The sequence below is a fragment of the Dipodomys merriami genome, unplaced genomic scaffold (assembly GCF_024711535.1).
Source record: "Dipodomys merriami isolate MVZ:Mamm:240054 unplaced genomic scaffold, mDipMer1.0.p SCAF_12, whole genome shotgun sequence".
NCBI lineage: Eukaryota > Metazoa > Chordata > Mammalia > Rodentia > Heteromyidae > Dipodomys > Dipodomys merriami.
The window spans coordinates 5,810,654-5,881,704 of NW_027202493.1; the positions used below are offsets into that span (position 1 = coordinate 5,810,654).

Genomic DNA, 71,051 nt, shown 5'->3' on the forward strand with positions numbered 1-71,051 from the left:
TATTTATTTTTGGTCCGATCATGGGGCCTGGACTCTGGGGCTGGGCGCTGTCCCTCAGCCCTTCAGCTCAAGGCTAGCACTCTACCACTTGAGCCACAGTGCCACTTCTGGCTTTTTATTTTCTGCTTATGTGGTGCTGAGGAATCGAACCCAGGGCCTCATGCATGCAAGGCAAGCACTCTACCACTGAGCCACCTTCCCAGCCCCTATTTATTGTATTTTATCAAGCAAAACCTCACAACACAAATAGTGAGTTGGTGTGTTGTAAAAGCTGCTCTATTTTTTGCTAGAATGGGGGCTTGAACTCTGGCCCCATGGCTGGCACTCTTACCACTTAGAGAACACACCTCCAGTCATGCATTTTGTTGGTTAACTGGAGATAAAGTCTTGAGGACTTTTCTGCCTTGTGTGGCTTCAAATCTCAACCCTCCAATCTCAACCTGCTGAGTAGCTAGGATTATAAGTGCCTGGCTGAAGCTATTCTCTCTTATGTAGAAGGTGGTATAAGTCATATAACAGAGTAGGCTTTTTAAAAAATATTTTTTATTTATCAATTGGTAAAGATTTGGATTGTTTGATTCTTGGCTATTGTTCATAATGCTAATAGGTTCAAGTTTTTAATTAAAATTATTAACATATGAGTTCTACAAAGGGGTTTCATTGAGATATTTCCACAACATATACAATATATCCTAATTAAAGTTGCCCAGTCTATGGCTTTCCCTTACTCAATTCCCCATTTCTTTTTTATTTGTTCTGTGTGCCTATCCTGGGGCTTAAATTCAGGGCCAGAGCGCTGTCTTTATTTTTTGTGTCTTTATTTTTAATTAGAGATAAGAGTTCCAACTATGGGCTGGGAAGGTGGCTCAGTGGTAGAGCACTTGCCTTGCATGCTTGAGGCCCTGGGTTCGATTCCTCAGTACCACATAAGAAAAAAGCTGGAGGTGGCGCTGTGGCTCAAGTAGTAGAGTGCTAGCCTTGAGCTGAAGAGCTGAGGGACAGCGCCCAGGCCCAGAGTTCAGGCCCCATGACCAGACCCAAAAAAAAAAAAAAAAAAAAAAAAAGAGTTTCAATTATTTTCCTGCTAGGGCTGGCTTTGAACTTTGAACCTAAGATCTCAGCCTCCTGCATAGTTAGGATTATAGGTGTGAGCCACTAGCATCTAGCTCTACTCTCCATTTCTTCCCCCACTCCCTTTTTATTTTGCTAGTCCTGGGATTTGAACGCAGGGCTTAGGCACTGTCCCTGCCCAATTCAGCTCAAGGCCAGTGCTCTACTGCTTGAGCCACAACGCCACTTCCGGTTTTCTGGTAGTTTATTGGAGATAAGAGTCTCACAGACTTTCTTGCCCGGGCTGGCTTTGAACCGAGATCCTCAGATCTCAGCCTCCTGAATAGCTAGGATTACATGCGTGAGCCACCAGTGCCTGGCCCACACTCCATTTCTTAAAACAGTCTCAACAAGATTTTCTGTTCTACTTTCAAAGATATAAATAAACTATTTCAACATATTCATCCTCATTCACCCTGTTAGCCCTCTGCTGCCAACAGAGTCTATGACAGAGCAGTTCTGCCTTCATACAGTTTTATCTTACCCATCAATTTGTTGACATTTTGTTTCTGTAAGTGGCCAATGAAGTGCCATTTGATCTCAGGACATGAAGATAGAATCTGAAGAGAAAAAGGTAATTATGTTTGACTCAGACTTTATGTAAGACTTGATGGTCAAAATCCTTGCACAGTCCTGGGAACCTTACATACAGTTAAATATAGACTCTCTTAGTGTAATAAAATTAGTCTCCTGATGAGGCAAAAGGATCATCAGAGAAAAACTTAAGGCGTCTACTCCGTTTCCCATCAGTCTCTCCATTTCCCAGATACAACTCATCAAGAATGGAGAGATTCAAGGGTTCAAATCTCACAAGATTTTAGGAAGCCTCTAAAATCACCATTTCCAAACAGCCACAAAAGAGAAAGTTACAGTCTGAATAAAGATAGACAACTGATGGGCTGGGAATGTGGCTTAGTGGTAGAGTGCTTGCCTAGCATGCATAAAGCCCTGGGTTTGATTCCTCAGTACCACATATATAGAAAAAGCCGGAAGTGGTACTGTGGCTCAAATTGTAGAGTGTTAGCTTTGAGCAAAAGAAGCTCAGGGACACTGCTCAAGTCCTGAGTTCAAGCCCCAGGACTGGCAAAAAATAAAATAAAGATAGACAACTGAGAATTATTTGGGGCTCAAGGGTAAAGTGGACATTTCAACTCCCAAGCCAATGTCTTCCTCTAAAACTCCACCATCAACAAAGGTTTAATTTTCAATCAAAAAGCCATGATTTACATACAAATGAAGGCATTCTGATGTCTACTTACTTTAGGATTTGATGCTTTTTCTAGTAGCTCCTGCACCTAAAGGATAAAAGCAGAATAAGTCAGAAGCTTGTTAACAATGGCACTTCCAAAGGCTCTTTGGGAAAGGGTTCTTACATAGTTCTCTCCAAAAGTACGCTGGCCATGATTGTAAGCCTCAATCACCATGTCTGCAGGTTTGGTTTTGCTGACTGCTACAAGCCGGGGTTGGATAGCTGGGAGATCCTGTCAAGAGGTAAAGAGCCACATAGGTGAATGTTTGAGAATATCCTAAGTCCAGTAGGATACATTCTGTAAAACAGACTGCAAGAAAGCTGGACGCTGGTGACTCGTGCCTGTAATCCTAGCTAATCAGGAGGCTGAGATCTCAGGATCATAGTTCAGCCAGCCTGGACAGGAAAGCCAGTGAGACTCTTATCTCCAATTAACCACCAGAAAACCTGAAGTGGCGCTGTGGCTCAAGTGGTAGAGTGCTCGCCTTGAGCTGAGAGCAAGGGATAGCTCCCAGGCAAAGTTCAAGCCCCACGACCGACAAAACCAAAAACCAAACAGACTACAAGAGATCAACCTCAAAGGGTGGAAGCAAATGCCTTATATTCAACCTAATGTTAAATTACCTTATTAACAGAAGACATTTCTTTCTCTGGAGTGCTGAGCAAGTTAAGAAAGGATTTTCTTGAGGTGTAGTCTTTGATCAACTTTATCAGCATCACCAGGTTCCCAAGGAGTTGTGATGAATTGACTGGAGAACAAGAATCTTTTTTCTTTTGGCTTACAATGTTGAGCATGGAATCCAGGGCCTCATTCAAGCTAGATACTCTACCCTAGTCTTATGAATCTCCTTTTTGTTTTTTTTTTGTGTCAATCTTGGGGCTTGAACTCAGTGCCCTGGCTCTATCCCAGTGATCTACCACCTAAGCCATAGCTTCACTTCTATCTTTTTAGTGGTTAATTGGAGATGAAAGTCTCAAGAACTTTCCTGTCAGGTTCAAATGGTGATCCTCAGATTGTATCCTGAGCAGCTAGGATTATAGGTATGAGCCACTAGCACTCAGCTGAGAATTGTGTGTGTGTGTGAGAGAGAGTTGTGGGGCTTGAACTCTAGGCCTAGGCACTATCCCTCAGCTCTTCAGCTCAAGATGAGCACTCTACCATTTGAGTGATAGCGCCACTTGTTTCCTGGTGGTTAACTGGAGAGCAGAGTGTCACAGACATTCCTGCCTGGGCTGGCTCTGAACCACAATCCTCAGATCTCAGCCTCCTGAGTAGCTAGGATTATAGGCGTGAGCCACTGGCATCTGGCGAATTTCTTTTTTGGTCAGTCCTGGGGCTTGAACTCTGGGCCTGGGCGCTATCCCTGTGCTCTTCAGTTCAAGGCGAGTGTTCTACCGGTTGAGCCACAGCTCCACTTCCAGTTTTCTAGTGGTTAATTGGAGGTAAGAGTCTCACGGACTTTCCTGCCCGGGCTGGCTTTGAACTGTGATCCTCAGATCTCAACCTCCTGAGTAGCTAGGATTACAGGTGTGAGCCACAGCATCTAGCTAGTCTTGTGTAATGTTTTTCCAGTCCTGGGGCTTGAACTCGGGGCCTGGGCACTGTCCAGCGCCCAGCCAGAATTTCTTTTTAATAAGTGATTCTCAAGATGATTCTCCCAAATACCAATTCTGGAGATAAAATCAGTTCATGGGCAGGGGTATGACTCAATGGTATATGGCTTGCTAAGCTGGGCAAGCCTGAGCTCTGGTTCTGATCCTAACACTTCAACAAAACAAAAAAACTATCACTCAGATTAGCACTTTTGGCTTTTAAAACCCCAGTCAGCTTTGGTGACTCTAGTCTCTTGTAATTTTTCATTTTTTAATGTTGTTGGTTGTATGGCTTGAACTCAGGACCCGGGCACTATCCCTGAACTATTCTGCTCAAGGCAAGTTCTCTACCACTATAAGGCACAGCACCACCTTGTTTTCTGGTGGTTAACTGGGTAAGAGTCTCACCAAGTTTTCTGCCCAGGCTGGCTTTGAACTGTGATTCTCAGATCTCAGCTTCCTGAGTAGCTACAATTACAGGTGTGAGCCACAGCATCTAGCTAGTCTTGTGTAATGTTTTTCCAGTCCTGGGGCTTGAACTCGGGGCCTGGGCACTGTCCCTGAGCTTCCCTGAGCTTCTTTTGTTCAAGACTAGCATCACTTGAGCCACAGTGCCACTTCCAGCTTTTTCTGTATATGTGGTACTGAGGAATAGAACCCAGGGCTTCATGCATGCTAGGCAAGCACTCTACCGCTAAACCACATTCCCAGCCTTGGTGTAATTTGTTTTATTGTTTTTGTTTTTGTTGGTTGTAGGGTTTGAACTCAAGGCCTGGGCACTGTCTTTGAATTCTTTTGCTCTACCACTTTCAGCCACAGCTCCACTTCTGGTTTTCTGATAGTTTATTGGAGATAAGAGTCTCACAGACTTTTTTGCCTCTTCTGTCTCTGAACCACAATCCTCAGATCTCAGCCTCCTGAGTAGCTAGCCAGGCTTACAGGTGTGAGCCACCAGTGCCTGCCTCTTGTGTAATTTTTAATGTTGCCTTCATTTACTCTGAAAGTAGCCTAAATAGGCTAATAAATACACTGTTCAATCTGTGACTCAATCAACTGATGACTGTGACATAATCAGACCTATATCTAACCTCTCCCAGTAGCCATTATCTAAAAGGCAAATTTCCATGCACTCAGCTGCAGCCAAATGTACTGGGAGGTAACAAAAGACTCCTTAAACAGTTCATTTTTCCCACTGCCCCTCACCCCTACTCATTGTGGTTTTCATGGAACCACAGCATGTTCAAGGGCCTGAAAAAGTTAGGAACATTAGTACATAGTATCCTCTTGCTTGCTACTGTGGGAGGGGCTGTGTCTTCAATCTCTTATGAGACCATGTCATAATTTCTAGGATTATGTACATGAATTGATGGCTTCCAGAGAGAAAGTGGAACATGCAGTTGGGCTGGGCACTCCCAGAATGCACCTAACAGACTTTCCCATACCAATATGTATTAGAGGAATCCCTAGGCTTTCCTTGGAGAATCACTGAGGATCACAGAACAGTAAGGCCAGAAGAAAGCTAAGAACTTTCAGAGTCCATCCTACTGCATGTACAGATGAGGAAACTGAGGACCAGTATAGTTAAGTGACTTATTCAAAGCAACATGTAAAAGCAGTTAAGTAAAGACTAATTAGGGGGCGGAAGGTGGCTCAGTGGTAGAGTGCTTGCCTTGCATGCATGAGGCCTTGGGTCCGATTCCTCAGCACCACATAAGTAGAAAAAGCCAGAAGTGGCATTGTGGCTCAAGTGGTAGAGTGCTAGCCTTGAGCTGAAGAGCTGAGGGACAGTGACCAGGCCCAGAGTTCAGACCCCATGACCTACCCCCCCCAACCCCCCCCCAAAAAAACTAGGTCTTCACTCTTCAGAACAGCATTTTAAGTTCATAAATGCTTGCTCAGAAGATTTTTTTTTAACCTTTCCTGTTTAGGGCTGTCTCATTTCACTCTATTCACCTTAGCTTGCCTGGAGATGAGTTGACCTCTGGACTTTGGGTCTAATCAAAGTTCAAGAGGAGACAAAATATATACAGAAGAAAAAGGGAAAAAAAAAATCTCCCCTGAAACAGCTTGTTGATAGACATCTGACAGCTCCTGGCTACTCCAAACGCCCAAGTGCAGCTTTGTCGCCTATAAAATCAGGTCAATCCGTGCCCACGTTGGCCAAGGGTGGAAGTGACTGTCAGACGCTGACCCACACGCGATCGTGGGAGGGTCTGGCTCCTTCTCGTGTTTCTGCTATCAGACGCTCCCGGTGCGGCCTGTGGGTTGGGGGCGGCTGGCTCTCATGGGGGCCACCAAGACCCCTACACCGAGCGACAGGAAACGGCCCGACGCGACGGTCCCCCGCGGGACAACCCCGCCAACCTCGGGGCAGCCGAGCAGGCTGAGCGCGCGGTCGCGAGGAAACCCCACCGCGGCCGACGCCGCGCCGCAGCCCCGGCCCACGCCCGGCCAGCTGGCCCCGCCCCTCGGGGAGACCCCGGCGCGTCACCGTGACGACCGGGGGCGGCGCGGGGTCCCCCTCCGCAGGGCGGCCCCCCGCTCTCCCAGCGCGGTCCCCTTCCTCACCTGCGGCCGCCGCGCCACGGCCTCCTGGAGGCGCTCATTCACGGTCCTCAGCGCGAGCCCCACTCCCAGTTCGGCGGACATCCTGCCAGCTCTCCACATTCTCCGGGGAGCGACACAGAGCGCCGCCCCCCCCAACCCCAACCTTCCGCACCCGCGGCGGAGCCCACCTTCCGGTCCCGCCCCCTCACGAACTGACGACCAATCGCAGCTCAGAATCAAGTTGACTTATTCAATCCATCGCGGACAGCGCAGGGCGGGCACGAAGCCAGCGGACCGCCCTCGGCGGCCATCTTAGGGGGCCCGTGGGGCCCGCTGCGGGCGTTGTGGGGACGGTCGGGCTCCCTGCGGGGTCGGAGCGCCCCTGGTGCGGTGTCTACGTCCTCTCGGCCCGAGCCCGAAAGCCAACCGGCCTCTTTCCTGCTGTCGGAGCCATTGCGGCTCCCGACCCCTAGGACTCTTCTGAGAGGAAAAAAGCAGCCGTGGGTGGCCTAGCGCCGTTCAAAAGGCCGCGCGGGGCTGGGAAGGTGGCTCAGTGGTAGAGCGCTTGCCTTGCATGCACGAGGCCCTGGGTTCGATTCCTCAGCACCACATAAGAAAAAAGAAAAAAGCCGGAAGTGGTGCTGTGGCTCAAGTGGTAGAGTGCTAGCCTTGAGCTGAAGAGCTGAGGGACAGCGCCCAGGCCCAGAGTTCAGGCCCCACGACCAGACTCCTTCCACCCCCCCCCCCCCAAAAAAAAAAAAAAAGCCGAACAGATCCCTAGATGTCAAGATCTGCACAAAAATTCTGGGGCGCAGGTACCCGGGATAGAAACTCCTTAGCGCAAACGGGATTTTCTTTTTTTTTTTTTTTTTTTTGGTGCCGATCCTGGGCTTGAACTCAGGGCCTGAGAGCTGTATTTTAACGTTTTGAGCTCAAAGTTAGTGCTCTCCTCCCTTGAACCTCAGCTCCTCTTCCAGCATTTTTGGTGTTAAAGCCGAGGTAAGAGTCTCAGTCTTTCCTGCTCGGGTTGACTTAGAACTTCAGTCCTCATGTCTTAGCCTCCTGAGTAGCTAGGATTACAGGCGTGAGCCACCAGCTTGTGTGACTATTTTTATTGTTATACTTTATACCACTGTTGTCCTACCAATATATGCCATCCACAGATGCAATTAATTTTCAGATAGGCCCATAAAAAGTAAGCAATTTTAATGACACTTTTATTGAACCCAATAAATCCAGAGTAAGATTTAAGCCAGCAATCGATAGAAAAACCATATGAGACATTCTTTAAAAAAAAACAAAACATACTAGCCAGGTGCTGGTGGCTCACACCTATAATCCTAGCTACTCAGGAGGCTGAGATCTGAGGATCACCATTCAAAGCCAGCCCAGGCAGGAAAATCCATAAGACCCGTATCTCCAATAAACCACCAGAAAACTGGAAGTGGTGCTGTGGCTCAAGTGGTAGAGTGCTCAGCTTGAGCTGAAGAGTTGAGGGACAGAGCCCAGACCTAGAGCTCAAACCCCACAACCAAAAAAAAAAAAATTCATACTTAGCATCATTATGTATTGTTTACATCGAACAGTCTGCTTCATTTGGTGCTATCCATAACTTTAATGATTAGGGGCCACCTTGGCTAGTGCTAATTTGTCAGAGGAAAGCACAAATGGGGTTAGGCCATCTCAAAGAGCTCAACATACATTCCTAGTCCTGAACCAACTATGAGCCCATGATGAAGAGCCAGAGAAGCACCACAGATATTAACACAACAGGATACTAAACTTATTAGTCAGATGGTAAAATAGTGTCATGGACAAGTAGAAAGACTTAATTTTTGATAAATATTTGGTTACAATTCTCTCCAGATAGAAGGAGAAGAGGAGAGTCAGGCTAGGCAATCAAAGCAAAGGCCTTCTCCTATAGAGGTTCTACATTTCTTACCATGGCCTTGAGCAGTCCTGTATGCAGGGCCCCTAGACATCACATCACATGGCTTTGAGCAGTAGCACGTGAGAGCCCTTGGGCTCACATAATGGCTGCGGTCCATTATCCCTGGAAGACTTGCATGAGAACAGCAGGCTGATTGGACCCCAGAGGTGTGTGCCAGACAGAGGGACTAAGGGACTTTCAGAGAGCTTGTGCAGGCTGTTTGGAGCCTCTGATTGGGTCTGGGGACTGATTCAGTCCCACAGGCAATCTCTTGACCTCAAGAATCATGTAGCTCTCTTGTAAAGATACCTCATTAATCCATGCACTATGCATTCCAGGCAGTGCCCTCCCTTGGGACCCTTCCTGTTAAAAAGGAGCTGCTATCTTTTTCTTAAAAAAAAAAAATTACCATTTTACGTCTCCCTCTCTATGTGGACTCATTCTTTGAGACCATAGAGACAAAGGACCTAATCTAAGTATTGCAGTTTTTCATTGTCCATAGCATAGGATTATCTGTCAACTTGGATTGTAAAACACATTAGGACTAATTATGTTCAAATACTTCAAGTCTCTAGATGATATATTGCTATCAAAGTGATGAAAAATTAAATGATTAAAATTATTGGAACAGTCCTTCATAAAACGATGTAGGTATTTTCTGTAAGATACAAAGTTAGTAGAAGTAACCAGCAGGAAGTAGTGAAAGGAATGAAAGGGTCATGGAGAAGGATGCTTAGAGAAAGGGTAAAATGAGTGGGAAATACTTTTGAAAAACTATTTGAAAAACATTTTTTAAAAGTCATAAATAAGCCGGGCGCTGGTGGCTCACGCCTGTAATCCTAGCTACTCAGGAGGCTGAGATCTGAGGATCGCGGTTCAAAGCCAGCCCGGGCAGGAGAGACCGTGAGACTCCTATCTCCAATAAACCACCAGAAAACCGGAAGTGGTGCTATAGCTCAAGTGGTAGAGCGCTCGCCTTGAGCTGAAGAGCTGAGGGACAGCGCCCAGGCCCAGAGTTCAAGCCCCACGACAGACCAAAAAAAAAAAAAAAAAAAAAAAAAGTCATAAATAGCTCATAGATCTAGAGAATGTATAATCCAGGTGACAATAGGCACTGGACAGGAGTTACATTGTTAGCACTGGTAAATACTGTTAAAGCCACTGTACATGTTAAAGGTAATCCTTTATTATAAGCACCTCTTAATATTTATTTTTCCTTTAAATAAGCAAAGATGTTGGGAGCTGGGGTGATTTGGTTAGACCTTTATCTTGTGTCCTGGCTGCCTTGAGTGAATATCAGCCAAGTAGCTGGATAGCCCTCATACCAGCTTTGCGGCTTTTAAACACTCTATGCAGGCTGCTTGCTGCCAAAGTACAACTCTAGATCCAGAAGGCATTAACCCAGTCATTTCAGACTATTTCAAACAGCTTACACCAGATCATTTTGCCATCATAAACCTTGGTGAACTGTAGATGATTGTGTTTTTCCTATATTCCCACTCAGGTCTAAAGGGGAGTACTGTCCTCAGTGGCCCAAAAGAAGGCCTGTTATTAGTGCAAATGCAAACCCAGGCCTTTCACAAAGGATGACTAGGATTGGTGCAAACACCCTTGCCATAACCTTATTCTGCTGTTAGTGCCAGCTGGGTCACCCTCCCCAATATCAGAGTCAATAAGTGACTTCTCTCCTGTGGATTTTTCTTGCCTACTTTTGATTTTTTCTCATTACTAGAGTAGGCTGAACTGCTGATATGAAGAGACAGCTGAGCAGTAGTACAATGGCAGTAATAGATGCAGTCGGAGTTAGAGGCGTAGTTCAGTTAGTAGTAGAACACTAGGCAATGAGAGAGCATCAGGTGCCGAGTTCAAGTTCTTGTCTCAGACCAAAAAAAAAAAAAGGCAGCTAAAGACTTCTAGAGAGAGCCAGGCACCAGTGGCTCACGCCTGTAATCCTAGCTACTCAGGAGGCTGAGATTTGAGGATCACAGTTCAAAGCCAGCCCAGATAGGAATGTCCGTTGAGACTCATCTCCAATTAACTACCAGAAAACTGGAAGTGGTGCTGTGGTAGACTGCTTGCCTTGAACTGAAGAGCTGAGGGACAGTGCCCATGACCAGAGTTCAAGCCCTACAACCAACCAAAACCAAAACCAAAAAGCTCCAGAGAGTAGCTGGGACAGAAACAACAGGAGCAAAGGCATACGAGACAAAGAACAGCAGAAAAAGAGAAGGAAGAGCCAAGGCTGAAGAAAGAGGGCTCATTATGCCATAAGGGCTAAGGGTCTCACCACAGTAGGCTTACGAGCTGTAGAACTAGCAACTGGCAAGGGTTGAGTGTCCTAAACTCTAGGCCAGACAGCTATAACCTTTGTGGGTATAGGTCCTGGCACCTGAGGCTTCTATGAGAATTGTAACACTAGTAGATACCACCTGCTGTGTGCTGCAATGATGATGGATGCTGAGGATTTCAACAGTTGCCAAGAGCCTGAGTATTGATGGTTAAAGCCCAGAGCAAGAGGTGAGTCATATTAGTCTGTCTAGCTCGTAAAGCCTGGATCACTTGGCCCCCTGGTTTGGAGCTGTAAGCCTGAGTCTTCCAGTCCAGCCCCTAAGCTTTGGGCACTCAATGTCTCGATTGCTAGCACTGGGAGACTTTCTCACCTACCTATAATTTTTATGTGTGTAGAGCAATTTTTCTGTGGTAGGGACCCAGTTGACTAATAACAGTAATAATACAGGTGGGGGGGGGTCACAATGCTAAGTAGTTGAATTCATTTAATAGATCAGGCCTTTCTCTTCTGTGAGTTGTAAGACAGGGTCACCCTCACCCTCAATGCAGTGAGCAATTATGACATTACTCTGTAAAGAAAACTTTGGAGGGGCTGGGAAGGTGGTTTAGTGGTAGAGTGCTTGCCTAGCATTCACGAAGCCCTGGGTTTGATTCCTCAGTCACATAAACAGAAAAAGCTGGAAGCAGTGCTGTGGCTCAAGTGGAAGAGTGCTAGTCTTGAGCAAAAGAAGCTCAGGGACAGTGCCCAGACCCTGAGTTCAAGCCCCAGGACTGGCAAAACAAAACAAAACTAGGGAGACCAAGGTGATGAGAAGTTTTATTGTGGATTTATATAGGATGCTTTTATTTCTAAGATCGAAATGGAAAAATAAAAAGATGTATTGTTCCTAGCCTCACCATCATTTTGTATTCCAGTCCAATAGGACTTTTGTTTTCTGAAGACAGGGTCTCAATATATTGCCTAGCCTGTCCTCATCATCCTCTTGCCTCAGCCTACCATTTGCTGAGATCCCAGGCATGCACTACGATGTCTGGCACATCTCTCTTTTTCCTACTAATTGTAGTACTGAGGATCTCATTTCTAACTTTTAAGATTTATTTTTGGTGCTGGGGATTGAACATAAAACTTTGTGCAACATGTGTTCTACTATTGAGCTCTATTCTGTTTTTAAATTTTCTTCTCTACTTGGAAAGATATTAGCCATTTAATTTTTTGGGTCCGGTTATGGGGCCTGAACTCTGGGCCTGGGCGCTGTCCCTCAGCTCTTCAGCTCAAGGCTAGCGCTCTACCACTTGAGCCACAGCGCCACTTCCGGCTTTTTTTTCTTTTTGCTTATGTGGTGCTGGGGAATCGAACCCAGGGCCTCAGGCATGCAAGGCAAGTGCTCTACCACTGAGCCACCTTCCCAGCCCCATTAGCCATTTAATTAACTTTTCATCTAATCCTATGTCTTTAAAAAATTCAAGTCCAAAGTTAATTTCCTTCTTAGAAATGTCTTTAAGTCCCTCCAAATAACAAGGATGAAAGAGGAAAAAAAGATTTGAAAACAAATATCCAGAGGAACTGACCTTATAAACAATCTGAATCCTGGTATAGTTATTCATTGTAAATGCTATCAAATGTTTTAAACATTCACTTCTATAGTCTGAAATTTTTTATGAGAAAAACATATATTAAAAAAATTCTTCCCTTCTAAGCTTCCTTATAGCTTTCCTTCTAGGCTAAACTGTGACTGTTTTAAAATAATTAAAGAAAAATAATAGAACATTATTGTTGCCTGGTTATTTGGCTTTGAAGAGAAATGGAGAAATAATGCTCATATCCCAGCTTAAATGAATTCAGGCAGAGTAGCCCATGGCAGCAATCCCTCCACAAACATGTCATATTTGCTTTCCAAATGTCAATATAGATTCTAGAACTTCAGACCTTGGGAGGGCCTTTAGAGATCTTTTTTTTTTTTCATAGAAGAAATGTCCATTTAAATCATTCCAAATAGCACAGAATCTTCCCAATTTCTGAAGAACATTGGAAAATGTGATCTAAACTAATCTTTGGATTTAGTTATTTTCTATGTGTAGAAATATACTTATTCCCATTTGGCCAGACTTAACTTACATAATTTCCTTTTTAGTTTTACATACTCTATTCCTCAAGCCAATTTCTTCTTTAGTTTCTTGGTGCTCCAAGAAGAGACAGCTGACTAACATACAATTTCAAGTTGCTAACATTCCTTTTTGTCTTTTCTAAAGTTCTAACTTCTTTTGTAACAGTACTGGGGCTTAAATTCAGGGCCTGGGCACTGTCCTTGAGCTTTTTTGCTCAGAGTTTTCCACATACTAGGGCCCTATGACTGAGCCTTATCTGTACCCCTATTTACTTAATGGGATCCTAGAACCAGCCAATTCCTTTCAGGGTCAAATTAGCTTATTGTCTACATAGATTTCTGCAGAGGTTTATGCTCTCAATAACTATGTTTGCTGCATGGCTATGTTCTGTATACTATGCTAATTGTAATCTTATTTTATTTTTAGAGAATATTTGTTTTAAAAATTGTGTGGTTCCTAGCTATTTTTTCCCCTGGTAACTGAATATAAGTTCTTCTTATATAGGTATATATGCTAGTTACAGTGCTATAACCCTTCACATGGGTTATTATTACTATTTTTGTGCCAGTACTAGTACTTGAATTCAGGGTTTGTGCATCGTCTCTTAGCTTTTTTTGTTTAAGGCTGGCACTCTATCACTTGAGCCACAACTCTACTTTCAGTTTTTTGCTGATTTATTGGAGATCAGAGTCTCACAGATTTTATTGCCCAGCTGGCTTTGAACTGGGATCCTCAGATCTTGGCCTTCTGCTGAGTAGCTAGGATTATAAACATAATTCACTAGCACCAAGCTGCATTACTTTAAGTTGTTCACTCAACCCATTTTAGAGATGAAAACAGAGGCCGAGAGGCTAAAAAACACATTCAAGCTATATTACACACCTATAATCCCAGTCCTTGGAGTCAGAGAAAGAGTTTGAGGCCAGCCTGAGCTAATATATTGTTCAAGGCCCACCTAAGTTGCACAAAGTGACCCTATCTTAAAAATACAAAAAAAACAAAAACAAGGGCTAGAATGTAGCACAGTAGTAGAGAATGTGTCACATGTGCAAGGCCTTGAGTTGAATGAGAAAATTAATTCAAGATCACATACCTAGAAAGTGGTAGAGCAGGGATATGAACTGTGGCAGAATAATTCAAAAAATGGCTTTTAACTTGCCCATTCAATTTTAATTTCTTTTTGTCAGACTTGGGGCTTGAACTCAGGGCCTGCACACTGTCCCTGAGCTTTTTTGCCCAAGCTTTACCACTTTTAGCCATAGCTCTACTTTCAGTTTTTTGGTGCTTAATTGGAGGTAAAATTCTTACAGACTTTCCTGTCTGGGCAGGCTTTGAACCACAATCCTCAGATCTCAACCACTTTAGCATGAGCCACCAGTCCCTGGCTCTCAATTGTAATTCCACATTATTTGTGTATCAGGCTTTCTTTTTGTTTCTTCTTCTTCTTCTTCTTTTTTTTTTTCCAGAGCTGAGGACCGAACCCAGGGCCTTTCGCTTGCCAGGCGGGCACTCTTCTGCTGAGCTAAGCCCCCAGCCCCTGTGTATCAGGCTTTCAAACCAATAGAAAAAGATTGTGAGCACCATTAAAAAACCGGAGAGAGGGCTGGGAAGGTGGCTCAGTGGTAGAGCGCTTGCCTTGCATGCATGAGGCCCTGAGTTTGATTCCTCAGCACCACATAAGCAAAAAGAAAAAAGCCGGAAGTGGCGCTGTAGCTCAAGTGGTAGAGTGCTAGCCTTGAGCTGAAGAGCTGAGGGGCAGTGCCAAGGCCCAGAGGTCAGGCCCCACGACCGGACCCCCCAAAAAACAAAACAAAACAAAACAAAACAAAAAACCCGAGAGAACCTGGACTAGGGTTGCCAGATTTAACAAATAAAAACACAGGACCCCCAGATAAATGCGAATTTAAAAATAACTAATTTTTTTGAGTATGTCTCATGTCCTATTTGGGAAATATTTATTCTAAAATTGTTTATCTGACAATTAAATTTATCCTGTTGTAATGCTAGACAACTGCTTGCCAGAGCAGGCAGGGAGTTCCCCACTGAATTGGTATCTATTTGAGTTTTAGGTCAACTGAAAATATCTCTGTGCTTTGGAGCAAAATTGCAGAAATGCATTAATTCTTTAAAATGATAAACCTCTTCAGCACCTATGAGGAGTTATGCCATGTTCATAAATTTTTTTGTGTTGATAAGATAGATTTTTTTTTCATCTGAATACATTTGTAGTATTAGTTCACTAGCCAAGGATGCTTTATTTCTATCACCTATCCTAATATTAGCTGTTGCTAAATTTCACTTTAGTGAAAAGGTAAACACAAAGACTGATTTTATTTAACAAGACAAAATAAAACTAAGATATAAAATCACGAGACCTTTTGTATTGTCTAAAACAATTCTTCCAGCTGTCAACCCATGTCAATTAATCCAGCAGTATCATTTGTAGAATGATTAATATAACAAGAGCTATTTCTCAGTTACAAAGAGGGTCATTAAACCCTTGAGACCCTGAAAAAATTACTTTGACTATTGAATCACCAGCTTACACAAAAGCAGAGATGAAAAGAAATGGAAAAACACAGTATGACGGCCTATTATGACTTTTATAAGGAAACAAAAACTGTGGCTAGAAATCTATTGAATAGGATGGAGAAGTTGTGGTTAACTTCCTAAGGGTAGCTGTTTGTCAAGACACAGCTTATCCTCAAACTGAAAAAGACCAAGTCAATAGTGCTTATTTTACTTTTTACTATTTGCTCTATCTAAATGGTAAAATTATGTGTTAACAAGACACATAGACTCACAAAAACTGTCAGAGATCATTTATAAAATATCTTTTTTTAAGATCAATATATTGCTAAGCTTCAATGATTCTCTCCTCAACTTAATGTGATCACAGATCCCTCCAAATCTATTTTAGTTATATAAAAGCTATTAACAAACTTTGGCTTCCTTACATTCTTTTCCTTATATTTTAAAAAGTAATTAAAAACAGTACTGAATATGAATTACTTCTCCCAAGTTTAGTGATAAACAATACACCAAGGTAAATTCCTTGGAAAATCCTACAAAAACTGCATTTATAAAGTTACTTATTTTGACAGAAGTTTCACTTATAAATAGCAGCCATGTCTTAATTGCCTACAAGATTGTAGACATCACATTTTACTACACATTTAGAATTGCAATGTCTTAAGATCAGATTTTCTAGTAAATGTTAAAAAAACAACAACAAACCAAAAACAAAGTTACGAAGACAAATGGGTTAGTCATCCCATGCTAAGGAGAAAGCTGACTTCCATGATTTTACCCACAACCACTGGGTTTATGCTGGTGGGCATGAGAATGTGATTCTCTTTTGTTGAAAGAAGAAGTGACATTAACATGGGGGAGCAGCTGTAGCAGGACTTTGACAAGACTCTTCCCTGGCCAAGGGACAAACTATCAGAGGACATTAGAATGGGAGGTTCTCCAGTTAAAAACTTAAGAATGTACTATTCATAGATGAGGCTGAGATGTTCCACTCCTGAATCAACTGTAGTAGACTGATGTTTTCTAAAGTGTAGGTAGGCAGCAAGAGCTCAGAGTTACAGGGAAATGACATGTATAGGAAGGGGGAAATGCTGTATACCAAATTGCTCCTGTCAGGTGGTTAGCTGTATTGAAATGGGAGGAAGATGAATGCATTTTAATAATGGTACCCTATACTAGACTTGGGAAGACAAATCTCATTTTACAAGAACACTTGAACATATTAAAATCCATCCATTCTTTGCTGCCTGTACAAAGAATGACCAAGACCATTTGTCTACTTTGAGACTTTTTAGTGTCAGGAATAGGAACAGAGAAGGGCAACATTTAAAGAAGGGGAATTAATACTTTATATCCTTCTAGGCAAGCTGAATGCTACCCTAATTCCTGGTAAGTCTCGTGCCACTATGAACAAGCTGGCCTGAGTTACGAGACCTAAAATGAGGTGGGAACTGGTGTCAGAAAATATCATTCACAGCTGTACCTAGGCAGGAAGGAAATTATTGGTGTTTTTGTGTTTGCTGTTTTTAGGGTGATGTGAAGCAGCAAATAACAGGGCCTAATCCTAAACCAGAACTAGTCATGAGCACACAAGGTACCCATGGGCTGCAAATTAACTGCCAATAGCTGCTTTCCACTTAACATTATGTACACCACTCATGGGCTATTCAGGTTGGATCCCTTGTTCCCAACCCCAATTTTAGGATGTATGAATAGCATTTGTTTCATGTTTGTTCTTCTCATCCTGAATCTCCCAGGGTAACTCACATGAACCATTGACTCAGCCATGGCTGACCCTTCTTCCTTCCCCAGACAGTACCAGAGGTCTACAAGGTAGAATTTCCATAACAATAAAGATTACTAGGTCTTCAGGTACATTCAGTTTGCCAGGCAGGTGCTACTACAACTGGCTAATAGGTACAATGATCCCATTTTAGTAGTTAGTAAAACATCTGATTGTTCCTATCTTCTTGATGCTGAGCAAAAGATTATTCCAGAAGAAAAACAAACAAACCAAAATTACAGATCAGGTGAGACATGTATAAAGAACTGTGTGGTGGCAAACAAGCCCTGACTTTGGAAAAGTTGTCAGAAACCACCACTTTGTGCCCAAGCACAAGGAACGTAGTGTATAGAAAACCTTGCAAAACCTAGCACCGGGTTCTTCCTCAGGAGGGCTCTAGAAAGCCTTTAACTTCACTTACAAGGCCCTGACAAATACACCTGGGAGGTCAACATTCTCTTTAGCTGCTGTTCCACACTGCATATTTGCTCAGATGTGAACCTTGCTCAGACACCTCCCTCCTTGGAGGCAGAGAGAACGGTAGACTACATTTTCCCAAATAAGGGAAATCAAAGCACCTGCCAGCAGCAACCTACAGTTCCCCCACTCCTCAGTGATACCATCCCTAATTAAGTCAGCTTCAAAGGGGCAAAAATTGGTGCCTGCAGGACAGAGGTCAAATTCATGGTTTATACATCTTATCTGAAGTCATATACCCTACTTACCTGAATAAAACCCAAGTCATCCATCCCACCCTCCTTTCCCAGAAGGTGGGAAAATTTAAGTCCATTTCTTCTCTCACCACAGTGACTTGAAGAGTCAAAGAAGGTAGTGTAGGAGGAAGGAGCATTCTGTTTCATCTTAAAAAATAGAGATCTCTCTAAGTGTCACAACCTGTGGTTGTATAAAATACTATTTCTTTTTCAATTCTCTTTCATGGTGGCTTCCAGGGGCTCATCTTCTAAGCCAAAGCCCAGGTTGTCAGCTAGCCCCTCAAACTGCTTGCCTAGACTGCTGGCAGAGTCCATGAACATGTGAGGGATATCTTTGCCAAAGTAAATCTTGCTGTTGGAAGCAATGGCTTTGTACTTCATCAGCTGCAGATATTCTGGGGTCAGCTTCAGCTGTGACAAGAAATTACAGAGAATTAAGTGGGACAATATTAGAGACTTTGGGTGTCAAATGTTTTGATTTTCAGAGTCTCTGTCAAAGAAATATGCTACCCTTGTGATTTCCTTGTTAAATTATTAGTACACGGAAACAATTTTTCCGAGAAACCTAAGATCTTTAAGACAGAGCAACAAGAGCTACATTTCTGGTGGAAGGCCTCCTGTCAAAGGGAAGTATCCATACAGCACCGGAGTTGTCAGTTCTGGCCACAGGGGGCTCATTCAACACCCACACTCTTCACCAGGCCATGCTGGGCCTTTACCTTATTTGCTTCAGCTATTTTCAGCGCAGTGTAGCACTCGGCATCTGCTTTTGCCTTTTCCCGGGCCAGAAACGCAGCATCTGAGGGCAGAGTTCAGAGAAGTGAATGAAAAGGGAAAAGCTTTGGGTTTTGCAGGAGGTCTCAGAGGCTCTCAGAAGACTGTTCTGGGGGGCTGGGAAGGTGGCTCAGTGGCAGAGTGCTTGCCTTGCATGCATGAGGCCCTGGGTTTGATTCCTCAACACCACATAAGCAGAAAAAGCTGGAAGTGGCACTGTGGCTCAAGTGGTAGAGTGCTAGCCTTGAGCTGAAGAGCTGGGGGACAGCACCCAAGCCCAGAGTTCAGGCCCCATGTCTAGCAAAAAAAAAAAAAGAAAAAAAAAAGACTGTTCTGGGGAATAGGGGTGGAATTCAGTTGTAGAGTGCTTGCCTGGCATATGCAAAGCACTGGTTCAATTACTTGAACCACCAAAAAACAAACAAAAAAGCTGGGTGTGGTACTGTACTGGAAGGCTGAGCTAGGAGGATCTTGAATTTTAGGCCAATTTGGGCAAAACAACGGGACCTAGTCTCAAAAAAAAAAAAAAAGACTATATTCTGTTCCCTACAATTTTCTCTGACTACCTCCATGATGATCTTGGGAAGACTACATTTTTTTTTTTTTTTTTTTTTTAATTTTTTTTATTGTAGAGATACTATACAGAGGGTTACAGTTACATGAGTGAGGTAATGAGTACACTTCCACTTCCTCTTGAACATTGTTACCCCCTCCATTGTTTTCCCCCTACCATCCCCTCCCTCCCTCCCTTCCCCAAGGTTCTTTTTTTTTTTTTTTTTTTTTTGATCGTGATTAAGTGATTACTTAATTTCCAGAAATTCACAGTATTGTGGAATAATGATGCTCATTTAAAGTCACAAGTTCATTCTAACTGGGAAGACTACATTTTAAGTTTTTTTTTTTTTTTTTTTTTTTGCCAGTCCTGGGGCTTGAACTCAGGGCCTGGGCACTGTCCCTGAGCTTCTTTTGCTGAAGGTTAGCACTCTACTACTTGAGCTACAGTGCCACTTCCAGGTTTTTCTTTTTATGTGTTACTGAGGAATCGAATCTAGGGCTTCATGCATGCTAGGCAAGCACTCTACCACTAAGCCACATTCTCAGTCCCCTTTTAATTTTTTTCCCTATGCTTTTTCTTTCCTCTTTGCTCTCCTCCAACTCTTATGCTGGCACTGGGGCTTGAACTCAGGGAGGGTCTGGGCACTGTCCCTTGGCTTTATCAATGTTGGTGTTATTTGAGAACAGTTCCACTTTCAGTTTTTCTGGTGGTTAATTGGAGATAAGAGTCTCATGGACTTTCCTATTCAGGCTGGCTTCAAACTGGGATCCTCAGATCACAACTTCCTGAGTAGCTAGCATTATAGGTATAAGCCACTGGTGCATGGCCTACTGTGCTCTGGTTTCTTCATCTATGAAACAAGAAAAAATATGGGTACTTCTTGTTTGCACATGGTTCCTTCTTTACAGTTACAGAGCTCTCTACATTATCACTTTTGGACAATGCAGCAAACCGAAGGAAGCCCAAAGGAAGCTCTACTGAAGGTAACCAGTGGATGATCTACCCTAAAACACCATAAAGAAGCCCTGATCTTCTCCAAATGAGTTCTACCAATCATTTTAATCACTCTGAGGATCAGTAATGAAGCCTGCACAATCCTGACTGATGTTCTCTGGTTCAGACCAGTACCTGTTGGATTCTTACTGGTTAATTCCTGTGTTCCCAACCTTATCAGTGGAGACCAACCTTCTATCAAGCTGGCACACATTTTGATGTTTACCTCTTTTAGTAAAGAATAAAGCCAGCCTCATGTGACTAGTTTTTGTAGCAAAATGGCTGAGGAGAAAGGCCAGTATGTAGGGGCACCTAACTAAATGTTCTCACATGACCCTGGGAGAAGCCGGCAGTCTGGCTAGGGGTTCTGGTTGCCCTGTGACCACTCACCAGCCTCAGCACCTGATGAAGAATGTATTAATAAGAAATAAAAAGGTGTTGTTTTGCTAAGAGCTCCCTAATGAGGAGCTACTGATCTGTGCCTTCCTAATTGGCTCCTCAATGGGCTCCTTGAAAGCCTGACAGGCTCCATAATGAGTATAATTGGACATAACACTTTGAGGTCTGAAGCTGCCCTGAGGATCCATTTTTGTCCTAGAATTTACCTGACAGAGGCATCACATGAAGTAAGAGTTAAGAGGGCTCAAGAGTAGGAACTGAAGGCAAGTAACATTCAGAAAACCAGTCAGGGAGGGAAGGAGGGAGGGTGATGAAGGGGGTGAATGCGAGCAAGGTACCTTGTATGCACATATATACATGTCAAAATAAAGGCTCCTGTCCTAACTGATGCTAATAAAAACACTTTTAAAAAGGTGACTCATTAAGATGGGCACTGGTGGGTCATGCCTTTAAGCCCTAGCTACTCTAGGAACTGTGAGCTTATCCTCAATTAACCAGCAAAAAGCTGGAAGTGGAAATGTGGCTCAACTGGTAGAGTGCTAGCTAGACTTGAGTGGAAAAGCTGAGAGTGAGAGAACCTGAGTTTCAGCCCCAACACTGGCACGTGCATGTATGTATGTGCATGTACACACACACACACACACACACACACACACACACACACACACACACACACACACACACACACACACACACACACACACACACACACACACACACACACACACACACACACACACACACTGACAAGAAAGAAAGAAAACCAGTCAAGAAAATACTTCCCTTCAGCTCCAGAGTTGCTGCTAAAAAAGTGCCTTCTTTGAAACCAACTTAACATCTGTATGGGCTTTGAGAGCACACTTGGGAGACCAAAATAATGGCACCAACTGCCTTTCTGTTTGTTTGAGACAGGGTCTTGCTATGTAGCCCAGGTACACTCTTAAGCTCCCTCCTGCCTCAATGCCCTGAACACTGGGATTACAGGTGTGTGCCATCATGCCTGGCTGATTCCTCCACTGTCAAAGCCTAACAAAATGCCTGGCATACGTGGCACTCAATATTTGTAAAAGGAATAAATATTCTTTTTTTTTTGGAATAAATATTCTTTGAAAGAGAATACTAGCTTCTACTTAGGATGCAAGGTCTGCCCAAATTTCAAAACCAGTACAGAATAAAACTGATCTTTCAGAGAGATCATGATGTCCTATTACAGATATTAAAAAGCAGAGGGCTGGGAAGTGGCTCAGAGGTAGAGTGCTTGCCTTGAATGAATGAAGCCCTGGGTTCGATTCCTCAGAACCACATAAACAGAAAAAGCCAGAAGTGGCGTTGTGGCTCAAGTGGTAGAGTGCTAGCCTTGAGCTGAAGAGCTGAGGGACAACACCCAGGCCCAGAGTTCAGGCCCCACAACCAACAACAACAACAACAAAAAAGGAAATGACTCTCCTTGCCACAAAACCGGATGTGAGCAAACCACAGACATAAGTGTCTCTCTGTGTACCTTCGATTTCTGAAATCTTCTTCTCAGTTTCTTTCTCCATCACCTTCTGCCCATAGGTAATTTCTGCGACCTGAGCCACTTTTTCTGCCTCTGTGTAAATGGAGTTGAAGATAGACTTAGAATAATTTTAAAAAGTTGGATTGATTTCACCTGTCTCCTGATCTGAGTGCCCAGGTACATGACAGTGAGTACACTGAGATGGACAGCCACTGTTCTCAGAGGGCAACTATGACAGGTACACCTGGGCAGAGATGGGATTGAGCCAGTGGGCACAGGAGCCATCCATAATTGAAGAGCCTTGTCCCCAGGAAGGAAAGCATTGCTCTGAAGAACATGCCGAAACCTCTCTGAAATCACAAGTGCATTTCCTCAAGATAAAGAACTTTCTTTCAGGATAAAGTACTTCCTTTTAGGAATAAAGTGTGGTGATTAGCCAGAGTCTCTAGACTTGAACCCCAGTCTTACCACTTCCTGTGCTTCATTTCAATGTGAGGCTGATAGTGCTTAACCTCTCATGGTAGTTGATTTACTTCATAGATTAAATACTTAGAGAAATACATGGCCCAAGGTTAAGTGCTCTATACTGTCAGCTATGTTTTTTTTTGTGCTGGTTCTGGGACTTGAACCCAGGGCCTGGGTGCTGTTCCTAAGCTTCTTTTGCTCAAGGCTAGTGCTCTCCCATTTAAGCTACAGCTCCACTTCTATCTTTTTGTGGTTAATTAGAGATAAGAAGTTTCACTGACTTTTCTTGCCTGGACTGGCTTTGAACTGTGATTCTCAGATCTCAGTCTCCTGAGTAGCTAGGATTACAAGGGTGAGACACCAGTGCCTGGCTGTCAGCTGTTTGTATTATGAATTCAGCAGAATTTGTTTTATGAATTCAGTAAGAATCTCCTTCTGTTTAAGAGACATATGAAAACTCATTACCTCAGCCCATGGGCTCTGATCATTTCAACTTAGCTTTTAGGGATGTAAGTGCCACTCCTGAAGGGTGGCATTGCTTTAGAAAACTGTGTGGTCTAACATACAGGGACTCTTATTGCATCTTCCCACAACCCCCAGCTCTTCTTCCTAAATGGAGATCACAGAACCACATGCAGACCAATAAGGGCCTTCTTCCGCTCTGTCTCAGCTTCTTTCTCCACCACCTTCTGTTTCTGGGCTGCAATGAGAAGCTTTGTCTTCTCACTTTCCCTAAAAGGGGAGAAAGCGTGAAGTTGTAAAGCTACAATGAAAAAGTTTTGAGGAACTTTCCTGTCCCCTGGAGAAGCCACTCTGCATAGGAAGGGCACACTATAATTTCTTGCTCTCCTCTATAATACTGTTCAATGGCCCATGTTAAACAGATTTGTTGCAGAGAATATTATGGCTCTCTTTTTCATCCAAAATCACTTATTTGTTGGAAATATAACATAATTGCTAGGTGCAGTGATATATTCTTACAGCCCCAGCTACTTAGGAGAATGAGGCAGGAGGGCTGCTGAGACCAGGAGTTTGAAGCCAACCTGGACACATAGCAAGAACCCATTTCCAAACCACACCAAAGGGCTGGAGATGTGGCTCAGGAGGTAGAGTGCTTGCCTAACAAGCACAATCAAAGCTCTGAATTCAAATCCCCATACCACCAAAAACAAGACCACCATGTAAGCCAAAAACAACCATGAAACCAAACCAAAATGTATTTTAGTAATACACCTGGCCAGTCACTCACTTGCCTTTCCCTCCTATCACTATGTCTGGAATAAGCCTAGAGATAAGGCCTTTGACCCTTTAAAAGAATCACTGCTCTCCAGGGCTCTTCTGTGGCTCTTAGACAAGTTGTCCCAGGGAGCTCTGACCTGCCAGCTCAGTCTCAGTGCATTAGGCTGTAGCAATTGCTCAAAACTAGCACAGCTGTGGTTAACCTAACCATGGGTTGAGGCAGGGGCTGGGAGACAATGGTGGTCAGCTCAGGTACAGGGTATACTCACATCAACTCATAGTTCCTGCGGATTGCCTCAGGTATATTGGGCTTTGTCACTCTCACAGCCTGGAGAAGATACAAATAGCAACTGATGGGAGAGTGAGAGTGGTAAAACACACAAGCTCCCTAGGGTCTTTGATCTTCCTATGCAAAATAAGCATCCCCTTGGGAGAAGGGACGCAGAGACAGAGGACTTTCCCACTGCTGCAATGCTTACTTGGATAACAAGGCCAGGGGCCATGGAAGTTAGGTCTTGTTGCAAAGCCAGTTTGAGATTTTCATCAATTTGATCTAGAAGGAAGACAAACACAAAAAAAAGAGTTGTCAGACTTTCTAGATGGGTGAGAACAGGACAGTAGTAAAGCATAAGTGAAAACATCATTCCACTATTGAGCATATAACCAAAGAATTATACATCAATATAGAGGATACTTGCATACATATGTTAATTGAAGTGCTATTCACAATCAAACTGTGGAATTAGCTGAGGGGTACAATAACAGATGAGTGGGTAAAGAACATGTCATGCAAACACACACACACACACACACACACACACACACACACACACACACACACACACACACACACACACACACACACACACACACACACACACACACACACACACACACACACACACACACAGAGAGAATATTTTACAACTACAAAACGAAATTATGTCACTTATAGGAAAATGGAATTGGAGATCATTATGAGCCAGATAAGCCAAGTCCAAAAAAGCAAAATGTATGTTTTTACTCATTCGTGGAAGTTAGATCTAAAGGACATATATATTCATAAACATGTCCATATATATACTTAAACATATATACCTATACATACACACATTCACACAGATATACATACAAATAATTCTAACTATGGGACTGTTTAGGGGGTGAGAGGAAAAGAAGAGGGTAAAAGAAAGATGAAGCTTGAATCCAGGATGTTGCACTTACTAGGCAATTCTTTTTGGGGTAAAAAAGATCAAAAGCAAATTTAAAGTTTTTTTCTTCAAGGTACAATGAATCCAAAAGTAACCAAAGAATTCCACAGCCAGGAGCTGGTGATTCATTCCTGTAATCCCAGCTACTCAAGAGGCTGAGATCTGAGGATAGATAGAAGTTCAAAGCTAGCCCAGGCAGAAAAGCCTGTGAGACTCTTATCTCCAATTAACCAGCAAAAGGTGCAAGTGTAGCTGTGGCTCAAGTAGCAGAATGCTAGCCTTGAGCAAAAAAAGCTCAGGGATAACACCTGGGCCCTGAGTTTAAGTTACAGGACTGTTTTTTTTTTTTTTTTTTTTTAAAGAGTACAAACCCATAAAATGAATTTAATCTTCTACTGTAAATTTTATTATTATAATTTTTTTGTTGGTTGTGGTGTCTGAACTCTGGGTCTGGGCGCTATCCCTCAGCTCTTCAGCTTAAGTCTAGTGCTCTACCACTTGAGCCACTTCCAGCTTTTTCTGCTTATGTGGTGCTGAGGAATCGAACCCAGGGCTTCATGCATGCAAGCAAGCACTCTACCACTGAACCACCTTCCCAACCCCTACTATAAATTTTAAAAACTGCCAAAATTTATTTGCGTAATTCTGATCCTAGACAATTTGATGACTCTTCTTTCCTTATAGAACATATTCCTGGGCTGAGTGTACATCTCTGTGATAGAGAGCCTGATTAGCAAGGGGGAGGCCCTGAGTTCCATTTCTGGTATCACCAAAACAAAACACCTCTGAGGGAGGTTTACATGAGGATTCCTGGGAAAATCATTGTTCCATCTTAGCATGAAAGAAAACATATTTACTTTAGCATTGACTCATACAAAAACAACTTAGAAGCAAATATAAACTAAATACAATAAAGGAACTAGAAGTTACTGAATTTTTCCTTCCTTTGCTGCTGAAGTCAGCCTGTGTTTACATTATCCAAGTAAAAAGAGTAAATGGTATCTTCTTAAGTATGTAAATCCTTTGTACTTCAAGTGTTTTCCTATTCATCTCTATAGGACAGTGAATAAAAAATGTGAATCACAAACCAACCATAACCTGAACCCAGAAAAATCCTAGGAACCACAAGGAACTATGATTCTCATTCTGTACTAGAACACATTGTGAACCTCTTGTTCTCATCAGTCCTGGTGTCCTTCACCCCTGTGATGTGGTGGGAAGAATCAAATGAAGCCAGAAGCGGAAGATTCTAGCTGTGGTTATGCTACTAACTAGCTCTATGACCTTTTTCATTCAGGCCTTGGAATTTATTTATTTAAAAAAAGAATGTTGGTGTATGGAAATTTAACAATGAAATCCCCACCCTGCTGTTCAACTGATGTGAAAAAAAGGGAAAAAATAAAGAAAAACGATGATGTTGGACAGATAAGACTGTAAGAGTCTTGTAGATTTTTGTCTTCATTAAAGAATGATACTTAGGGACAATGAAAACACATTTCTGTTCTAGTCTTCATTCAGTTGAAATGAATAAATTTTATTCCATTGTTATTCCTATGCTGAAGCTCAGTGAGTCTAAGAATCTTCTTCTTTCTTTCATAGTCCTCAACATTTTCCTTTTTTGTGTGTGCAGGTACTAGAACTTGAAATCAAGCCTTGCTCTCATTTTGATTTTTCACTCAAGGATGGTGGTCTACCACTGGAGCCACATCTGACTTTTTACTGATTGAGACAAGAATCTCTTAAATTTGTCTATCTGAGCTGGCTTTGAACCATGATCCTCAGACCTCAGCCTCCTGAGTAGCTACAATTACAGGCATAAGCCCTTAGTAATCAGCTTCTTTTTCACTTATTGAGATAGAGTCGTACTTTTTAGATAAGGCTGGCCTTGAACTCATGATCCTCTGGCCTCAGCCTCCTGAGTATTGGGTAGGGCTGTCCTTAACATTTTCTAGGTACTTCCTTTTTGGTTATGCTGCACACTGCCCATCCTTTTTTGTGGGGAGCTGAGAAGTAGGCCATGGTGAGGCATGATAGACTGGGGCTGAGGTTAGGGTGGGGGTGGTAGACCAATGAGGGCAACCACACTTCCTTACCAAACAGTTCAATGTAGACCTCTTGAAGCGTATGCACACTGCAGAACTGGTTCAGCTCATGGTGGATCTTGTTGAAGATGAGAGCCTTGTCATAGTCAGCAGTATAGTTCTTCACTATATCATACACTGGGAGGAGAAAAGGGCTTTCATATGAAAATGCAGGCCTTAGACCTCTCAAACGTTCTCAAACATAGCTGTGCTATGTTCCTAAGGTGTCAAGACAGACTAACACGGGAAAAATAAGCAGGTGGGGTAGCACTCACTTACTGGAAGATGGACTGGAAAATAAAATAAAAGAGGCACCTGCATTTGGGACCAGGAAGTTCACCACTTCAATTCTGTCAAAGTAGATCATCACACCACCACTATTGGAGGAGAAGGGACAAAGAAGACACCAGTAAGCTCTGATCCTAGGCAATGCCCTTAGACATAAGACAGGCATTTCAAAGTATCAAAAGGGAGTTAGGAGGTATGCTAGCTCTCTAAGCAGGAGATCTACAGAGCCCAGAGTTACAATCCAATCTTCTGAGAAATCATACCTCTCTAACATGTCGTGACAATAAACAAGTAAGATTTTTTTGGAGGTTAAGAAAAGAGTAGTTCCTGCTGGGCACTGGTGGCTCATACCTGTAATCCTAGCTACTCAGGAGGCTGAGATCTGAGGATCATGGTTCAAAGCCAGCCTGAGCAGGAAAGTCTGTGAGACTCTTATCTCCAATAAACCACCAGAAAATCAGAAGTGGCGCAGTGGCTCAAGTGGTAGAGTGCTAGCCTTGAACTGAAGACCTGAGGGACAGCGCCCAGGCCCAGAGTTCAAGCCTCACAACTGACCAAAAAAAAAAAAAAAAAGAGTAGTTCCTATCTTTCAAATGAACAATGTCATTTGATCCAAATAACTACTTGCAAGGAAAAGCCTAATGATGGTCATTGGGAATTTTATAGTCAATGTTTCTCCAATTTCCCTATCATTTCAGTACTATGGGTCTCTTCAGATATTCATTAAAGATGTTCTCACTATGACATCCTAACACTTCTAAATCTTTTAGGATTGTCTCCACTATATACTACCACCTGATAAAGTTGGAATGAAAGGAACTAGAGGACAAGGGGTCTGATAAACCCACCAAGACATGGTATCACCATCTCTTATAGTAGCCCGCCAGCCTGCCACCCACTATCTTATTAACAGCTTTATCCTGGGTCCTTACCTGGTCCCACAAGGTACATTCTTCACCTCATCTGTCTGGAGTGTGGTCTGGAAATACCAAATGCCAGTAAGAAAATGGGCAGTGACAAAATAACTAAATAATCGAAAGTGCTCCTGTCCATGACAACTTGTGTGTGTTGAGCTTTGCCTCTGTTGAACATGAATATCCTGCCTACTCCTTCTTCTTTACAGGGTTGATTTGAAGCCAGTAAAGGTATTTACACTAGAGTTTCTGTAAGTGCACCACAGCTGATCAAGCAGAGTAATAATATTGTTAGAACAAAGACTGGATCAGGAGTCCTAAGATGGTATTCGCTTCAACCTCTTCCATTTACACTTTGGAAGCAGCAGATTCCCCACTTAGCCTATGTGAGATTGGATTATTACCTGCTTGCTCAAATGACTCAAATAAGAAAGCCATAAAGCATGGTAAATGGGAGAAGAAACTCACAGGGAAAAATGAACGCTGGGACATCTTGTTGGGTCCATTTATTTTACTGTGGTCCTAGGAACTGAATCTAGAGCCATGTCCATACTAGGTAAGTGCTCTGTCACTGAGCTATATCCCCAACCCCTTGTTGGGTCAGTCTGAAGGTTATTCTTAAAGTCTTTGCCAAGTACAGTTACTCATGCCTATCATTTTTGCTGCTTAAGCAGACTGAGATCAAGAGAATTATGGTTCAAAGCCAGCCCAGGCAAAAAGTTAGTGAGATCTTATGTCAACCAATAAAAAAACTGGGCTACATGGGAGGTATAAATGTGGTATAAGCCAGTCTACGCAAAATGTGAGAACCTATTAAAAAAAAAAAAAACCAATGAAAGCAAAATGAACTCAGGGAATGGCTCAAGTGGTATAGTACCTTCCTTGTAAGCGTTTTGGTTCTACCAAAAAAAGAAAAAAATGTTTTTGTTTTTGTTTTACCCCTTCATTTTTCTTAGCTGGATATACATCAGATTTGACTAGTCTGACTTTGCCAGGCTGAGGTTTGATATAACTAGTCTTATTTCTATTAGATGCCATTAGCCCTCATCTAATCATCTTCCTTCCCTGTACCCCAAATTATGCTCTGATTTCTGAAGTTCAAATGAGAAGCTGCAAAATTACCAAGCTTAATTTCTGTAATGGTAGCCTCTGTTTTAAAAATACATCTGTAATCCTACTTAGGAAGTAAAGATCGAAAGAATCATAGTTCAAAGGATCACAGTGAGCCCAGGCAAAAAGTTAGACTTCATCTCAATAAAACAAGCCACACATGGTGATGCATGCCTATACCCTAGCTACACAGGGGGTATATGTGGAAGGATCACAGCCCTACGCCAATCTAGGCAAAAAGTGGGACATTATCTCATCAATAACTTAAAAGTAAAAAAGGGATGGAAACATGGCTCAAGTGGTAGAGTACTTGCCTTACAAGTGCAAGAATCCAAATGCTAGCATTTCCCTCTCCCCACAAAACACAACATACACAATTTGACTTTTCTGCTATTATTCAAAGCATATTCTTCTCCTGATCTTTCTTTTTGTTGCCAGTCCTGGGGCTTGAACTCAGAGTCTGGGCACTATCCCTGAGCCTCTCTGTGCTCAAGGCTAGCACTCTACCACTTGAGCCAGAGCACCACTTCCAACTTTTTTTTTTTCTGTGTATGTGGTATTGAGGAATTGAACCCAGGGCTTCATGCATGCTAGGCAAGCACTCTACCACTAAGCCACATTTCCAGCCCTCTTGATCTTTCTCTTTTTAATAGGTTTTTTATTGTAAAAATATTGTACAAAGGGGTTACAGTTACATGAGCAAGGTAATGAGTACATTTCCTATCAAGCATTGTTATCTCCTTTGTTTTTCTCCTACTATCCCTTTTGATCTTTCTTTTTTTTTGGGGGGGTCTGGTCATGGGGCCTGAACTCTGGGCCTGGGCGCTGTCCCTCAGCTCTTCAGCTCAAGGCTAGCACTCTACCACTTGAGCCACAGCGCCACTTCCGGCTTTTTTCTTTTTGCTTATGTGGTGCTGAGGAATCGAACCCAGGGCCTCAGGCATGCAAGGCAAGCGCTCTACCACTGAGCCAACTTCCCAGCCCTTGATCTTTCTTAAAAGTAAAAAAAAAAAATTTCCAACTGGGGTTGATGGTTCAAAGAAATGTAATGACTCAACTATTTCAACAATCAAATAATGCTCTAAGAGCTTCATTGTGTGCGTGTGCGTGCATGTGTGCGTGTACGTGTGTGCGCGCATGCACGTGTTTAAGATCCTTAAATCACTCTCTGAGAGACATTTTACTCATCCAATAGCTCAATAATTTTAATCACATATCAGTCACAACCCAAATTTGCAGTCATTCAACCACAGCACATAAGCCAAGTATACCTGTACAGATTTATAGGATGTGATGAATGGGAGCATGAGATGGAAACCAGGGCCGCTGGTGGAAGTCAACAGGGCTCCACCCCTGCAGAGGAGGGAAAGAGCAGGCTCAGTATAACATGGTGGATCCATTAGATCAAAACTCAAGTGGGCAACTCTTTTCCTCAGCCCTATAAACATTTAATACAGCAACATGTGCTAGACTCAAGTCCACAGATTGCTTTCTTCCTCTCACCTCACCCTAATATTCTAGGAAGTCTGATGGCAAAACACAAAACCATTAGTTTTGCTTTTGCAATGATTAAAAATAATAGGCACCTAGGCTAAGTGAAATACAGACAACAGAATGCCAGGATACTCCAAAGAAGAGATGTTCTGTCTGCTTGACTTTGTCCCACACGTTAAGATATGGCAACCCTTGAGGCTATCAGTTAACTGCACTGTTATTGGAGTTCAGTGACAGGGACAATACAAATAATAATAATGATGATATATATATATATATATACATACATATATATATATATATATATATATATATTTGCCAGTCCTGGGGCTTGAAATCATGGCCTAGGTACTGTCCCTGAGCTTCTTTTTGCTCAGGCTAGCACTCTACAACTTGAGCCACAGCATCACTTCTGGCCTTTTCTGTTTATGTGGTTCTGAGGAATGGAACCCAGGGCTTCATGCAAGCTACTCTACCACAAAGCCACCTTCCTGGCTCCCCAAAAGAATAAATTTTTTTTTCTGTCAGTCATGGGGCTTGAACTCTGGGCTTGGGCATTATCCCTGTGTTCTTCAGCTCAAGGCAAGCGCTCTACCGCTTGAGCCCCAGTACCACTTCTGGTTTTCTAGTGGTTAATTGGAGATAAGAGTCTCATGGAATTTTCTGCCCGGGCTGGCTTTGAACCGTGATCTTCAGATCTCAGCCTCCTGAGTAGCTAGGATTATAGGCGTGAGCCACTGGTGCCTGGCCAAAAGAATAATTTTAAATATACTTTTTTTTTTCTTTTTTTGCCGGTCATGGGCCTAAACTCTGGGTCTGGGTGCTGTCCCTCAGCTCTTCAGTTCAAGGCTAGTGCTCTACCACTTGAACTACAGTGCCACTTCCAGGTTTTTCTGCTTATGTGGTACTGAGGAATCAAACCCAGGGCCTCAGGCATGCAAGGCAAACACTCTACCACTGAGCCACCTACCCGGCCCTTAAATATAGCTTCAAGTTAACCAAAATTTATATATAGAGTTACCTTTCTTTTCTAATTAACTTGTATGTAAATGACAAAATTAAAACTTTTCTTGGTGGGGGGAGAAACATGTAAAATAGTGGGGAGGATGAAAGAGAAGGGAGTAACTTGAAGTTTTAATCCCTCCCTTCTTTTTTCAATCCCTCTCTCCTTCCTTCTCTCCTCTCTCCTTCCTTCATCCTCCTTCCTTCCCTTCTTTCCTGGTGCTTGGGCCTTGAAATCAGGACCTTACATTCTCACTTGGCTTTTTCCCTCAAGGCTGGTACTCTACCACTTGAGCTATATGTTTATTAATCTTTTTTGGGTGTTAAAGATTGAACCTAAGGCTTAGAGAAGACTAAGCACAAATTCTTCCACTGAGCTACATAATCAGAGATTTGGAACTTGCTATTAGGGGGATGGTGAGGTGGCTTGGTGGCAAGCACTTGCTTAGCATGTGTGAAGCCCTAGATTGGATCACTGGCACAGAGAGAAAAAATTGCTATTGGCCACACAGAAATAATCACAATAGAGAACATGTAAGAAAGGGTTTACAAAGACTTAAAGCAAAAATCATAGTTATAGAGGTTACTAAAAGGAAGCAACCAAGATTCACACTTGCTTCATTGCTTTATGAAGTAGAAGATAGTATTTCAAAAAACAAGTAATGAACAGTGACATCGTGTGCTTCTATGCTATATATAAGAAGTGCTATTATAAGGCTTACCCTGCTTCATAAATCAGCCTGCAGAGCATATTCATTTTTCCTGAAACATTCATTTTAAGAGTCTCTCAAAATATCAAAGTAGACTCTCCTCAAATTCCCATCAAGAACTGAGACTTTAGGTAGGCTGGTAATGAAGCCCATATTATTAGTTATTTGGGAAGTCAGATCAGGAGATCACACACAATTTGCAGGCAGCCAGGGCATCAAAGTTCTTGAGACCTCCATCTCAACCAAAGGTCAGGAGCAGTGGCACACACCTGTTATCTTAGCTGTGGAGGAAGCACAAGTAGGAGGATTGTATCCCAGCTAGGCTGAGCACAAACTGAGTCATTTCTCCTGAATAACCAAAGCAAAAAGGGGCTGAAGGTGTGGCTCAAGTGGTAGAGGGCCTACCTAGCAAGTATGAGTCTCTAAATTCAATCTCTAGGTCTCCAAATTAGGACTTCAACAATGGTCTGCAAAAACAAAACAAAACAAAACAAAAAAAACTGGTTCCTTTAGGTTTGTCTTTAAATCTACAAAGACATTTATCAATCACTGTCATTTAAAATATTAAAAAAGTAAAAATTAAAAAAACCTAAAAAGTAAAAAAATTGTATACATCGCACAGTTTTCCCATAGTCACTGCCATAAAATCTCCATCTAAAAAGACTCCTCTATTAAATAAAGTATAAACACTGATATTTAGAAGCTTCTGCCATATGGTGACTAGGGAATGGAGCCATTTGACAGGAAATTGCAGTTTTTACCTGTCTCAGCCTTACCTGTAATAGACCCCAATATGTCCCTCTTCTATCTTGTGCACAGCTGAAAAGAGAGATGCACAAAAGAAACTGGAAGCCACAGCCACAACTGCTCCTAACTGAGCCATCAGTGAACTTGGACCCTAGGAAGAAGATATGGGAAAATGTGTGGCTTGATATGCAGGACAGCAGCTATGCCAGTGACAACCAACCCCAGTTCCCTGAAAAGGACGCGTAGACAACCTGTTGTAGGTACACAGGCTAATCTACAACTCCTTCCATTCCTTGCTCAGTCAACATTCCCTTTCCTTAACTGCGGAATTGCATTCCTCATCACACTGAGGAAGCTCCAGATACAGCCCAGACCCACCCTGGGAGAACCAGTGCCAACTGGGCAATGTTCAGAACACAGCCTTCTCTTCCTGTGAACACGAATAGGCCATCACCAGAGTCACTCACACTAGTACAGGGGAAGAGGCAGCTGCACTCCGTTGGCCCAAATTACAGAGGATGCCAAATGACAGACGGTTGTGGCTATGTAATTCTGGTCAGAGCCTCCCAGTTCTAATTGCCTGCCATTTCAAAAGGAAACCATCATTCTCTCCTTTAGGGTGCTTGTGAGACAAGAGCCAGCCAGTAACAGGGTTCCAGGTAGGCTCTTTCGGTTTCGCATCCACACCTTCCAAGTTATTCCTTTGGATCGAAAACCGACAGGTAGGTTCTGAACAAGCCCGCAGCTGCACTCTTGCCCAAGTTCGTGGTGAGAATGAATCGGGAATGCCTCGGGGCATCTCCTGGGTTTAACCATTCAGACACCAGGATACCAAAGAGGCGGCATCTAAAAACTCATTTCTCGAACCCTGGACGATCTGGAAAAAACTATGGTGACTGGCAGCAACATCCAATCAGGTGTGCCCGGCCCATGCGTGCTTCCCGGGTCCGACATAACTTGGGGCGCCCATGTCAGCGCTGATGGTTACCGTGGAGGCCTCCAGCCAGCGACCGGCAGGGGCGTCCTTTCTGCAAAGGCTCTTCCCTCCCCGGGCCACCCCCGCCCGACCTCCTCGGACAGAAGCCTGGCGTTCCGGGTTCCGGGCCGGGACCGGGCGGGACGGGATGGAAAAGGCTTCCTTCTCGTTCCCGGAGTCGGGCCGGCCGACGGAGACAAGCGGCTGGGGTCCAAGCTCCGGGGCACCGCGGGTCGGGGCCGGCCCGCAGCCGCGGCGGGGCGGGGAGCGCGCACTTAGGGGCGGGGTCCGCGTACCGGGCTGTCCCTCCGGGCGCTCCGTACTGGTCCGAACCCCCCGTGCAACCGCAGAAACCGCCACACCCCTCACCACGCGACTTCCTTCCGGGCCCGTCGCTCCGATGACGCCATCAGTTCCCGCGAAGAGAGCCACGCCCCCTTACCTCGTCCTCCTTCTCCCGCCCCGCCCCTCGAGCTCGGAGCCGTTAGTGTTCCTCCACCACCACCACCACCACCACCACCACCACCACCACCACCAGGGGGCGTGCGCGAGTCGGCCCGACGGCCGGGAACCTGGGCCTAAGATTTCGGGGACCGGGATGCGGGACCCGAGAGATGGGGACCGGACTGGCAGCTTTGTCCGGCGAATGGCTGCCGCTGTCACCTTCCGAGGTCTCGGCGCTGGATCTTGTGCCAGATGTCCCTCCGCAGTGCGTGGAGCCCGGCAAGGCAGGGGCGCGTGGCCGCGTTCCAGCCCTCCGCCCGCTGCGGTCCTGGCCCCGGGCAGAAGGAAGCCGTCCTGGAAGCGCTCCATTCGCCTCCTGACGTCGCCGGTCCGCAAGCCCCACCTTGAATTGCCCTTTCTACCTCGTGGGAGCGTCGGGCTTTGAGGTCCCCGCCGCGACCTAAAGCAATCAAGAGGGAATGATTGCTCCGCGGTTAATGAATGGAATCTGAGTTCAGCCAGGTGCTGGGTAAACAACAGTGCAGGAAAGTTTCCTTAATAGCTGGAGCTTCCGGTGGCCCTGCCGCCTGGCATCCTGCAGGGGCCGGGAGCAGCGCGGCTGCGAGGTGCCCGTCGTCTCAGGTGTCTCTCCTGTGGTATCTGTGGGACCTGGTGCTCAGGGAATACACGCACAAAAGGCCCAGGAAGAGAACCCGGACTGTGCCTCGAATTGCCCTCAATCTGCAGCAGTAACACCATGAAACCTTTCTAACTGTGTGTGTGTGTGTATCCAGGGGATTGAACCCTGGGCCTTGCCCATGTTAACCCTGGGAATCTGTGTGTGTGTGTATCCAGGGGATTGAACCCTGGGCCTTGCCCATGTTAACCTTGGGAATCTACCACTACTCTACTCCCACCGTGGAGGCAGTTCTAAGTCAGTTACTGACTGAGGTCACTTTGTTTGCTGGCAAAAAAAAAAAAAAAAGTTTATAGAATCCACTTAATTATAGGTTCTGGTAAATGAAAAACTTTTTAAAATAGGAAAGCTGGCAAGCTGGCAGTGTTAAACTGATTTAGGACACAGGGAAAAAGCAAAGTATAGATTTTCCAGGCATGGCTGCTTGAGATTGGCCTGTTTCCACTCCTTGGGTTTGCTCTGGGTGAATAAGTGTATGTTGGAATTTCTCAGCGTTATATGGTTATGCCCAGGAGTGAGCTAGGTGGTATGGTCAGTGGGCCCATCCGCATGGAGGAAGGTTGCTCTTCTCATCTGGACACTGTACCCCTTACCCCCCAACACATACAGAGACTCAGGTTGCCATTCTTTTTTTTTTTTTTAATTTAAATTTTATTGTAAAGGTGATGTACAGAGGGGTTAGTTACATAAGTAAGATAATGAGTTCATTACTTTTTTCTCTTTTTTATTGTGAAAATACTGTACAGAGGGGTTACAATTACATGGGCAAGATAATGAGTACATTTCTTAACAAGCTTTGTTGCCTCCTCCTTTTTTTTTTTTCTTTTTTTGGGGGGGCCGGTTGTGGGGCTGGAATTCTGGGCCTGGGCACTGTCCCTCAGCTCTTCAGCTCAAGGCTAGCACTCTACCACTTGAGCCACAGTGCTACTTCCGGCTTTTTTCTTATGTGGTGCTGAGGAATCGAACCCAGGGCCTCGAGCATGCAAGGCAAGCACTCTACCACTGAGCCACCTTCCCAGCCCCATGTTGCCTCCTCCTTTGTTTCCCCATTCCCATCCCTTCCTCCCCCCCCCCACCCAATTCTCTCCCCACCCCCCACCAAAGTTGTAAACTTCGTTTTCTACATAAGGACTTGTACCTCTCATTGTTGTAATGGGTCCACCTGTATCCCTATTTAAACGATTTCTTTTTTCCCTTCCCCTCCACAAATTATACCAACATCAAATACTGTGAAAGCAGGGGTTATACTGTGGGGGAGAGACATACAAAGCAACAAAGAAATAATCTTATAAATGTGTTAGAAACAATCACATGAAAGAAAAAGACATTTGAATACATATCTTAGGGTTCATTTCCCTAACATCAACTTATCTGACCTTTTCTGCTTGACTCAGACATATACTAGTTATTGCAAATAAGGTAAACCATGGGAACTATGTTTCTTTGGGCCTGGCTTACTTCACTTAATATAATTTTTTCCAAGTCTTTCCATTTCCTAACAAATGGGGCAATGTCATTCTTCCTAACAAATGGAGCAATGTCATTCTTTCTGATGGAGGCATAGAATTCCATTGTGTATATATGCCACATTTTCTTGATCCATTCATCTACTGAGGGGCATCTGAGTTGGTTCCATATCTTAGCTATGGTAAATAATTCTGCAATAAACATAGTCGTGCTGGTAGCTTTAATGTGGTCTTGTTTGTGAACATTTGGGTAAATGCCCAAAAGTGGGATTGCTGGGTCATAGGGGAGCTCTATGTGGAATCTTTTGAGGAACCTCCATACTGCTTTCCAAAGTGGTTGAACAAGTTTACACTCGCACCAACAATGCAGTAAGGTTCCCTTCTGTCCATATCCCCTCCAGCATGTTGTTACTAGAGTTCTTGATTATTATAACTGGGGTGAGGTGGTATCTCAATGTTGTTTTGATTTGCATTTCTTTTATGGCTAGGGAGGTTGAGCATTTCTTCATGTGTCTATTGGCCATCTTTCTTTCCTCTTCAGAGAAGTTTCTCTTTAAGTCTTTAGTCCACTTATTTATTGGGCAGTTGTTTCTTTGAAGATTTGTTGTAGGGGGATTTAATTTTTTGAGTTCCAGGTATATTTTAGATATGAGACCCTTGTCCATTGTATGGCTAGTGAGTGAAGATCTTCTCCCAATCCGTGGGCTTTCTATTGATCTTGCTAGCTATGTCCTTTGCCATGCAGAAGCTCTGCAATTTCATGCAATCCCATTTGTCCAACCTTTCTTTGATTTGTTGTGTTTCCGGGTCTCTATTAAGAAAATTTCCTCCTGTGCCAAGGAGACCTAGGGTTTCTCCTGTTCCATCCTATAATGTTTTCAGAGTGTGAGTTCATTACTTTTTGAACAGTGTTACACCTCCTTTATTTTCTCCCACCTTACCCCCTTACCCTCTCCTCACCCCAAGTTGTATAGTTGTTTTCCAAGTAGTGTCTAGTGAGTATCATTGGTTTTTTTTTTGGGGGGGGGTCTGGTCGTGGGGCCTGAACTCTGGGCCTGGGTGCTGTCCCTCAGCTCTTCAGATCAAGGCTAGCGCTCTACCACTTGAGCCACAGTGCCACTTCCAGCTTTTTTCTTTTTGCTTATGTGGTGCTGAGGAATCAAACCCAGGGCCTCATGCATGCAAGGCAAGCACTCTACCACTGAGCCACCTTCCCAGCCCCGTGGTGGCCATTCTTGATGGGTCCTAGCAGAACTTTTCTGCTTCTGCTTCTGCCTCCTCCTCCTCCTCCTCCTCCTCCTCCTCCTCCCCCTCCTCCCCCTCCTCCTCCTCCTCCCCCTCCTCCTCCCTCTCCTCCTCCCCTCCCCCTTCCCCTCTCCCTCCTCCCCCTCCTCCTCCTCCTCCCCTTCTTCTGGTAGGTTGTGGGGCCTGGGCACTGTCCCTTGGATCTTCAGCGCAAGGCTAGCATTCTACCACTTGAGCCACAGGACTACTTCCGGCCTTTTCTGTTTATGTGGTGCTGAGGAATCGAACCCAGAGCCTCATGAATGTAAGGCAAGAACTCTACCACTGAGTCACCTTCCCAGCCCCAGGATCTCACAATTTCCTAACAAATTTTGGAATGAATTGTGAGGAGGGGTTGTGGGATTTTGTTCTCCGGAGACCTTTTACCAAGCCTGAGCTAATTAGTTGTGGACCTGCTTTAAGTCAAGGGATAGATTGAGTAAACGATGATCTGAAAATACCTTTTGTAATAGACTCATGGTATGTATGACTTAGTATACAGATTTATCAAGTCTGTGATGAATTGTTTTGTTTTTGAGACAGAATCTTATAAGATCTTACTTACAGGCTGGACTTGAAATTGTTATCCTCCTGCCTTAGATTCCTAAGTGTTGGTTTTATGGGTATATAATACTATGCCTGGTGCTTAAAATCTATTTAATTTTATTTAAACAGAAGTGTTTAGAAATCTGTTTTTAATTTTTAAAAATTTAATTGTATTTTTTAGACAAAGTCTTGCTATTTAGCTCAGGCTGGCCTTGAACTCTTTAGTAAACCCAAGCTAGTCTTCAACTTGAGATTTTCCTGCCTGTGCTTTGTGAATACTGAGATAAGAGGTATGTATCACCATAACCAGTTAAAAACGTATTTTTTCCTTTTTGATGGTACTGGGTTATGAACTGAGGGCCTTGCACTTGCTAGGCATACCTCCAAACCTCAAAGGTATTCTTGCATGTTTTTGGGTTCTGATTTTTAATGTGACAGAGTAAGAAAATGATATGGGATATTGAGTAATAATCAAATAAAGTCTTATTAGGAGAGGCGATAAGGGACCCGGAAATTACACCTCAATAATTATTTACTATACAGATTTCACAAAGTATTATGAAGAATTTTTTTATGCATAAGGTCTGATACCTTACTTACACTTTCTTATTTTGAGTAAATTTCAAGGTCAACCCTTTGAGTTCAATGACATTTTAGAGGAGGAAGTTGAAACAGCAAAGTTATGGGATTATCTAGGATCACAAGTCTGTAAGCTATGAAAGCAGAATCCAAGTGATCCCAAGTCTTTTGTGTTTTTAAATAGCAGGCCAATTGAAAAGTGATTTAATTTAAAACACATACGCATGCATGCACACACAGAAACAGGCACATACTTTTATTTCTATGTAGTCTTCTAGGAATATACATTACCAATCAGAAATTACACAACTATATTAGGCCTGTTCACTTTGTAGTTGTAGAATGAAGCAGTGTATTAGCTTTGTGTTACTGTAACAAAATACCTGAGGTAAATAACTGAAAGAAAGAAAGGTTTATACTGCCTCATGGTTTTAGAAGTCTCAGTCCATGGAGATTGGCCCTATTGCTTTGGGCCTGCTTTAGGCCCAGTGCATCATGGCACTGGGAGTAAACAGGGAGACCTGTTTACTTCTTAGGACCCAAGAAGTAAAGAAAGAGACAGGAGTCAGGCACCAGTGGCTCACATAATCCTAGCTACTCAGGAGGCTGAGATCTGAGGATTGTGGTTCAAAGCCAGCCCAGGCAGAAAAGTCTGTGAGACTCTTATTTCAAATACACCACCAAAAAACTGGAAGCGGCACTGTGGCTCAAGTGGTAGAGCTCTAGCCTTGAGCTGAGGAGCTAAAGGACACAGTGCTCAGGCCCAGTGTTCAAGCCCCATGACCCACACAGAAAAAAAAAAAAGAGAAGGGAAAGGCTGGGATCCCCATATTCTTTCCAAAGGCAGCCCCCATTGGCCCAACTTTCTTTCACTAGACTCCCCACCTCTAAAGATTCCATTGCCTCCCAATAGTGCCACAGATAAGGGAAAGTCAAGGTTCAAGCTGTACCAAATGGTATAAAAATCCTGTTATCCAGAAATCTAAATTCTTATCTCTGCGTATGTTGACATATAAAATATTTACTAGTAAGAGTGCCACCTCCAATAAAGAAAAGAGGAGACTTTTTGTTTGTGGTTGTGGGGCTTGAACTCAGAGCCTGGGCCTCTCTGTGCTCAAGCCTAGCACTCTACCACTTCAGCCACAGTGTCACACCCAGATTTTTTAGTGATTAATTGGAGATAAGAGTCTCTTAAGAGGACTTTTCTGCCCTGGCTGGCTTTGAACCATGATCCTCAAATCTCAGCCTCCTGAGCCGTTAGGATTACAGGTGTGAGCCACCAGTGCCCAGCCAGAGGAGATTAATTTAAATCACATTTAGACTTAAAAAAATAATAACTAGATTTAACCCCAGAGGAATGAGTCAGTTCTTTATATCTTTGGTCTCAATTCTTTTATGTCACAAGAGTGGAAGTTTCTGGAGGAAGTTTTTATTTGATTTAAATTTTTCTGGTTTTAGGTTCTAAAATAGAGAATAGCGGTTGTCATTTATGATGTTTGATGCTAGACTCAAGATTTAGTTGAGCTAACCAGGTGCCAGTGGCTCATGTCTTTAATCCTAGCTATTCAGGAGGCTAAGATCTGTAGATCATGAGTTGAACCAGCCTAGGCAGACAAACCTGAGACTTTCCACCTCTTAATTAACCAGAAAAAAATTGAGAAGTAGAGGTGTTGCTCTAGGGGTAGAGTGCCAGACATGCATGAAACAGCCAAGTAAAGAGCATAAGGCCCTGAGTTCAAGGCCCAATACCAGCATTAAAAAAACCAAAAACCAATCAAACCCAACAACAAAAATAACCAAATTGGGTGATTTGGGAAAAAGGGTCAAATGGGTGATGGCTTGGGGTTTGGGTGCAGCTCATGATAGAGTGCTTGCCTAGTAGTATGAGGGACCCAGTTCCATTCCCAGCACTGCAAAATTATATCCTTAATTATGAAGATACTAACTTAGAATTTCCTACTTTCCTTTTTTCTGTTAGGAAAATCATGATTGGTATCTTCCAGTAACACGTGGATATTTTCTGGGGGCTAAAGATGTTTCTTCAGGCTGTGAGATAAGAGAATCAGTGAGTTATTATGAAGATCATTTCATGATTATAGGTTTTTGAAGCTATATTGAGGTATAATTGACCTGTAACCAACTGCCAATAAAGTATTCAATTTAAGTGTTCACATATATGCCCTGTGAAATTATTACCACAATCAAGATACTGTAATGAACACGTGCATCATGTCCCTAATTACTTATACCTCTTGATAATCTCTCCTTGTTATTCTTTTCTGGGACATCAATCTCCCATTCCCAAATACCACTAGTCCTTTGTCACTCTAGGTCTGCATTTTGAAGAATTTTATACACAGCACACTATGTACTCCTGTCTTACTTTCTTTTTATTCAGAACAATTATTTTGAGACCTATCTATGTTTTTTGGTCTATGTGTGGTTCATTTCTTCTCATGGCTGTTCAGTATTCCATGATACCACTATATAATAAGTTTTTGTTTATTCATGTAGGATAGCTGGGTAAGAACATTAATTTGTGTGTGTGTGTGTGTGTGTGTGTGTGTGTGTGTGTGTGTGTGTGCATGTGCGCCAGTTTTGGGACTTGAACTCAGGGTCTGAGCACTGTCCCTGAGCTTTTTTCTTCTTTTTTTTTTTCCTTAAGACTAGCACTTTATCCTCTATCACTTGAGCCATAGCTCCACTTTTTGATGGTTAATTGATGGTTTTAATTGGACACTCATGTACTTTTCTGTCTGGGCTGGCTTCAAAACTCAATTCTTAGATCTTAACCTCATGAATAGCTAGGGTTACGGGCATGAACTACCAGTACCTAGCTCAACCATTAATTTTATTCATGGAGAAGCAGAAGCCAAATGAGAGGAAGTGCCCCCAGAAGGGGGGGGGCTAGGCAAAGTTTATAGTGTATTTGGTGGTAATAAAAAATAGCCTGTTATTCTGAGATTCTGTACTACAGGCCTGGCATTTTGCAGTTTGGCTTGTCTTCTTTTGCCTGGAATGACCTTTCCGTTGACATCTTTAACCATCTACCTGTGAATCTATAGTGATGTTAGGAGATTCTCTTCTCTTTTTAAAAAAATTTCACTTTTTTCTTCTCTTTTCTCCTTTTGTCTCCTTCCTCCTCTTCCTCTTCCTCTTGACAGTCTTTTACCACTGAGCTACATCCCTTGCATTAACATTAGAAAATTTCAAGAAAGTTTATATAGAATTTTACCTACATGTTTATACATTATTTTATGTTATTGATAAACAGGTTTATATCCTTGATATCTTAGTCTATTTTCTGTTGCTGTAACTAATACCACAGGCTGGCTAATTTGTAAAGAAGAGATGTACAGTTCTAGAGGTGGGGAATCTAAGAGCATGCGCACTGGCATCTGGTGAGGATCTTTGGAGTGCATCATTACATGGTGGAGGCCCTTGTCTCCATGAGTAAACATGCTTCCTCAGATCTCTGTCCACACAGCTACTGATGCTTAACGGAAAAGCCACCGCCCTCATAACCTCATAAAATCCTAATTCACTCTCAAAGGCCACAGGTATCATTAGGATATGAGTTTTTTTTGTACTTAGCCTTTTTATTAGCATGCAGAAGTTGTACAGGAAGTTTTCATTGTGCCCCATCAGCCCCACTCCATCACCCTCCCTTAACCTTCCTTCCCCAGCTTCAATTTCTACACTTCTCATTGTTCTATTTTCATACATGCAAATAAACTGCCTGGACCATATTTATCTTCATTCACCCCCTTCATTACCCTCACCCCTCACCCTGGTGCCTCCTCAATAAAGCCTGACTTAAAGTTTCCTGTCATTCTTTTATTGTACCAACAGTTTTCATCATGCTATTTCAGACATGCATATATTATATTTTGATCAGAATAACCCTCTCTTTTGCTGTCTCTTTTCCTATGCCCCTCAAACTCCATATTGATCAACAGTTTTCCCTGAGATTCTTTATAGCATATGAGTTTTGAAATCAAGTTTCTAGTATTTTTGGGGGAACATATCCAAACTAATATGAATCCCTCCTAAAGTCTTTAATCTCACCATTTCTCTTACCCTAGAGCCTTTGATTAGCTCCTGTATCTGCTAGTTCTTCAGCCTCAGTCTCCAACTCTCTCTATTAAGTCTGTGGCTAACCCTGGGTCACATCTCAAGCCCTTCAGCCTCTATTTTAATCTGCCCCATCCACTTGGTCGTAGTTATAATATTCCTTGATCCTGTACCTTCCTCTCTATACAGTTCAGGCCTTATCACTTGGATTATTACAATTTCCCTACCTCCAATAAGTCTTCTACCTTTCAATAAGTTCATTGCCCACTGTGTATCTCAGATGACTTTAAAAAGGTACTGCTGCAGATTCAAACCCAGTGCCTTGTACATGCCAGACAGACGTTTTACTAGTGAGCTACCTTCTGCTCTCCCTTGTGATTTTTTTTTTTTGTTGTTGTTGTGGTCATGAAGCTTGAACTCTGGGCCTAGGTGCTATCCCTCAGCTCTTCAGTTCAAGACTAGCACTCTACCACTTGAGCCACAGTGCCACTTCTGGTTTTCTGATGTTTACTGGAGATGATAGTCTCATGGACTTTCCTGCCAGGGATGCCTTTGAACTGTGATCCTCAGATCTCAGCCTCCTGAGTAGCTAGGATTACATGTGTAAGCCACTGGTGCCCGGCTCCCTTGTGATCTTTGACTATAACTTTCACATTTAAAAACACAATAATGGAGGCTGGGAAGGTGGCTTAGTGGTACAGTGCTTGCCTTGCATGCATGAGGCCCTGAGTTTGATTCCTAAGCACTGCATAAGCAGAAAAATCTGGAAGTGGCACTGTGGCTCAAGTTGGTAGAGCATTAGCCTTGAGCTGAAGAGCTGAGGGACAGTGCCCAGGCCCTTCAGGCCTCATGACTGACAAATTAAAAAAAAAACAAAAAACCCAAAAACACAATAATGAAGCCAGGCACTGATGGCTCAGAAGTGGAGCGGTGGCTCAAGTGGTAGAACACCAGCCTTGAGTGAAAAGCTAAGGGATAGTACCCAGGCCTTGAGTTCAAGCCTCCAAATTGGCATACCTCCTCTCTCCATGCCCCCACTCCCCGTCCCTTCTGCCCCATGGCCCACAAACAACAACAAAATAATGAGATTCCTATCAAAAAAAAAATTCACAGCAGGGTGCCAATGGTTCAAGCCTGTAATTCTAGCTACCCAGGAGGCTGAGATCTGAGTATTGTGGTTCAAAGCCATCCTGGACAGGAAAGGCCATGAAACTTATCTCCAATTAACCACCAAAAAGCTAGAAGTGGAGATATGACTCAATTGATACAGTGCTAACTTTTGGTGAAAAAGCTAAGGGACAGTGCCCAGGCCCTCCCTAAGTCCAAGCTCCAGGACCAGCACAAAACCATACTTATGTACACAGACAGACACACGGACACACGCACATTCACACACACACAAATCTTTTAGCTTTTTATATAATGTCCTTAATGTGATCTACCTATGCCTACAGCTTTAGGATATGATTTATTGTTTGTGTGCGTTTTGCTACATCAACTCTTAGTCATCCCTACAGAATCTTTCAGATATTTTCACAGCATCTTGTGGATTCTATTCACTTAACACTCATAACAACACATGGAGGTAGTTGGCTATATGTATGTCTCTACTTCTCACAAGACTAAGCTCCTTGAGGACAGGGGCTTTGTCTTATTCACGTTTGTATCCTTCTCAGCTTTAAGCTGTAGCCTCACTCTTGGCTTATCTAAGCACCCTTTAAAGTCTGAAAAATGCTTTCAGTTGCATTAGCTCATTTGATACTAATAAAAACAGTATCACTATAATAACTCTACCTTATGGATGAGAACATACAGATTAGAGTTGCAGCACTTTCTTTTTTTTTTTCCCAAGGCAATTTTTTTTTTAATTTTTTATTGTAAAGATACTATACAGAGGGTTACAGTTACATGAGTAAGGTAATGAGTACACTTCCTATTGAGCATTGTTACCCCCTCCATTGTTTTCCCCTTACCATCCCTTCCCTCCCTACCTTCCCCGAGGTTCTTTTTTTTTAATTGTGATTAAGTGATTACATAATTTCCCAAATTTCACAGTATTGTGGAATAATGATGCTCATTTAAAGTCACAAGTTCATTCTAACTTTCCTGGAGCAAATTGTCTATCATGGTCTATAACATATAACAGTGTACACATATACACCATACATATGATCAGCAGCATGGGGATATTTAGTAGTGGTTTGACCATATGAGTGGAAGTTCTTTGTTTCTTAAGTCCTGTTAATTTTGTCGTATCACCTAACATTTTGGATTTAACATCCACTTATCAGGGAGACCATGTACCATTTGTCTCTTTGCTCTTGGCTTACCTCGCTCAACATGATTTCTTCTAGCTCCATCCATTTCCCTGCAAATGCCATTATTTTGTCATTTCTAATGGCTGCATAATATTCCATTGTGTATAGATACCACAATTTTTGGATCCATTCATCTGTGGTGGGGCATCTGGGTTGTTTCCATATCCTAGCTATTGTGAACAGTGCAGCACTTTCTTAAGCTCAGAGGAAGATCTAGTATTTTCTTCCTACACTTGTGAATTTGGAAAATGTCAACAGAAATTTATTTCAATTAAATGAACTTTGAAATAAGCAGTAGTTCTAAACCACAATTGTTAAGTGTGCTACCAAACTGGACTTTGAATTACTGAGAGCCTGATGCCCTGTCAACTGAGCTACTGCTAGCAGTCTGGATGCTGATAACATATTCCTACTAATGACCACCAACCACTAAAGTCACACATATTCCCAGCTGTCCTGGCTAACTCCAGACTGGATTCAGCTCATTTGCATGCCATGTTGATAATCTGGACAATGATGGACTCATTGCAATTTCATAATAAAAACAGTCACTGGTACCATGACAGATCTGACTATGCTCAAAGTACGGAAGATAAGAGGTGGCACCTTGATCTCTGAAATCTTCTTTCTCTGTGAAAAGCTCTGATTGAAGGATGTACATCACACCCCTCCTGATGCACTCCTATTCAAAATCAAGGCCTCAGACATGTGTCAGTGGCTCATGCCTGGATCTCAGTTGGAAGCCAGCTTAGGCAAATCCAAGAGACTTTTATCTCCAATTAACGAGCAAAAAGCTGGAAGTGAAGATGTGATTCAAGTGGCAGAGAAATAAAAGAGAACTTGAGGCCCTGAGTTCAAGCCCCAATAGCAATACAGAGAGAGAGAGAGAGAGAGAGAGAGAGAGAGGGAGGGAGGGAGGGAGGGAGGGAGGGAGGGAGGGAGGGGAGGAGGGAGGGAGGGAGGGAGGGAGGGGAGGAGGGAGGGAGGAAGGGAGAGAAAGAGAGGCCACGTTCTGGTGTTTCAAGAGGATGATAGGGTACATGGAAACTGAGAAACTCTCCTTTATAAAGAACCCTTCGCCACTCATTTCCATTGAATAGTGTCTCCTGCCTGTTCCAAGAATTAGGTGTTTGTGAATGGTATTTAGGGAAAAGAAACTTAGATTTGATAACAAGTGAAGAGACCACTGATGCCTATTGTTAGGGCTTAAATGTCCCCTAAGCGTCATGTATTCATGGCTTGGTCCCCAGTGAGGCAGTGTTCATGAAGGGGCTGGGAGGTAGTTGGATCATGAGGGCTGTGACCTCTTCAATGGATGAATACACGGGATTCACAGCTTAATGGACTTTGTATGAGAGGCTTTGTTCTAAAAGTACTCTTTCCCTCCCCATCCTCTCCTAAGGCTGCCATGAGGTGAGTAGCTTCACTCTGCCATGGGCTGGCTACCTGTCATAATGATCTGCCTCACCCTGGCCCAGAAACAACAGAGCTACATAACCATCCCCCCACACTGCTGACATTGTGAGTCAAACTCTTATTTTTCCTAATAAGTGGATTATCTTAGCTATTTTGTTACAGCCAGGGAAGTTGGCTACTACACTTGCTAAGGTTCTAAAGTGGGATCTCAACTTCTACACTGTCAACACTAGATTGGGTAATTCTTAGTTCCTCTCCTTTCCTCTCCCTCCCTGCCTCCCTCCCTCCCTCCCTGCCTCCCTCCCTCCCTGCCTCCCTCCCTCCCTCCCTCCCTCCCTCCCTCCCTTCCTTCCTTCCTCAATGCAGGGGGTAGGAAAGAGATGACCTGTGTATTTCAGAATGCTCTGCTACATCTCTGGCCTTTGTCCATATATCCCTTTACGTCACTAGCAATCCCTACCCACTGTGGGTATTGTGGCAAAAGTGTTCCAGAGGCTGGGAAGGTGGCTCAGCGGTAGTGTGCTTGCCTCACATGCATGAGGCCCTGGGTTCGATTCCTCAGCACCACATAAGCAGAAAAAGCCGGAAGTGGTGCTATGGCTCTAGTGGTAGAACACTAGCCTTGAGCTGAAGAGCTGAGGGACAGCGCCCAGGCCAAGAGCTCAAGCCCCATGACAGACAAAAAAAAAAAAGTATTCCAGATGAGAATCACTTGTGTTGGTAGACTTAAAAATGGGGTAGGGTAGAATTAAGGCAAGAAGGCAAGCTTTTACAGTCTACTTGAAGTATTGCGAGATGCATGGATGCAGTTCTACCTGGGATAAGAGAATTACAGGAATTGTGAATGAAGAGAGATATGAGTGTGGATTCCTGGAAGAGGATTGTGTCTGCTTTCCATTTCTGTGGCAAAACCCCTGATAAATACAATATAAAGTAGGAAAGCTTTCTTTTTGTTAATGGTTTCAGTCATGGTTGCTTAGCCACACTGCTTTGGGCCTATAGTGGTGGCATCTCAAGGTGGGAATGTGTGGCAGAAAGCTGTTGGCCTCATGATTTGGCAAGGGAGCAGAGAGAGAGAGGGAGAGAGGGAGAGAGGGAGAGAGAGAAGGGGTCAGGGTCTTTCAAAGGCACACCTAATAACCTAACTTCTTCCCACTAGGCCCTGTCCCTTTGACACATGGGCCTGTGGAGGACATTGAAGATGCAAACAACACAGAGCCCAGAAGGAAGGAAGAAGAAATAAGACAAGGAGGGGAAGGTCCCACAGAAGCCACGAGAAGAGATACGAGTAGCTAGAGGATGGAAAAAGAGAAACATTGTGTTATGTTTGCAATCTAGAGCCCAATGCAACCTATGAAACTGAATTCTAAAAAGGGGAACCACTTGTTTCTTGGCAGATCAAACTTGGGGAAAGGCTGGACTATAAATTCTAGAGGGGAAGACTTTAATGCACTTAGAAATCAGGCCTGAAACACCCATAATGTTTGTCAGTCCACATTTTAGTGTTCTTAAGTAAGTGTGTAGGGTGTGGGAGATGAAATATGGCAGGTATTTGATTTAAAAAGCAAGCACAGATTTAATGTCCTGATAAAATGTATTAAATCTTTTAAGGTTTTAATGAATCTAGTATGTGTTTCATAAATCAAGAACTCTGCTAAGCTGTCTCCTGGTTTAATAAGAGTAAACTAGGAAATTGCTCTGAGCAGAAGCAAAATACATTTATATCACATTGAAAAGTAATAGATTTTTAAGCTGAGGGGGTCTTTCTGGACCTTTTAAGCTGTTTGCTTATTACATTGCTCCAACTCCTTCAAATATTAAACCACAGGCAAACATGTGCTTAACCGTATCAAGATGTGAACTAGCACAAAGGTAAATATTATTTATAAGAGAGCAGAAAACAAAGACACTATTTCCTTTCTTTGGGACCTAGGATCAGGTTGCTTTTTGCAGTGAAACCTGGCCTTTGTATCTAGGTTTAAGGTAGTTGGTTAGAATTCATAATTTTTTATTGTTATTATAAAGGTGATATACAGAGAGGTTACGGTTTCATAAGTCAGGTAATGAGTACATTTCTTTTTGGACAATGTCACCCCTTCCTTTGTTGTTACTGTAATCTTTTTGGAGAGTGGGGGTGGGTAGGGAAGGTGCTGGAGATGTAACCCAGGGCCTTGTACATGCTACCAACAAAGCTACAAAAATCTTTATTAACAATTCCTAAATCCCCCCATTTCTCTACTTTCAGACTTTCAATTTCTTCCCCCACTCCCCTGTGCTGGTACGGGGCTTGAACTCAGGGCCTGGGCACTGTCTCTTAGCTTTTTAGTTTGATGCTGGCTCTACCACTTGAGTCACAGATCCACTTCCCCTTGCTGCTTAATTGGAATGAAGCATCTCATGGACTTTTTTGCCCAGGCTGGCCTCAAACCATGACCCCCAGATCTCAGCCTCCTGTGTAGCTAAGATTACAGGTGTGAGCTACCAGGGTCTAGCTGGTAATGTTCATCTTGACTTTTACAGCTCAACATAGACTGGCTTGTGAAGATTGCAGAACACACCTTCAGTAACTTCTTCCTAGTGTTGAACCTAGTCTTGACTGGAAAGTTTGCCTCTGTTCCTTTTGCTCCCTTCCAGTCCTACTGCTCAAGCTTGGGCAGGGATGAGAAGGGGGCACAGGGGAGCAGGTGTCACAGATGGATATTGCCCCTACCCAGTGCTCATGGCAAATGCTCATGAGGTTCTGGGTGAGATGGTATTGGTGGACTTGGGGGAGGTGGTGCTGGAGGAATGAAGGGGAGGGGTGGGGCCCGAACATTCCTGTGTACAAAAGCTGGCAGGGCTGTGGAGCTCTGCAGGGGAGGGAACAGGTCCCAGAAAGCTCAGCGTGGAGAAGGCTGTCCAACCTCATTAGCTGTCACGGGCAACAATACTGATCTGGCAATAAAGGCGATTCCAAACCTGTTGGTCATTAATCACCCGCCTGACAGTTGCGAATGGAAGTGGAAAAACCTCATCCCCCTCTGCCTTTCCCCTCCTCCCTGGTCAGGCTCTGAAGTTTAGAGTTACCTCTGGGTACATATGCGGTTCCCTGCAGTGTCCTGCTCTCTTCTCCCTGGACTTTTCCAGGGGTCTTTTGAAACATGGAGAGGCCACAAGTTAGCTAGGGCCTAGCAGACAGTGAATCTGCCCGGAGAGCAGAAAAGTGAAAACAGGGGGTCCTTGGCCTGCCGTGACCCCTCCGGGATTCAAGGCCAGGCTTTGGCAAGCCTAGAATGGGGGAAGTTTGTCATCAGCCCTCTGGCCCGTCTTTCCACGCCCTCCCCTCTGTTCCCTGGCACATCCTTCTCACCCTCCTCCGGCCACCAAGTGCCAGCATATTTCCTTTATGTTCCTTTCCCCTACCCTTCCTGTCTTTAACCTGAATTCCCTAATAAGCAGATCTTACTTTCAGCAAGGGTTTTCATCTTGATCTTTTTTGTCTCACACTGAATGAAAGTCCATTTCCTTTCGCAGAGGTACTGTATTTTCAGTTGGTCCCTGGGAATGGTGGGGGGGGGGAGAAGGGGGGGAGAAGGGAGGGGATAGAGAGGTAGTGGAAAGGGCACACTGGGCAAAGAGGTGCGGTCAGGGAGGGGGGAATAGAGGCACACAGGGGGCCTTGAACATTGACTCATAGGAAGCGCAGCCTGACTATTAAGTCAGTCTCTATGTTTTTTTTTTTCTTTTTTCGGTCATGGGGCTTGAACTCTGGGCCTGGGCATTGTCCCTCAGCTCTTTAGCTCAAGGTAAGTGCTCTACCACTTGAGCCACAGCACCACTTCCAGTTTTCTGGCAGTCAATGGGAGGTAAGAGTCTCTCACACACTTTCCTTGTCTGGGCTGGCTTTGAACTGCGATCCTCAGATCTCAGCCTCCTGAGTGGCTAGGATTTCGGGTGTGAGCCACCAGCACCCAGCTCTCTATGGGTTTTGTACCCAGAGAAAGGACAGGGGACATTGGGAGGCTAGAGAACACCGTAGGAGAGCATACACTTCTATGTGTTTCTTGCACTCTTCAAATGCATAAGCTAGATTACTATTTAGAAGTGCATTGAATTTTTGCTCAGTTTCACATGATGTGGAAGGGGAGTGTATAAGGATTAGCTAGACATTTCTGAAACAGTAACAGTGATATAATCAACAGAATTTTAGCTCTTCTGATTGTCAGGGGTAAGGGAGTGACTGAATGCTAACATCTAGGGAAAGGGGGAAATGGTAATATCTCCCCTTCCCTTTTCCCTCCCCTCCCCTCTCCTCCCCTTCTCTTCCCTTTCTCTCTCTCTCTTTTCTCTCTCTTTCTTTCTTTTTTCTCCTTCCTTCCTTCCTTCTTTCCTTCCTTCCTTCCTTCCTTCCTTCCTTCCTTCCTTCCTTCCTTCCTTCCTTCCTTCCTTCCTTCCTTCCTTCCTTCCTTCCTTCCTTCCTTCCGTCCTTCCTTTTCATTTGGGGCTTTAATTCAAGGCCTGGATGCTGTTCCTTAGCTTTTTTTGTTCAGTTATGGTGCTCTACCACTTGAGACACAGCTCCACTTCCAGCTTCTTGCTAGTTAAATGGAGGTAAGATTCATATGTACTTTCTAGCTTGTACTGGCTTTGAACTGGGATCCTCAGATCCCAGCTTCCTCAGTAGCTAGGAGCATTGTACACTTTTCAAATGGTCTAAAATAGCCCTCTATCTCCCTAAAACTTTTCTGTGTCCTGTGGGTTCAGATTGCTCCTGGCCTCAGACACATTTGTTGGTGCTGTCTGCTCTTTCCATGACTTCTCTGACTCCCTGCTACTCATTACATTAGGCTGAAGACATCCATGTTTGATCCTTCTAGTTCCTCTGACAAATCCCCTTGACAAACTAATAGGAACAAAATGGACAGGATGGCAAGACCCAATTATAGTACTTAGACCTATTTTCCAATTTCTTGTGTACCCCTTTTCCCTTGACCCATATGTTTTCTCTAATTCTATGATTGTTCTTAACTCTAGCTTCACATTATAGTTACTCGAAAACTTTTAAAATATAATGATGCCTGGGTCACATTCTGTGATATGGCCATAAAACTTGTCTGGAGTAGACCTTCCAGATATAAGATTTGTGTGTGTGTGTGTATGTGTATGGTATGTATATGTGTGAGAGAGCTGGTACTGGAACTTGAACTCAAAACCTTGCACTCTCACTTGGCTTTTAAAGTATATAAATTTATTGTTTATAATTTATTAAAGTGTTGTACCATTCCATAAGTCAGGAAATAAGTATAATTCTTCTTGGACAATGTCACCCCTTCCTTCACTTTCCCCAGTTTCTCTCTCCCATCCCTGCATACCATGATTATATTTCTTACCCTTCCCCCCTCCATTTCTGTGCCTCCTTTTTGCCTCCCTAGAAAGAAAAATCAAAACCCCAAAACAAAAGCAAACGACAGCACCAACAATAATAATACCACCACTAACAAAAATCATGTTTTCGTTTCCAGGAATTTGTTTTGATCAATAGTATTTTAGATGTTCATAGGAGTTATACCTTTGTGTTCCTTCCCTAAGACTATCCTCCTTTAGTCTGACTGTTTGTGAACGCCTAGAGTCTTGTCTAGGTTATCATACTTAGATTTAGCTTCCACATATGAGAGAAAATATGCACCATTTGTCTCTTTGAGTTTGGCTTACCTCACTTAACATGATTTTTCTAGGTCCATCCATTTCTCTGCAAATGGCATATTATTTCTTGTAATGGATGTCACTCAGCATTTTGGATGATTACTGGCACTCTATTACTTAAGCCACCCCTTTACTTCCAAACTTTTGCTAGTTAATTGGAGATAAGAGTGTCTTGGCTTTGTTTGCCCAGGCTGCTCTTAACCTAGACCTTTGCCCATTAAATCTAAGCTTCCTGAGAAGATAGGATTATAGGTGTGAGCATCTAGCACCCACTACATAGAGGACTTTTACGGAAATTTTTTTGTGTATGCTACTGGGGATCAAACCCAGAACTTCACACATGCTAAGCAAACACTCTACCATTAGGCTATAACTCTAGCCCATTTCGAGGATTTTTAAAGGCATCATCTCAAGTCATCGCTTGATATCTTTGTTTTTTGAGACATAGCTCACCTGGAATTGTTTCTCTTAGGGCTGCTTGCCTCTGCTTAAATTAGGGAAGAAGCAAAAGAATGTGATTCTTAGCTGGGGCAATGATGTATATTTACACAAAATGTTTTTACTTAATGGCTAAAAATGGGCTGATAAAAAGTAAAGGTGTTACAGGGGAGAGGTGTTCAAGGTGTTCAAGGGGAGAGGAGTCATGGCTAATACAGGAAAGTTGCCTGGAGGAAGAGGGCAGGAACTGAACATCAGTGTGTGGGTAGGGCTTCATAAAAGGGCAAAGGAATAAAAGAGTCCTGAGTAAGAGCCAGAGCTAGTGACTGGAATGGTAGGGGCATATGCTGGGGTCAAGAGAACACAGATTTGATGAGGGAGAAGGCTCAGAGCAAGCCTCTTCTCCTTTATCCTGTACAGATTCCTCCTAGGTTCCCAGTCATTCTGGGAACTCCCACTGTTTAGTGTGTGGTTCTCAGATTGTTCACAGACACGTTTCTAGGTCTCTTATTCAGATTTTTAAGCATCTGGAAGGCAGTTGTTTACACATATACTACATGCATATATGATGTGCACTGGGACCTGTTATGCAATGCAATGCAATACAATACAGTCCAGTCCAATCCAAGTCAGTCCAATCTGACATATATTTATTAAGTTAGCTGTGTTCCAATTCTAGGTTCTGGGAAATCAACTAAATAGACAATGATATAGGCCCTTCTGAGCTTAGATTCTCACCGAAGGATGGGTAGGATGGGGACATAGACAACAGGAAACATAATAGATGTTCTCTACAGTATAATAGATAACTTAGTGTCCTGGAAGGTGATCAGTACCATAGAAAAGGGAAGACCAGGTGGATGGGGATAAGGAGTGACACATGAGGGTGTGCCAGTGTGTCTGCATAGATGCAAAGTTGTGAAGTAGAATGGATTAAGTAGAAGATACTTATTGAGGGATTAACTAAAAGGTCTCACATAAGTTCTCTCATTTTGGAAGTTAGGTCAAACTCAGAAAAATAGGGAAGAGAAGAGAGCCATGGAGGACAAATGTGATCAAGGTCCATTGCACGCATGTATGAATGTGTCATAATAAAACCCCTTGCTATACACAATTAATAGATTCTAATAAAAATATAGATGATCTGACTAGGCAAGATTTGACAGACAACTTGAGGGAAGTGAGAGATTTGTTCAAATTTATATCATCTGAAAGAGAAATTTCCAGCCAAGGAAGCCATGACAAAGGCCCCGAACTGGAGCATATGGGGCATGTTTGAGGAAAGACAAGGAGGCCAAGCCTCTGCAGAAGACAGTGGTGGGGGAAGAGCCAGAGAGGGAACAGAGAATTGGACCATGTTGGGTCTCAGAAGCCTCTCTGGGGACTTTCAGACTAATGAGTGACACGACCTTATTTTGTGTGTATGTGCGCATGCGGGCGTGTGCTGGTCCTGGGGCTTGAACTAAGGGCCTGAGCATTTTTGTTCAAGGCTAGCCCTTTACCATTTGAGTTACAGCTTTTTTGTATTGGGGATAAGATTCTTACTGACTTTTCTGCCCAGACTGGCTTTGAGCTCAGATCTCAGCCTCCTGGGTAGCTAGAATTACAAGTGTGACCCACCAGCACCTAGCATGATCTTACATTTTAAAAAAGATCTTTCAGGCTGCTATGTTAAGTCTATGTAGATGATGGGAGTTGGGAGGTGGGGAGTAGAATTAGGGTAGAAGTGAAAAAATCTTTCATGAACCTAATTTTTTGGGGGGTGGGAGGTGCAGGTTACTGAACCCAGGGCCTCAAGCATACTAAGCACATGCTCTACCATTGAGCTGCATTCTTGCTGCTGTCATGATTTTTACAGACACAATAGGATGAAGGCAACTCAGAGTGATCTGACTTACACAGCATTCACTTTGCAGCCTGCACCTTCTTCTAGGTGCTCATTAGGGGCTTCATTATAAAATATGTATCATTGTGGCATTGGTAGTATAGTGGTCAGTACAGTTGCCCTTTAAGAAACATATTATTTTAGATTTTTGAATAAATCTGATCATCCAGGTTATTACCAAGGTGGGCTTCAAAAAAATCCCCTCCTGCTATAATTCAGATCTGGAATGTTTCCAAGGGCCACTGTGTAATAAAGACTTGGTTTCCAGCTTATAGTGTTTTTGGAAGATGATGGAAACTTTGATAGGACTTACTGTAAGGAAGAGAGGGGAGTGTGCACTATTTGGAGGGGATCTTGAGACCCTATCCCCTTCCTGTTTTTCCTCTTTCTACTTCCTGGCTGCAATGAAGCAAGCTCGCTCCTCTATCCTGTGCTGTCCTAGGCACTGTGTTGCCATAGACCCAAAGCAACAGGGTCAAACAACTATAGACGGAAACCTTTGAAACTATGAGCCAAGACAATCCTTTCTTCTCTTTAATTTGGTTATCTCAGGTAGTTTATAATAGCAATGGAAAACAGACCAATTCCCCTCCTCCCATAAATACATAAAGATTTGTTAATGTCAATAGAGATGACGACAGATTTCAAAGATTGGTCTAAAAATGTTCTAAATAATTTTAAATTAATTAAAAATTGTCTTTAATATACTGCAAAATCCAGTATGTTAGTTTATGACTACAATATCTCTTCATCTATGTCACCCCTTCCATCAATCTTCTTCAAGCTTCCAGAGAATTTTGAGCAAGGTGATGTAGTAGAATAAATATGTGTCCTGTGGATCAGTGTTTATTTTGACATCTAAGTCCTTCGGCGTTTGTTAGGACATTTTTAGGTGGCAGCATTTCTTCTGCATTCCCCCTGTCCTGAGCCAGGGCTTGGCACCCAGAACACAGTTAAAGAGCTTATGGAAAGGAATTAAGCCTTGGCGATTTGCAATGCAGCATTAAAAATTCCATTGAATGCCCAAATCCAGGTAATTTTAAGGGGCATGTTATTTTTTGTTTTCTCTAAAGATTTGAGATGTGTGTATTTAAAAGAGATTCTTTACCTTGCTTTTCTAAGAGGCACAGGTGACTGTTTTCCTGTTAAGCTTCTTACAAGTCCATTGAAATAAATGGGCAGCCAGGAGGGTAATCAGCCTGTCACCTGCAAACAACATTATTGAGTGGTTTCTGTGGGGGTTAGTCACTGAGAGGGGATACAAAAGAAGTAGAAATCTCCATCGTTGCCCTTCTGTCACTCTCAATCTAGCGAGAAAAACAGAATCATGAAAACAATAAGCCTCTTCACACACAGGCTGGTGGGGACCCAAGGAAACAAATCTCCTTATTTCCTGGTGTTTGTCTAGCTTCTTAAACACTTCAATATATTATAATATCCCTTATCTCATTTAGTCCTTAGAGTCATTCTCTGGAATAAACTCATGGAGTCATAGCTGAAAGGTACCTTTGATAGCAACCTATTGCCTCCATCTCTAAGGAGGAAATGGATATAGGAAGCACATTGCTCTGGGTCACCAGGATGCAGAACAATGAGAGCTGAAACTCAGGGCTCCTGCTTCCAGGCCATGTTCTTTTCTGTTCTTTCAGAGTCAGGTAGAGGTTATGGGACCAAAATCACAGAGCATCTGATGAAGCTGAAGGAAGTGGAATTTGGCAGGTGTTCAGTAGAAAGAGCCTCTAAACAGTGTGCTGTTTCCAAAAGGAGAGGCAATGATCCTTATACCTCGGCCTCCTGAGTGCTGAAATTACAGGCCAGTACGATGATGGCCAGCTCACCGGAGTCATTTCTTGATGGAAGGTTAAATCAAGAAGTGTCATGTAGTGAGCATCTGTCAGGGGGACTTCCAGGCATCTGTTTCTTGGACCAGGCTTGCTTTCTTGTGTGGTAGCATTGCTTGTTTCTCAACCCTAACATGTGCACCATTTCTTAAAGGACACATGGAGAGCTTGTACCATCTGCTATGTGCCTCTGATTAGGTCTGGGGACTGATATGGCCCACAGGCTGTCGAGGAACCTTATTAACCCCCAAACAATGCACCTTAGGTGGTGTCCTCCCTTGGGACCCCTTCTGTCTTGCAGGAACTCTTGCTTATCTTTTTCTTCAATACATCATTGCCATTTTACTTCTTCTATGTCTGTGGGCTCATTCTTTGGGATCATAGATTTGAAGGACCTGATGCAGATATTGCAGTTGTTCAGTATCAACTAACTGCCTGTGGCAACATCGTGTATATAGGTGGTATTCCAGGAGTACAGGTTCCTTGAATTGATCTGCCTCTTGGAGCCAGCATCTTCTCTCCTAAAACCATTTGTCACTTTGGTTAATTAGCCCCCAAGAAGTGTTCTTGGGCCAGTCTCTTTGCCCCTTGTGCTTGGGACACTGTTTCTGGAACAATAAGATGGATTCTGTTCATCTCCTGAGAGAACGTTGAGTTCTGGATTGAGGGTGACATAGTTCTTTCTTGGCAAAGAAGGAACTGCCTAGTAAGGCGGGCCAAGGCGCCACTGATCTGAGTCTAGTGAAAAGTGGCTTCTCAGGAGCCCTGGATTGCAGCCGACTTCTAGACAACTTCTTTAATTTCCTTTCATGTGTTTTCACTTCACGAACATGCCAGCTCCCAGTGCCCTCTCAGGGACAGAGGTTGAGGCAGTGGTGGGGAGGAGACCATGGCAGGGCTCCAGTGAAGTTGAGATAGGTAGGATACAACTGGAGGGGCCACTACCTCAAGAATGCTTCTGTTCAGGACCAAGGTTATAGAGCAGGTAGTCAGGCTCAGTCCTGTGCGGACCCTCACACCAACCAACGTATGCAACAACCCAGCTGTGCACGTTAAAATGTCCACCTAGGACAAATGTACACTCAGGCCTTTCTTCTGCCCTTCTGCCTCTCTATTCTGTCTCTGTCTGTCTGTCTTCCCTTCTCTCTCTCTCTCTCTCTCTCTCTCTCTCTCTCTCTCTCTCTCTCTCTCTCTCTCTCTCTCTCTCACACACACACACACACACACACAAATACTTAACCAATTAAGTCCGTCGAGTGCTATTTGCAGATGACGGTGTGGAATTGTGCTGGAGTTGTGTCCAGCCTCATTAAATGTCAGGATTAACAATACGGCACTTGGCAATCAAGGCTGCTCTGTGGCTGTTAGTCATTAATCACCATCTGACAGTCCTGAATTGGAAACGAGGAGCCCGTTCACATGTGCTCTGTGTACCTAGTTACCCTCTTGGTAATCAGTCTTGGAAAAGTTTTCTTTGAGTCTCTGTTTGCAAGGGCCTCTGTCCTGGCGAGGGGCAGAGGGTCACCAGGCTTTGCCCCCTTTTCTTCCCTGTCACTGGGAAAAGAAGCTGAGATCCTAAAAAATACATGAGAATTGCATATTGTTTTGGCCTACTCTTTTCCTGTCAGGCCTGTTTTATGTAGTCGTGTTTTTATATTCTGGCCTGATGGCCAGGAAAATTCTTTTTCTCCCTGAAGAAATCCTAAAAGACAGAAAGGAGTTCAAGTCTGTTCCAGATGCCTCTGGGGTACATTTGTAAAGTGCATCCTTCCCAAGTGGCTCAGGTGCAGAACTGGAAGGGGTATGTGACTCATTGTAGGTATTCATTTCAGCAGCTTGGCCTACATTTCAGCAGGCCAGTTTCAATTGCAGAATTGAAAGATCTGCTTTCCCTTTGTGGCCCATTCTTAGCACCTTTTTCATTCATTCATTGAAGTTGAGAATTATATACTTTTGTTTGTTACTGTCCAGTCAGGCATGCACTGAGCACTGGGTACAGCAATGGATGTATGACAGAGGTCTTTGCCCTCAGGGGCTGGGAATGTGGCTTAGTGGTAGAGTGCTTGCTTAGCATGCATGAAGTCCTGTGTTGGGTTCCTCAGTACCCATAAGACAGAAAAAGCTGGAAGTGCCACTATGGCTCAAGTGGTAGAGTACTAGCCTTGAACAAAATGCTTAGGGACAGTGCCCAGCCCAGGACTGGCATCTCTGCCCTCATAGCAGCTCTTTTTCTTTGGTTGGTGTGTGTGTGTTGGTACTGTGACTTGAACTCAGAGCCTGGGAACTATTTTTGAGCTTTTTTGCTCAAGGCTAGTGCTGTACCACTTGTGCCACAGCTTACTTCTGGCTCTTTGCTGTTTAACTGGAGATGAAATTCACAGACTTTCCTGCCTGAGTTGGCTATGAACCATGATCCTCAGATCTCAGCCTCCTAACTAGCTAGGATTACAGGTGAGAACCAATAGAGCCCAGCATAGTAAGCTGGGAAATCCCTTTTCTTTTCTTTTCTCTTCTTTTCTTTTCCACATTTCTCCCTTTCTCCCTTTCTCTCTTTCTCCCTCCCTCCCTCCCTCTCTTTCTTCCTTCCTTCCTCTTTTTTTTGCCAGTCCTGAGGCTAGGGCCTGGGCACTGTCCCTCATTTTGTTTTGCTCAAGGCAAGTACTCTACCATTGAACCACAGCACCACTTCTAGTTTTTTCTGTTTATGTGCCACTGAAGAATCAAACTGGGGGCTTCATGCATACTAATCAAGCATTCTATCACTAAGTCACATTCCACTAAGCCTCATCTGACCTGGCTCCTTCTTGACCCTCAATGGTCTCATGTCTTATTCCCTTAAGATTACCCTCCATTTTACCTAGATGCTATTTGGTAAACACTGATATATTACTAGGTCTGCTTTCTACTTCCAACCTGTTCATGGGTGTTTCCATAGTGTTTTTCTAGGACTTAATTTCTTGCTTCACTCCGAAGAATGACTTGACTTTTTAGCTACCATGACACACTGGTAGGCAGAGTTACTGGTTGTCCCATGCAGTGTTTCCCTCCTCTGTCTGCTTCTGGGCCTTGCTGCTGCAGCCAGAGTTTTGAGAGTGATTATCTGATCTTCAAGATTGTCCTGCCTGGTTGTGGACATGGGGAGGCTGACTAGAGAAAGGAATCTTTCAGGAAACAGGGCCCCGGGTAGGTGGTGTGCATTTTTCTCTTTCATGATTGTTCATTCTTGGGATTCTCCTTTGAGTTTCATCCCTGGGGCTCTTCCCTCATCCTGCTACTGATTTCAGTTCAAAGACACTGACACATGTTTAGCCATATAGCAGTTTCAAACTAATGGAATATAGCAAGCATTTATTGATGGATTGTCTGTCATATGCTGGGCACTGTCCTAGGCATAAGGACCTGAAAATAAATAGAACACCTCCTCTTCCTCTTTTTCTTCTTCTTCCTCCTCCTCCTCCTCTTCCTCCTTCTTTGGTGCTGCTACTAGGGCTTGAACTCAAGGACTTATGCCCTCACCTGGCTTTTTCACTCAAGGCTGCTCTCTGCCACTTGAGCCACATGTCTACTTCTGACTTTTTGCTGATTAACTGTTGAAAAGAGTCTTGCTGACTTTTATGTTTGGGCTGGATTAGAACCATGATCTCCGCATCTCAACCTGAATAGTTAGAGACACCAATGCCCAGCAGAAAACCCTTCTTGTCTTTAAAGAGCACATGATCTGGGGGTTGGGAGGCTGAAAGTACTCACCTAGAGGACTATAGGAAAGAGGAGGAGTTGAAGACATATAAAGCAAAGAAGAGTCATAATCACTTGGTTAGAAATGGCAGCAGTGAGTGTGTGAGTAAGGGTAAAGCCTGTTAGGAAGCAGAGCTTGCTGTCTAGGAATCAGTGAGTCATTTCATTGGCTACTATGAATGATAGGTAAGGGCAGTGGAAAGGGACACTGGGACATTTAGAAGGGACCTGACCAAGAAGATGAAGATTTGTACTCCACAGACAATGGGGAGCCAATGAAGGTCTAGGCTATAGTTTGATTTTTGAGTATCCTCTGAAGGCCTGTGTGTTAAAGGCTTGGTCCATAGCTTGGTGGAAACTATGAACTGGAGCTTAAGGGGAGTTTTTAAGTCATTGGAGATGTGCCCTTGGAGGAGATAGTGAGACCCTCATCTCTTCCTCTTCCTCCTTCTCCTCCTATTCCATCTTCTCTTTCTCATTTCCTTCCTTCACCTCTCCCTCCTTTCCCCTTTTCCTCCTTCTCTTCTCCCTCTTCTTTTTCCTCATCCTTTTCCTTCTCTTCTTCCTCCTTGCCATGAATGGAAAAGCTTTGTTCTGCTACCCGTTCCCACCATGTTGCACTACCTTGCCACACGCAACAAGGCCAATAAACCCTAGACTAAGACCTCTAAAACGGCCAGTCAAAAATAACCTGTTTCTCTTTATAAGATGATTATCTCAGGTATTTGTTATAGTACCAGACAGCTGACTAACAAAGTCTACAGATTTCCCAAAGTAACAAAACAAGACATACTTCCCTATATTTCATTTGAAAATTATTTTTCTGGAAGATAGAAAGCTGAGTTCTCCCTCAAGCGTCACACTCCCAGCAAAAACCTTGTAATCGTATATTGATCTGTGTGATTGTTGATTGGCTTTCCATGCTCAGCTCCAGGAGATAGAAAACCACAAGGCTCTTTCCCATGGCCCCTCTGCAATGCACCTAAGAGACAGGGTTCTGCCCAAACTTCAAACTCTGTCCCTCCTCACTTGCCTTGGTGTGTGGAAGCCCTGCTCTGCCAGGCTGTTCTGGAGTGTCCAAGGAGAAGAGCTGTCTGTGGCTGTGCTCTGCACACAGGGCTTCCTTTCTCCTCTGACACTTTGCTTTTCTGGTTCTGTGGGGCTTACTGAGTTGTCTTTCCACGAAGATCCAGTGAGGAGACAACACCGGTATGACAGGGGAACCTGGCTGATGTTCAGGAGTAACTTTTGCCACTTGACACATGTCTCCCTCCTCACCTGGCCATCCCTGCTTAGCATTTAGATCCATGTTCCCAAGGAGGCCTTCCTGGGCCTTAGTTCTGATTTCTGATACACCCAGTCTGTGTGTCCTCTGTAACGTTTCTTTTATCGCCATCACCACAGTTTATATATACACTCTTTGGTGTAATTTCTCTCCTCATTTGTCTGACAGTTCCATGAAGACTGGAGCTGCATGGTTCTGGCTCTCATTGCCTGCCTTGCCCAGTCTAATGCAGTGCTCAGCTCACAGCAGGTGCTCAGGGAAAGGTGCCAGCTCCTCCTATGTGTGGGAGGGTCTCTGAGTTTGGTTAGGCTCTAACTCAGTGGCCTGGGAGACAACTCTGGGCCTTCCTTTCCTTTTAGAAGGCAAGAGAGAGAAGAAAATGGGGAATGAGAGAACAGGTCTGTAGAGCAGATGCTCTATCTTGGCCTGACCCCATGGAATATACTTTCCCCCAAGAGGTCACGAGTGAACACCCCAGTCACAGGGACCCAGCTTTTCTTCTGAATTGTCCTAGACCTCAGCCCTGGTTTAGAAAAGAAAAATCCATGAATATTAAAAAAAAAGAAATGTCAGGTTCCATGCTGTCCACACCTATAGTCTCCGCTACTTGGGAGGCTGACATGAAGGATCACTTGAGCCATGAGTGTGAGTGTGCATAAAAAAAGAGGAATGAAAGAAAGGAAGAAAAGAAGAAATGAAGGAATGAAAGAAGAAAGAAAGGTGGAAGGTAGGGACAATGGGAAGGGAAAAAAGGGAAAAGGAAGACAGAAAAGAAAGAAGGAAAAACAAATCGTTTAAATAGGGATACAGGTAGACCCATTGTAACAATGAGATGTACAAATCGTTATGTTAAAAATGAACTTTACAACTTTGGTGGTGTGGGGGGGGGGCAGGGAGGATTGGGTGGAGGGGCGGGGGGAGGATGGGAAGGGATGGGAAGGGGAAACAAAGGAGGAGGCTACAATGCTTGATAAGAAATGTACTCATTATCTTGCCCATGTAATTGTAACCCCTCTGTACAGTATTTTCACAATAAAAAAAAATAAAAAAAGAAAGAAGGAAGTGTGTGTGTGTGTGAAAGAGAGAGAGAGAAAGAGAGAGAGAGAGAGAATTTCTGACTCCAAGTACCCACCACTTGTCCATTCTTGCTGGGTTTTGAGCGTGAAAACATTAAAGTTTTGTGTACCATTTTTTCCCTTAAGCACAATGAGCTTCCACCCAGAGGGAAATAGGAAATGGGGAGAGGCAGGGAACAGGGCAGGGCATGGGGGGCACCAGCAAAGGAGAGAGTGGATGGGAGTTCACCTGGCCTCCTCCCTCCCCTCTCTCTTGGTGCTCTTCCCAGAGTGATCTTGAGGACTGGAAGTGACTCTCTAGGAGAACTCTTCTCCTTCACTAGTAGTGGTTCTCAGCCATAGCTAGTGCCTGCCAGGGGCACATTGGAGCGCTAGGAGTTGCTTTTAGTTATTTACATGGTAGGGGCTCGAGACAGAGACTACTAGATCTTCTGCTCCCCATTGGAGTCCTGCTCCAAATGTCAATAGTGTCCTTTTGGCAAAACACTATGTAAAACACTATCATTTGATGCTTGTATTCATTGAGGACTTTAGATACCCCCATGGTGTCTTATCTATAGAGATCCTGAGAGCCATGGAGAGAAAGCAGAGCTGAGGCCTGCAGCGTCCATCCTAGGAGAATGGGTCCCCTGGGCTTCTGCAGCCCGATCAGTCATCCCTTCAGTCCCTCAGCTCTGTTCCACAAAGCTATCCAGGAGGCCCTGCTCACTCAAGCGGGGCCTCTCTCAGTTGAGATGTTTAACTTTTTCCATATGTGGGGGCTGCTGGCAGAGAGGCCGGCCTGTGCAGGGGATGAGGGATGACAGGGAAGGTCTGAGGGCTGGTGGAGAGGACTTTTGGGGGTGCTGCTGTAGGGGGCAGGGCAGGGGGTGGGGAGTCAGAGGCAACATGTCCTAGCCTGTTGGGAGGACGGCTGTTGGCACCAGGAGAAATCCATCCAGCGGAGCCAACCCTCATTAATCATCCAGGCGGCTGAACTGCCAGCTCCTTTCAAGATCTTTCAAGAAGGGTTTTCACCCAAAATAGAGTTGAAAATGTGCTGGGCCTTACTCAGAATCTCATCAGTCTGGGCATTATGGGAAGTGTCAGGCGGTCTGTGACAGACAAGGCCCACTCTGTTCAAGGGGTCCTGACTCCCACAGCCTGTCATATCAAGCGCCTGATCAAATTTGACAGCTTCATTTGTACCTACAGAATAGATAAAAGGGGCTGTTCATTGAAACAAATGGAGGGGAAGGGGTGGGGGAGGGAAGGGAGGTGAGGGTGACAGGGAGCATGCAAGCGTGTGTGCATGTGTATGTATGTGCGTGTGCCTGTGTGTGTGTGTGTGTATGTGTGTTGGGGGAGGAATAGCCCTGGGAGAGGGGCTGAGGGGGTTAGCAAGTTGCAAGGGTATAAAGAACACTCTTTCTCTAAGAACCTTTTCCTAAGAAGTGTGTGGAGTCAGAGGGAAACAGGTGACCAGCAGAAGAGGAGTTGGGGGTGAAAGTCCACCTGTGCCCAGGGTCCATGGGAAGCCTGTGAGATTCTTAACTGTGTGCTCTGTGTTCTGGTATTGTAGCAAAGGGTCCTGCGAGGAGAGCCCAGGGTGGGTGGCTAAGGCCATGTATAGAGAACTGCCCCAGCCAGGAGATATAGCCTTTAGTACCAAGCCCCCGTCTACTAAAAGTTTCCTCTGCAGCACCTAGTTTATGCTACGTCCCCTGTGCTAAGTCTGCTGTCTTTCCTTTGGTGGCTCTGCCTCTGTGGTGGACTTGAAAGTGGCTTCAGGTGTTTTTCTACTCCGCAAACTGATGCTAGCTAGTGGGAGTTCTAGGTGACCCCAGCACAGATTTCATAGACCTACTTTGAGTCCTGTTCAGGTTGCTTCTGCTCCTTCTTTTCTCCTCTGGGGCTTGAATGAATGAATGAATGCTTTTCAGCTCCCAGGTTGCTCTGGGCACTTTGTGTGCCCCCCAGTCATTGGTTAATGATGCTTACATTGTTAGGGTACATGTGTGCTGTTCTCGCTATGGGACTATAAGCTATCTGGAGCAAAGGGGTCATGTGGTAAGAGTCTTCTATCAGCTTGGCACAGGTCTGCTAGCCCACCTCGTCAGGAGGCTGAGATCTGAGGATGGCATTTTGAAGTCAGCCCAAGCAAGAAATTCCATGAGACTCTTATCTCCAATTTAGCTACCCAAATAAAAAAAAGCCAGAAGTAGAGCTGTTGCTCAAGTGGTAGAACCCTAGCCATAGGCAAAAACAAGCTCAGGGATAGCACCCATGCCCTGAGTTCAAGTCCCATGACTGGCACAAAAAAAAAAAAAGAAAAGAAAAAGAAAAGAAAAGAAGAAAGAGGAGCTTCTGCCCTCCAGCAGTATTTGGCACCTACTGTAGGTTCTCCAGCATTTTGTTTTACTTGTTTTTTTGAGACAGTCTCAAAACCACAAATCTTATACCCTTACCTCCCCAGTTCTGGGGTGGGTCTCTACTAGAATTATGTGTGTGTGTGTGTGTGTGTGTGTGTGTGTGTGTGTGTGTGTGTGTGTGTGTGTGTGTGTGTGTGTGTGTGTGTGTGTGTGTGTGTACTGGGGGGTTTGAACACAGGGCTTTTGCTTGCTAGGATGGCATGATACCACTGAGCCATACCACTAGCTCTGTTTTCTTACTGGTCATTTTCAAGATAGGGTCTTATTTCTGCTGGCATGTGCCTGAGCCCCTACCATTGCTGAGATCAAATTGGATACCACTTCATCCAGCTTCTCTTTGTGGAGATGGGATCTCAAAGATTTTTTTTTGTTGGTTTGGAACTACAATCTTCCTAATCTCAGTCTCCTATGTAGCTTTGGGGTGACAGGTACTTGCCACTGCACTCAGCTACGGGTTGAAAAGGAGGGCTCACAGCCTCAATCCTCTTGATCTCAGGCTCTCCAAAAGCTAGGATTAGGGGTGTGAGCTGTCTGTACCCAGCTCAGAAATACTTCTTTTTTGGTTTATAAGTAACATTCCACAAGTCAATGCTCCCAGGAAGTCTCAGTTGTGACTAGCAGAAGAGATTCTGTAGAAATGGAGGCATGGCTCAAGTGGTAGAGCACCAGCCTTGAGTAGAAAAAAAGCCAAGCAAGAGTATGAGGCCCTGGGCAAACCCCAATCCTGGCAGAGAGAGGGGGAGGGGGGAGAAAGAAGGAGGAACTAAGGGAGACAGACCTGTGATCAGGCACTAAAGGCTCCTTCTTGACCTTCTGTCTTCAGAGAAAAGGTCATAGCAAGGTTCCTCTGGCTATCCCACCCCTCACGGAGCCTTTGGGAGATTTAGAACAGCTAGACCTCATGGCTACCTGTGCAGCCACCTTGCTCTTTGGCAAATGTCTTTATTTGGACACCACCTGCATGGTGGCCTGCATGCTGTGTGTGGGAACACAGGCTCTCTCATCAGATCAACTTGGTAGAGACCTTTACTACATGCTAGTTCTGCAAGTTTAGGCAAAGTGTGCCCATGTCAGGGATTCAATGAAAGCTAATGTGTTGAGTGCCTAGTACAGTGCCTGCTGTATCACAAGCTGTATACAATATCAGAGAGGAAAAGGCTCTGGTCTGATCCCTATGGCTCAGACTTCCATTTGAACTTGAAGCACATTCTGCTGATGGACCCTGTTTATCATAATCACCGTGTATCTGTTCTTATGCTACAGGTGTGCCATGTTGGTAGAGCCCCCTACGTCAAAGGTCCTAACCCTGTTGGGAAAGTTTGCCACCGTGGTGGTCCATGGCTCAGGAGCTCAGCTCAGTGAAGGATGCAGGTCATGAATGCCAATGTCAAGATCTCAAGTCCTTGCCATTGCTGGGGGTTTGGCCTTCATTTTACTACAGACTCATTCCCCCCCCCCCCCCGTAGACAATGAGCCTGGGGAGAGCAAGATGGAAGATAACAGACAACCCCTGTAAAGATGTATTTCTAGTCCTGCCCATTGCACCCCAACATCTACCCTACCTCCCATCCTCTAGTTAGGAGGGGCCACAGAACCAATGCTGCTGAGAGGGTTCTGAGCGGAAGTGATGAGTGTCAGTTTTGGCCTGAAACATGTAATTGCTCACGCAAGATCCTCTTCTGCCATCTCTATGTCAATTGGTGGGCCTGATTAACCAGGCAGCACTGGGATGCTTTCTGATATGGTAAGAATAAACCACAATCCATGGTTATTCAGTCAAAAACTAATCTAGGTGCTTTATAGAAACAAAGCAGTTCTACAGATAGGACCAAAGTCCTTAAGCAGTTGATCAAAAAGGAGATGAAGCCAGGTACCAGTGGCTCATGGCTGTAATCCTAGTTACTCAGGAGGTTGGGGTCTGAGGATTATGGTTTGAAGCCAGCCTGGGCAGAAAAGTCTATAAGGTTCTTACATCCAATTAACCAGCAACAAACTGGAAGTAGAGGTGTGGCTCAAGTGGTACAGTGCCAGCTTTGAGCAAGAAAGTTTATAGACAGTGCCTAGGTCCTGAGTTGAAGTCTCAGTACTGCACAAGAAAAAAAAAAGACAAGACAAGAACCAGGGGCTGGGAAGGTGGCTCAGTGGTAGAGTGTTTGTCTTGCATGCATGAGGCCCTGGGTTTGATTCCTCAGCACCACATAAGCAGAAAAGCAAGAAGTGGGTGCTGTGGCTTAAGAGGTAGAAAAGTTCCTGTGAGACTCTTATCTCCATTTAACCACACAAAAACTGGAGATAAAATATTTGTGATGGACAGGTCTTTTAATGTATCCCTAGCCTCCAGATTTATCTAAATACAAACTGTGAAGCCACTTTGCTAAGTGCAAAGTGTTTGTGTAGTACTGGGGATTGAACTCAAGCTCTTGTACATGCTAGGCAGATACTTTACTGCTAAGCCACATCTCCAGCCATATCTTGCAGTTAAAAGTACACTAAATTCCTGAATCCATAACCTTTCTTTTTTTAAAAATCCTTTTTAGGTAGAGCATTGCAATGTGCACAGACTGGCCTCAAATTCCTGCACAAGTGATCTTTCAGCTTCAGCCTCCTAAGTACCTGGGATTACAGGTACATACCACTGTGACTGTCATCAAGTAGTTGTATGAAGAGGTTACAATTCTGAGTCAGATTATGAATACAATGTACTCCATAGCTTTTTAATTGTGTGATCTTGGACATGTACCCGACTTCTTCAGATTTTCGTTTCATTGTGAAAGGGAACTGGAAGTTTGCCACAAGAATTAATTGGCTAGGGCCGGATATGACTCAGTGGTATGTGCTTGCCTAGCATGTGGGAGTCCCTGGATTTGATCTCCAACACTTCAAATTGAAATGATGGAATTAGATGTCTAGTGAAGGGTATTCTATTTAAGTCATTGTGAAACACATGACAGTGTGAAAGGCACCCTGAAACTACTTGAGGTCCCATAGAGCAGGCCTGACCTGTACTTCTGTGTGCTTGGTATGGCCCATACTTGAACTTGTTAGAAGTCATAAAGCTGGGTGCCTGTGGCTCTTGCCTGTAATCCTAGCTACTAAGGAGGCTGAAATTCAGGAATTTAGAGGATCATGGTTTAAAGCCAGCCCAGGCAGGAAAGTCTGTGAGACTCTTTTCTCCAAGTAATCACCAGGAAACTGGAAGTGGCACTGTGGCTCAAGTGGTAGAGCATTTGCCTTGAGCTGAAGAGCTGAGGAACAGTGCCTAGGCCCAGAGTTCAAGCCCCACGACTGACCAAAAAACAAAAAAAAAACAAAAAAAAACTCACAAGGAAAAGCATAGCCTTACCATATCCTGTGTGGACCAAGCACAATCCATCTACAACTCACAACATGTACTCATTCCCCCTCATACATACACATAGCCAAGAGAGCACGCAGGTGGAGATGCAATAGTGTTCTCCAGTGCCTGTTTCCATTCTGAAATCTGGCTCTCATTTAAATTCCAGAGGTGTATTTTGTGTTTCAAAGCAGAGATGCCCACTGCCCAGCAGAGCAAAGTTCTCCTGTGTGGTTTGACATTTATCTGCCTTTCATGTCTTCTCCAGCCAGTTAAGTCTTCCCAAAGCAACTGACTGCAGACTGTAAGAAACCAGAATCTGTTTCGGTTTAATTTCACAGGAATCTCAAAAGTATTTAAAATAGCTGGGCACTGGTGGCTCATACCTGAAATCCTAGCTACTCAAGAGGCTGAGATCGGAGGATCGTGGTTTAAAGCTAGTGTGGGCAGGATAGCCCAATGAAGCACCAAAAAAAGTGGAAAGTGGAGTTATGACTCAAGTGGTAGAATTCTAATACTGAACAAAAAAGCCCCTAAGCCCCGAGTTTAAGCCCCAAGATCAGAAATTATTTTTTTTAAAAATAATTTCTGTCCTGCTTAGGGCTTCCATATAGTCTCTAAAATTCCCGAGTCAGCCTAAACTTAGCATTTCCTCAAACTAAAAAGTTATGAGAAGCTGGCACAGGTGGCTCATGCCTGTAATCCTAGCTACTCAGGAGGCTAAGATCTGAGGTTTGAGGTTCAAAGCCATCCGGGCAGGAAAGTCTGTGAGACTCTTATTTCCACCAAAAAGCTAGAAATAAAGGTTTTGCCCAAGGATTACAGTGCTAGCCTTGCACACAAAAAAAGCTAAGGAACAATACCCAAGCCCTGAATTCAAGTCCCAGTACAGGCACAAAATAAAAAACATGGGAAGAAGAAACGAGGGAGGGGGAGGAGGACAAGAAGGAAGAGGTAGAAGGAGGAGGCAGAAGGAGAAAGAAGAGAAGGAGGAGGGGTAGGGGGAGGAGGAGGAAGAGGAGGAGAAGGAAGAAGTTATTACTGTTGTCTACCACCACTGTAGTCAATGGGTTTGAAGAGTGAACTTTCTGGGTAAAAAATTCTCCATTATGTGCTGGGTGCCAGTGGCTCAAACCTGTAATCCTATCTACTCAGGAGGCTGAGATCTGAGGATATGGTTCAAAGCCAGCCTGGGCAGAAAAGTCCGTGAGACTCTCCAATAAACCACCAGAAAGCCAGAATTCTGTGTTTCAAGTGGTAGAACGCTCCCCTTGAGCTGAAGAGCTTGTTTCCCCAAGCTCACAGACCCAGAGTTTAAGTCCTATGATGTACAAAAAATAAAATAAAATAAAATAAAAATCCCCATTACATTTTTCTTTCTGGGTACCTCAGGTATTGCTGGTACTTTATTATTTGAGCCATGTCTCCAGCCTTATCTTTTGCTAGTTAGTTGGAGATCAAGTCTCTTGGACCTTCTTCTTGAGCTGGCTTCAAATAAAAATTCCCTAGATTGCTGTGATTACAGGTGTGAGCCTGTAATCACAGCAATGTTTTTCTTGCATACAATGTTTTTATTTCATGCCCTCTTCTTTCTCCTCAACAGTGAGGTGAGGTCATGGCCTTATATTACTGGATCTCCCAAATTTGCTGTTCTAAAAGCAGATTTATTTATTCATTTATTTGGTGCTGGGAATAGAACCCAGAGCCTTGTGCATATGACATTAATGCTTTACTGCTGAGATCTCCCCTTTCTCATCTGACAGGAAATTCAGAACTGATTTTTGTTGTTGTTGTTATGGTTGGTTGTAGGGCCTGAACTCTGGGTCTGGGTGCTGTCCCTCAGCTCTTCAGTTCAAGGCTAGTACTCTACCACTTGAGCCACAGTGCCACTTCCAGCCTTTTCTGCTTATGTGGTGCTGAGGAATTGAACCCAAGGCCTCATGGTGCAAGGTAAACACTCTACCACTGAGCCACCTTCCCAGCCCCAGAACTGAATTTTTTGAGGGCCAGTGACAGGGACCCTAACAAACTCCAATTACCTTGGTATTTTATTCTTTAAATATTTCAAAATTCATAGAAACTGGGCAAGGGAGTGTATGTCTCCAGTCCAGCTACTCTGGGACCCTACTCTTTCAGCTGGGGCAGGAAGATCACTTGAACTCAGAAGTTATAGGCTAGCCTGGGTAATATAGCAAGACTGTTTATATATATATATATGTATATACACTATA

General features: G+C 43.8%; 2 protein-coding genes across 7 annotated transcripts in view; both read right to left on the bottom strand.

Moving 5' to 3' along the window:
* The window catches only part of Plpbp (pyridoxal phosphate binding protein), a 19,257-nt gene extending 12,577 nt beyond the window's left edge, over positions 1-6,680 (bottom strand). Inside the window, exons 1-4 of one of the 2 annotated variants that reach the window (XM_070016191.1) lie at positions 6,521-6,680; positions 2,484-2,591; positions 2,370-2,405; positions 1,595-1,670 (exon numbers count right to left, since the gene is read on the bottom strand). In XM_070016191.1, coding sequence (XP_069872292.1) covers positions 1,595-1,670; positions 2,370-2,405; positions 2,484-2,591; positions 6,521-6,619 — 319 coding nt within the window. In that variant the 5' untranslated portion in view covers positions 6,620-6,680. Of the gene's footprint in view, positions 1-1,594; positions 1,671-2,369; positions 2,406-2,483; positions 2,592-2,983; positions 3,109-6,520 lie in introns of those variants that run through there. The other variant, XM_070016192.1, reaches the window with a different exon arrangement.
* Positions 6,681-7,699: 1,019 nt separating this feature from the next.
* On the bottom strand, positions 7,700-35,169 carry Erlin2 (ER lipid raft associated 2). Of its 5 annotated transcripts, none has more exons than XM_070016193.1 (12): positions 34,973-35,169; positions 33,363-33,484; positions 30,652-30,733; positions 28,289-28,335; positions 27,384-27,445; positions 27,081-27,206; positions 24,256-24,329; positions 24,046-24,104; positions 23,178-23,269; positions 22,076-22,165; positions 18,572-18,651; positions 7,700-18,263 (listed from the first exon to the last, which is right to left on the bottom strand). In XM_070016193.1, exons 1-12 carry the CDS (start codon positions 35,120-35,122, stop codon positions 18,063-18,065), a joined length of 1,185 nt encoding a protein of 394 aa, XP_069872294.1. In that variant the 5' UTR covers positions 35,123-35,169; the 3' UTR covers positions 7,700-18,062. The 5 variants fall into 5 exon arrangements, with proteins under 5 accessions (XP_069872294.1, XP_069872296.1, XP_069872298.1 ...); XM_070016195.1 differs by lacking the exon at positions 34,973-35,169 and adding an exon at positions 34,606-34,703; XM_070016197.1 differs by lacking the exon at positions 34,973-35,169 and adding an exon at positions 34,402-34,561.
* Positions 35,170-71,051: the final 35,882 nt, after the last annotated feature.

What these genes read in the sequence shown, in the direction of transcription:
- Erlin2 (XM_070016193.1), bottom strand. Translation starts at nt 35,122, where the DNA reads ATGGAGCGCTTCCAGGACGGCTTCCTTCTGCCCGGGGCCAGGACCGCA. An exon ending in AATGTACCTTGTGGGACCAG is followed by an intron (nt 27,446 to 28,288) that starts GTAAGGACCCAG and finishes CTCCTCCAATAG; the next exon opens with TGGTGGTGTGATGATCTACT. An exon ending in AAATAGCTGAAGCAAATAAG is followed by an intron (nt 18,264 to 18,571) that starts GTAAAGGCCCAG and finishes TTCTTGTCACAG; the next exon opens with CTGAAGCTGACCCCAGAATA.